The 72,089-nt window shown below is 37.6% G+C and overlaps 3 protein-coding genes and 1 pseudogene across 3 annotated transcripts; all 4 read left to right on the top strand.

The window, feature by feature from the left end:
• Positions 1 to 18,739: 18,739 nt before the first annotated feature.
• Positions 18,740 to 22,544, top strand: LOC142522155 (protein BCCIP homolog; annotated as a pseudogene).
• A 13,243-nt stretch (positions 22,545 to 35,787) lies between these two features.
• On the top strand, positions 35,788 to 40,228 carry LOC142521889 (uncharacterized). The gene is made up of 6 exons (XM_075625065.1): positions 35,788 to 35,832; positions 35,969 to 36,785; positions 36,871 to 36,978; positions 37,180 to 37,328; positions 37,530 to 37,895; positions 40,172 to 40,228. Exons 1-6 carry the CDS (start codon positions 35,788 to 35,790, stop codon positions 40,226 to 40,228), a joined length of 1,542 nt encoding a protein of 513 aa, XP_075481180.1.
• Positions 40,229 to 47,491: 7,263 nt separating this feature from the next.
• LOC142521888 (uncharacterized) lies at positions 47,492 to 48,379 on the top strand. Its single transcript, XM_075625063.1, has one exon. It carries the CDS (start codon positions 47,492 to 47,494, stop codon positions 48,377 to 48,379), a length of 888 nt encoding a protein of 295 aa, XP_075481178.1.
• A 21,903-nt stretch (positions 48,380 to 70,282) lies between these two features.
• LOC142521887 (uncharacterized) lies at positions 70,283 to 70,854 on the top strand. Its single transcript, XM_075625062.1, has 2 exons — positions 70,283 to 70,507; positions 70,630 to 70,854. Exons 1-2 carry the CDS (start codon positions 70,283 to 70,285, stop codon positions 70,852 to 70,854), a joined length of 450 nt encoding a protein of 149 aa, XP_075481177.1.
• The last annotated feature ends 1,235 nt before the right edge of the window (positions 70,855 to 72,089 follow it).

The following is a 72,089-nucleotide window of genomic DNA, read 5'->3' as shown; positions in this document are numbered from 1 at the left end:
GTATATTATTGTGTTTGAATTCACTGATAACTAATGAATTAAAGGTGAGGAATTGTATTCACCTTAAAGGCTAATGAGGTGATTTGAATGAGGTTTACCACACATGTAACATGGGAAGATTGAACCGAAAGTGATCAACAATTTTACATGGTATAATATTGATTAAATCTTGCATTTTAAATTCTTAAGATTTTAAATACCCATTATACATTTTAGTGAATTTACACCTTAATTTAAAATGAACTCTTGTATGGCATTGCATGGTTAACAATTTAAGTATTTAAATGTTATATTTAATTTCTTGAATATTTTATACCTAGATTAATTCATCCACATTTGTTCACATATTTTAATTTAAGCTTTAATTAAATATTGAACCTAAAAGAAATCATTTAATAATTTAGCTCCAATTAATTTAATAAATCTTAAAACATTCTATTTCTTTAAATTAAATTATTCCTTGACTTAAATTAAATTTAAGAATATTTTCTTATTATTAATCTAATCTCAAATCTCCAAACTCCGGTCCGACCTCGTGTATTTATCCTGAAAAGATAAAACTAAACATCTACTTTTAAAATAAATAAAACACTTCATATATTCATAAAAATTCATTTTTTTTAATTTAAATAATAGAAATTATGCATGACTTATACGTAATCTGATTTTCGGGTTCTACAACTCTACTACTCTTAAAGAATTTCGTCCCCGAAATTAAAACTTATCGAATAACTCGGGATAACGACTCCTCATCTCCGGCTCAGATTCCCACGTAACTTCCTCTTCCGAATGATTGAGCCATTTGACTTTCACTAGCTTGACTATTTTGTTCCGAAGTTTTTTCTCATGTCTGTCTAAAATTTGTACTGGTCTTTCCTCATAAGACAAGTTTGGAGTGAGCTGCAACGGTTCAAAGTTTAGGACATGCGATGGATTCGCCATATACTTCCTCAACATGGAGACGTGAAACACGTTGTGTACTCCGGCCAGATTCGGCGGAAGAGCAACATGATAAGCTAATGTCCCAACTCTGTCGAGGATCTCAAATGGTCCAATGAATCTCGGACTGAGCTTTCCTTTCTTCCCGAACCGCATGACACCTTTCATCGGTGCTATCTTCACGAAAACATGGTCACCAACAGCAAACTCTAGATCTCTCCTTCTCTGATCCGCATAACTCTTCTGTCTACTCTGAGCAGTCCTAATCCTATCACGGATCTTGACTACTACATCTGCAGCCTGCTGCACTATCTCCGGACTCAATTCTGCTCTCTCCCCTACTTCATCCCAATGAATAGGCGATCTACACTTACGACCGTACAGTGCTTCGTATGGAGCCATCTCTATAGACGACTGAAAACTGTTGTTATAGGTAAACTCCACCAACGGTAGCTTTGATTCCCAACTCCCGGAGAAATCAAGAACACATGCACGAAGAAGATCCTCCAAAATCTGGATAACTCTCTCGGACTAACCATCCGTCTGTGGGTGAAAAGCCGTGCTAAACAACAATTTCGTACCCATAGCTGAATGTAGACTCTTCCAAAAGATGAAGTGAATCTAGGATCTCGGTCAGACACTATAGAAACGGGAATACCATGAAGTCTAACGATCTCCCGGATATACAACTCTGCATACTGGATCATGGAGAAAGTCGTCTTAATAGGCAAGAAATGAGCTGATTTCGTAAGACGATCTACGATCACCCATATAGCATTCGACCCTCTGACTGACTTCGGCAATCCGACAACGAAGTCCATGGTAACATTCTCCCACTTTCACTCGGGAATAGGAAGAGGCTTGAGCATGCCTGCTGGTCTCTGATGCTCCGCTTTCACTAGTTGACATGTTAGACACTCGGACACAAAACGTCTGATATCCCTCTTCATTCCGGGCCACCAATATAATGACTGCAGATCTTTGTACATCTTCGTACTCCCTGGATGAATAGAGTACGGCGACATATGGGCCTCAGATAAGATATCCTCTCGAATAGAATAGCCGTTAGGAACCCACATTCTGTCTTGATATCTCACAATGCCGTCTCTAACTGTATACAAGATACTGCCCTTGGCTTCATCTCTCTGCTTCCACTTAGCCAACTGCTCGTCTGCTAACTGTCCACTGTGAATACGGTCTAGAAGAGAAGACTGAATCAGTCAAAGTAGATAGACGAGGAACTCTACCTCGAGGATATGTCTCTAGATCAAACCTCTGCATCTCAAACTGAAGAGGTCTCGAAACCACCAAATGAGCCATCCTCTGCGACCTTCCTGCTCAACGCATCCGCAACTACATTAGCTTTGCCAGGATGATAGCTAATGTCACAGTCATAGTCCTTCACTAGCTCCAACCAACGCCTCTGCCGCATATTCAACTCTTTCTGTGTAAAGAAGTATTTGAGACTCTTGTGGTCGGTAAAGATCTGGCACTTCTCCCCGTACAAATAATGTCTCCAAATCTTCAATGCAAATACTAGGCTGCTAACTCTAGATCATGGGTAGGATAATTCTTCTCATGAATCTTCAACTGACGAGAAGCATATGCTATCACCTTCCCATGCTGCATCAATACTGCGCCTAACCCGAGTTTCGAAGCATCGGTATACAGAACAAAATCTTCCTGTCCTGAAGGCATGGCCAACACTGGTGCTGAAATAAGAGCTTGCTTCAATGTATCGAAGCTCTTATGACATTCCTCGCTCCACATATACTTAACATTCTTCTTCGTCAATGATGTGAGTGGAACTGCGATGGAGGAGAATCCCCGAATAAACTTCCTATAGTATCCTGCTATCCCAAGGAAACTACGGATCTCTGATGCATTTTGCGGCACAACCCAATCTCTGACTACTGCAACTTTCGTTGGGTCTACCTCAATACCACTGCTAGAAACGACGTGGCCTAAGAACGCCACTTTCTCTAACCAGAACTCGCATTTGTGGAACTTCGCGAATAGCTTATGCATTTGTAAGGTCTGCAATACTGTGGTCAGATGTCTGCTGTGATCCTCTTGATTCTTTGAGTAGACGAGAATATCGTCTATGAATACTATCACGAACTGATCAAGATACGGCATGAAATACGCGATTCATGAGATCCATGAAAATCGCTGGCGCATTCGTCAAACCGAACAACGCAGATCAATCTTGGAGAATACTGAGGCTCCTTGCAACGGATCAAATAAATCTTCAATCCTCGGGAGTGGGTATTTGTTCTTCACTGTAACTCTATTCAACTCCTGGTAATCAATGCAGAGCCTCATCGAACTATCCTTTTTCTTCACAAACAAGACCGGTGAACCCATGGCGAAAAGCTCGGGCGAATGAACTCCTTGTCAAGAAGTTCCTGAATCTGTTTCTTGAGTTCTGCCATCTCTGTCGGTGCTAATCGATACGGTGCTTTGGAGATCGGCGTAGTACCGGGCATAAGCTCAATAGAAAATTCCACCTCTCGCACAGGTGGTAAACCAGAGACGTCATCAGGAAAAACGTCTAGAAAGTCCCGGACAATAGGAACATCGGATGCTGACTGTTTGGGCTTCTCGGGAACAGATACAAGAGTAGCTAAAAATGCTCGGCACCCTCGATGCATGAGTTTCCTTGCCTGGACGCAAGATATCATACGTGGTAAATTAAAATACCTGTCTGGCTTGAATAAGAATTGTTCCATCCCAGGCGGTCGGACTAGAACAGATCTCTGCTGGAAGTCAATCAAAACTCTGTTCCTCAATAGCCAGTCCATCCCTAGAATGATATCAAATTCTGGCATCGGCAGAACGATAAGATCCGCATACACAAGATTACCATGAAGTTCAAGGTCTATATCTCGGATCACGTTAGTAGCTGTCATCTCCTCTCCAGAAGGCAATGCTACAGAATACGCTATGTCTAGCCCAATTGATTTGATCTTGAGAGAATTTGCAAAAGTTTCTGAAATGAACGAATGAGTAGCCCCTGAATCTATCAAGGCTTTCTTAGCTGAACCGGCTATAAAGATTCTCCCTGAAAGATTGGAATATTATGCTAAACCCAATAGTTTTACAAGAACTATGCTTATAGACATGCAAAGGTCAAAGTTCTTCTAACCTAAATTCTCGTAACTAACACTGATTAAATCACGCAATCCTATCATAAATTCTAAGTTCAAAATCTTAACCCAAAACATTAAACTTCAAATACAACTTAAGGATTTAGGATACCTGTCATGAGCATCGTCTCTGGGTTAGTCTCCGTAGTATGGAGAGCAAAAACTCTGCCTTGGGTAAGCAGATTCTTCTGAGGGCAATTCTTCAATATGTGGTCAGTACTACCACATTTGTAACACTTTCCCGAACCATACATACAAGTCCCAGCATGACGACGTGAGCACTTGGCACAGACTGGGTACTCCACTGTCCTCGGGACTTCTCGTCCCTGCTGTTGCTGCTGCGGCCCTCTGTTCCTGGGTGGACCGTGGAAAGGTCTCTTATTCTGATGTTGCGGCTGAGGGGGACGGTGTGGTGCCTGAAATGGTCGTTTACCCTGACGATCACGCTCAATATCATGCTGGTCTTCCCTTGCCGCTAGAGCTCTGGAAACAGCAACATCATAGGTAGTAGGGCCAGCCACCCTAACATCACGGCGTAAGATCGGCCGCAGACCATTCAGAAAATGCCTCAATTTGGTTCCAGCATCATTAGCAATTAGGGGTACAAAATGACATCCCCTCTCGAACTTACGGATGAACTCCGTAACAGTCAAGTCTCCCTGCCTCAGGGTCATGAACTCCGTGGTCAACCTCGAACGCACCTCTTCAGTAAAATATTTAGAGTAGAATACCTCGGTGAAGCGCGCCCAGCTCAAAGTAGTCAAATCCAAAGCCACTGATGCTCCTTCCCACCATAGGCGAGCGTCTTCTCCGAACAGATAGGTCGCACATCGAACCCTATCTCCATCTTGAAGCCCCATAAACTCGAAAATAACCTCAAGGGACTTAATCCAGCCCTCGGCAGCCATAGGATCGGACGTCCCTAAGAACTCCTTTGGTCGCATCTTCATGAACCGCTCACAGATAGCCTCCGGTCCCGTCTGTCTGGCTCCCACTGCATTGTTCCCCGCAAACTGTGCGAAGAACTGAGTCATCCCAGCTAGCATCTGGGCATTCATGTCTGGTGGAGGGGGTGGTGGTAAATCTCTCTCCTCGTTCTCATGACGATGCTCATCACCTCCCGTGCGATCAATAATGCGTCTAGGAGGCATGTTGTTCCATAGTTATAACCCATACGTAACCAATATGCATAATTCCACTATTTCTTTAAATTTAAATAAATAATGCATAATCGTAATCTTGACATAAGATCTTTCATGCAACCATGATGTAAAAATATTTCAAGCTTTAAAATAAATGCGTAATCGTAAAACTTACAGACCGAAGACGTGACTTCATGAGCTTCTCGAGAGCAGTAGTAGTACAACCCTTTACAAGATCATAAGCTCTGATACCAACTGCAAAGGCCCGTATTTCGTATTCATATTTTAGCGGAATTATTAAAAATTTTCTAAATAAATAATTATCTTGCCTCATTTATAAAATAAACATGTAAATAATTTTAACTTTAAAATAACAGCGGAAGTAAATAAAATTTTCAAGCAACAATTTAAAAATAATCCAACGTATTAAAACTGAGTTTGAATGATAAAAGATGCATAAACTAAAACATGAGGTCCTCGGGTTTACTACTGCTGCCCCACGATAACTCACTGGTCTCCGCCCTCCGTCTCGACCTCATCAGTACATACAACAATCAAGTCTAGTGAGTCTAAAGACTCAACATGTATATATCGTGAATAACAAGTAAATATATCATAAAATCGCATGCAACGTAAAAATATGATATCATAAGGCGCATGGTGAAAATCGTATCATGAATAATTATAACTACCTGCATATCTGAAAATCATACGTAAAAACATTGCTCAATAGAGCTCTGTCATATAATATCATAATTTTCTGGTAGAGATAATGTTTCAAAGCAAGTGGCCCATAACATAACGTGAGCGCCTGATCAGACTAAACCACAGTATACTGGGCGGTAGAGATCAATCACAGCCCTAGGACTGGATGTCCGTACCCATACATAATCATAAACCGGTCGTAAGTCACTGGGTGGAGAGGTCCTCGGTTGCGCCTACCGACTTCTAAACCCATAACATAAGGTGGCCACAAGACATATAGCATATATCTCAAAAATGAACATTTTATATTTTTATGCACGTAATATAATTATAACCTTATTTTTTTTACCGGATGAGTTGGATCGCTCCCAGGCTTGCTGCGACTTAACTCTAATATGTGACATATGCAAATAATATTATCTTGACTTAAACTTGACAATAGAACCAAAATTCAACAATAGAACCAAAAATGAGACTATTAGGACCAACCACTTGATTTTTAATCATGGTATCGTACCAACCCAAACCAACATTAAACCGACGTTTAACCATGATTAAGAATACCCCAAACATATTGAAAAATATGCATGATGATAGCTGTACACGAAATTTGGTGAATGGAATCCAAAAACATAAAACACTCTTTCAAGAGCCATTTTGGCACATTGCACCGTAAATTCTCGTGCGACCTCTAAACTCGACCAAATCACAAACTGCCAAAAATATGACTTTCCTAACTCATTGAGGTATTGTCCAGTCCAAGGACATGGGCTTAAAGCCAAACAAGAACTCATACCAACCTCAGAAACCGAACTCAAGTCTGCTGTCAAAAATATAAAAATACAGCAGCGGCCATTGCGCATGTGAGGGGGAAAAATCCAAAATTTCATGACCATTGGTTTGAACCACCAACCAGAGACTCTTACCAACATCCTAAGGCATGGCTTGGGCCATGGCTAAGGGCTAAAAGCCAACCACAGACCGAGCCAACACCTAGGACAATGCAACATGCTAGCCGAGAACACCACTTGCTGTGCAGTGATTTGTATTGAAATGTTTTACTGTCTTGTCTCGTTCCAAGGGCCATTTGATTGACCATGGCTCGATCTAGACATGATGAATTGATGTATGAATCATGGTTATGGGCTACAAGCCAACCACAATCCCTCCAACACCCAAAAACCGAGACCATACTCACACAACCAGAAACTTAAAATTTTCGAGTGATGCTTGTGTCGTTGTTTTAAAAATCTGATGGAACCATGAACCAAGTTTTGAAAGGACACCTTGGTCATGTCCTAGACATGATAAGTGAGGGTTTTAACAATGGCTACAGTCCCTAGAACAGCCAAGATTCGAACACACACCTTAACCACTCAAATGGCCAAAACCGTGACTCATTTCTGCACCTAAGGGAAAGTTGCTGTCATTTCTTTGTTTGTGCGTGTATGGATGTAAACCAACGAACCAACAACGCCCTAACACAATATAAAACATTCCTAGAAGCATCCATGAATGCCTAGAATCGAGCAACCCCCTGTAAACAACACAAAAATCCAACCCGTGAAGCACAAAAACAAAAGCCGTGAGTGCCTTACGCAGATTTCTTGCAAGTTGCTGATATATTTCGTTTTATCTCATAAGCTTGATCATATACTGATTTAAAATATCTAATATGACTTGATTGAAGAGAAAATAAACCATATATACATGCCAAAAATTTGTTTTGACACAAAAACAAATCAATACGACGAAGACGAGCGGCGGAGTCAGAGTTGGTTTTCTTCTTTCTTGTGTTACTGCTGCTGTGCACGATAACCTTAACTGCTGTTTCTGATATATTTCGAAGGTGGAGAGTGTAGGTTTGCTAGACAATGAAGAGGAGTGTTATAGGAGGTGTTAAAGGTGCCATAATATACATTAAGTTGGGAGGCTACAAGTCAAGAAGTTGAATGGATTTGAATGGCTTCTTCTTCTCTTGTTTTATTGTTGCTTCTTTTCACGATTTTGAAAGGGATCGATTTTAGGTGCCCGAATGCGCAACGGAAGCAACAAATTTTCGAAAAATATTTTGTAGCATAAAATTTCGAGCACCTCAATACTAGTGTGTAGCAAATACAAAAAACACAAAACTGACATTCATAGGGTGTTTATAGAAATGTACCTATCAATCTTAAAAGATTGATGACGGCTCCAACTAAGGTGTAAACACCTTAGCTCTTGAATGGCAAGACAATCTTCAAGCTTCTCTTTGAGCCCACCTTGCTCAAATATTAAGCTCACCACCAACTAGCTAGAACTCCTCATATTTTGCACTAGAAAAATATGAGGATTTTTCTTTGAGAAGTATTTTCTTTCTTCAACAATTGAAGAACAAAATGGAGAGAAAAATGAGGGAGAAGAGCCTCCAAAATTTCGGCCATGAGCAGTATGTAATGGGAGAGTGGAAGACTTGTCTTGGTGTGTGTAAAAGTAGTGTCCAACTTTTGCATGCCATGCCTTGGTTAAACAAAAAGTTGTCTCCCAACTCTTCACCTCTCATGCATGCATTTTTATTTGATTTTTAACAATTAAAAATCCATGAACTTAATTTAATTATCTCAAACAAATTTGAGACTAATTAAACATTACTTGAATTTTCTAAAGTCACTAGTTGAATAATTATTTTACTATTGGGCTCTACAAGACCCAATATGATTTAATTAATTCAACACTTGAATTAATTTAATTATTTGGACTCTACTAGGCCCACTAGTGTTTAATTAATTCAACACTTGAATTAATTTAATTTAGTCCATAATAATGTTTATGAAAATCACAATTTTCAAATACATTATTTATTTGGCCAACTTTTAATTTAGGAACACATTCATAAATTAAAAATCACATTTCTCTCATAGAAGTCATACATCTATTTTTCTTTACGCTTATAAACTCATTTATAATCCGTTCAACACATTGAACTATTTTACTTCTCAACGGGATCTAGAAAGCTAGTACTTGTGCGGCCCTCAATGGTTCATTGATACAACTAGCCGTGGATTCACATCTCCATGTGATTCGAACTAAACATGTCCTTATATGAGCATACCCCAATTGCTCCATTCTTACTTATCAACTCCTTGATAACAAAAGCGTCAGAACTCAAGTCTGATAGTACCCAACCAATCATGTTAAACGCCTAGCAGCATCGCTTACAATGATTCCCTAGGTATCAAATGATAGTGCCAGCAAGAACCATTCAATTATGGTTAGCGTACAGTACGGTCCCTTCAACTCATATATCACGATCGGTTCGACACCCATTGGTATATCGAGAGTTGTCAATGAATCGATACTATGTGTCATGTCGTAGTTGCATCGATGGTGTAATCTATGAAACACCTTTCATAATTACCACCATACTCTGATCAGAGATTTCATAATACATACACATAGGATATCCATACCCAAAGGTAAACGGTGAATCCCCGACTACAATGCATCGACTCCTATATGTTTTGAAAAAACACCCAACCTTGCCACCTGATGACCCCTTGAGAGTCGGTAAACAAGTCAAAGTGTAATTCTAGCACATAGAGTCTCAATGTTGTCCCGGGTCATAAGGACTAATGGTGTACAACCATAAACTAAGACGTTTCCACTCGATAAGTGAGAACCACTTGGAAAGTCCTTTATGGAGGGTTGTTCAGTGCACTCTACCAGGAGCACCTATCTGCATGCTCGGACATCACAATGTCCCCTACCAATGAAACATGGTACTCACATCGCAGATACTAGTCTCGAACTCGAGCGGCCTATATCTTTCTTAGTGGCGGCTGAATCGACTAGGAACCGTTTAGAATATACAGTATTACAAATATGAGTTTTATGATACTCATCATATAAGCATCTCATATTCTTTCTACTATTTGTATATTCAAGGGCTTTTATCTATGCAACTAGCATGGGTATACAGATAAAGAAGTGCCAAAATGATAAATTCAAATATTATTAAAATAAAGACTGTTTATACATAGAGTTTCATTGTGAACACTCGGCCAACACTTGGCTCGACGTGCACCTACTTTAACAATCTCCCACTTGCACTAGAGCCAACTACCCATATGCTTCAAACCCATCGATTCGCGATGCATCTCGAATAATGGTCTAGGTAAAGGCTTAGCTAGTGGATCAACAACATAATCTGCGGAGCCGACTTTGTCAATCGACACTTCTCCTCTTTCCACAATCTCTCAGAGGATGTGGTACTTTCTCAATACGTGTTTGGATTTCTGATGAGACCTTGGCTCCTTTGCTTGAGCTATAGCTCCCGTGTTGTCATACAACACCGGGACAGGAGCAACTCTATTAAGAATGACGCCCAACTCTTGGACGAAATTCCTTATCCAAACAGCCTCCTTTTTCTGCATCTGATGCATCAATGTATTCGGCCTCAGTGGTGGAATCCGCAGTACTGTCTTGCTTGGAACTCTTCCAAGAGACAGCAGCACCATTGAGCATGAATACGAACCCAGAGGTTGACTTCGAGTCATCGATATCGCTTTGGAAGCTAGAGTCGGTATAGCCTTCCAATTTCAGTTCTCCACCCCCATAGACCAAGAACAACGTATTGGTCCTTCTCAAATATTTGAGGATGTCTTTCACAGCTTTCCAATGTGGAAGACCAGGGTTCGATTGATATCTACTCACTACACTTAGTGCGAAAGCCACGTCAGGACGTGTAGATATCATCCCATACATGATGCTACCAATCGCAGATGCATAATGAATGCTTTTCATCGCTGCTATCTCTGCATCAGTCTTGGGAGACAGAGACTTGGATAGGGACACGCCATGACACATTGGTAGATGTCCTCTCTTGGACTCATCCATCGAGAACCTCTTCACGATGGTATCAATGTATGTGGACTGGGTGATACCAAGCAATCTTCTTGATCTATCTTTATAGATCTGTATTGCCAATACAAAAGATGCTTCACCTAAGTCCTGCATCGAGAACTTACTCGCTAACCATATCTTAGTTGATTGCAACATTCCTACATCATTCCCAATGAGTAGAATGTCATCAACATAGAACACCAGGAATGTCACAGCACTCCCACTGACCTTCTTATACACACAGGGTTCCTCAGGATTCTTAGCAAAACCAAACTCTGTGATTGTACTATCGAATCTGAGGTTCCAACTCCTAGATGCCTGCTGTAGACCATAAATAGATCTCTGAAGTTTGTATACCATATGCTCACTTCCGACAGATGTAAACCCTTCAGGTTGAGACATGTAAATCTCTTTCTTAATATCCCCATTAAGAAAGGCTGTCTTGACATCCATCTGCCATATCTCATAGTCATACCATGCAGCTATGGCTAGCAATATCCTTATCGACTTGAACATTGCAACTGGAGAAAGGTTTCATCAAAGTCAACTCCTTGTCTTTGAATATATCCTTTTGCCACCAATCGCGCCTTGAAGGTCAATACCTTTCCCATCCGCCCCAAGTTTCCTCTTGTAAATCCATTTACACCCTATGGGAACAATTCCCTCAGGTGGATACACGAGATTCCACACTTGGTTCGAATGCATGGAATTCATCTCAGATTCCATTGCTTCAAGCCACTTGGATGAATCGGCATCAGATAACGCTTCCTTGAAGGTCTTTGGATCACATCCATGGTTAGGCTCATCATGGCCCTCTTCAAGAAGCAGACCATACCTCATAGGTGGTCTCGAGACTCTCTCGGATCTTCTAGGAGCTTGTATCCCCTCTCTTGGCTCTTCGGGTGTGGGTTCTATAATTGTGGGTGTCTCTCGAACCTCTTCGAGTTCTATCATCTCCCCTTTTCTATCCAATAGAAATTCCTTTTCCAAAAAGGTTGCATTCCTAGAAACAAACACCTTTGTTTCTTGGGGATGATAAAAATTATATCCAACTGAATTCCTTGGATATCCCACAAAGTAGCATAAAATGGATCGACTATCCAATTTATCTCCCACTGCCTGCTTCATATTAGCAGGGCACCCCATATTCTAAGATAAGAATACTTGGGAGGCTTACTCATCCATATCTCATATGGTGTCTGCCTTTGAATGGACATTTAGTGGAATATCTTTCAATTTTAAGTTATAGAGATCGTTTTCAAGTTCACCAGTACCAATCAAACATTCATTCCTGTAAATATTGCAAACACCTTTGCTAAATAAACAAGAATATCCATTTTTATTAGCATAGAAATGGAAACAATGTTTTTCACAAAATTAGGTACAAACAAAACATCTCATAAAATTAACTTAAAACTATTGTTCAACAATAAGTAAACATCTTCAACAGCCTTGGTAGCAACTCTTGCTCCATTGCCCATCCTCAAGAAGGTCACACCTTCCCTAAGCTTCCTACTTCTTCCCATCACCTGTAACTCATTACAGAGATGTGAGCCACAACCGGTATCCAATATCCAAGAAGTAGAGTTAATTGAAATGTTTACTTCAATGTAGAACATACCATTTTCAGAACTTTTCTGAGCAAGATATTCTTTGCAATTACGCCTCCAATGTCCAGGCATCTTGCAGTGATGACAAACATCACTAGTCTTGTCAGCCTTAACTGGTGTGGCTGCCACGACGGGATTCGGAGATTGCCTCAACAAGGGCACGTTCTTCTTGGGACGTTGGAAAGAACGCTTCTTTCCCTTCCCATGTGGATCAATCTTCGTACTAGATGAAGAACCCACATAAAGAACCAACTTTTCTTTCTTGATGGTGGATTCAAACGTAACAAGCATGTTAACCAACTCCTCAAGGGTCAGCTCTAGCTTGTTCGTGTTGAAATTCACCACAAAAGGATCAAATGAGCTAGGCAGCGATAAGAGCAACACGTCGGTGGTCAACTCCGAAGGCAACATCAGATCCATGCCAACGAGCTTGTCTACGAGCCCAATCAACTTCAGGCCATGCTCATGGACCGAGGCCCCATCTCACATGCGCAAAGTGATCAGCTCCTTGACGGTAGCATGCCTAAGAGGCCGTGTTTGCTCACCAAAGAGCTCCTTGAGATGCAAATGAATGTCAGCAGCACTCTTTGCATCCTCAAAACGCCTCTGCAGCTCATCATTCATAGAAGCCTGCATATAACACCTGGCTTTCAAGTCATGGTCACACCATTCCTTGTAAGTCTGCAATTCCTCAGGAGTGCAGTCAGTCGGAGCCTCAACAGGGGGCGACTCAGTCAGTGTATATGCTATCCTTTCCGAATTCAAGACAATTTTTAGGTTACTTAGCCAAGTGAGGTAATTAGGTCCGGTTAATACATGTTTGTCGAGTATTGTAGATAGCGGATTGCGAATCGAAGACATTGTCAAAAATTGTACTGAAAAGTATAACAGATAAATGTTAATGACTATTTTAAAATATTTATTAAGATATAAAGTATGGACTTTTACTTTATAAATTTTTACTCCCACTGTTTTGACATCTTTCACTACCCTCTAGTGAAAACGGGAAACTCCTTTCCTCATTAGGTACGCAAGGTCCAATTAGCGAATTATGATCCCGAATAATATCAGCCAATCACAATTCCTAAAAGGTAGTTTCCAATTGCATCACAATGCAACCCTCTACGTAAACTTTTGTATCACATTTGATTAGGACCCAATAATATGATGTCGTTCATCTTTACGTGTCAAGCCTTACCCATCGATGTTGAACCTTAATGGACGGTCGCCATGAGTTCCCTCAATAATATGAGCCGAAATCATGGGAGTTCCACGTAGTTCACATCACCATGTCAATGGATGTCACAGCTTTCCGGCACCCAGGGCCCCCCCAATAATATGAGCCGAGCCCCGAGCACGAGTAGCGTTCATCATGCACCCATTGTCGATGGAAGACATGAAAATTATAAACAAATTTATAATTCCCCTTTTCAGGCTTGATATTAATTTTGAATCTTATTCAAAATGCGGGTTTTTTAATTTTGAAAGGTCTCATCATTAATTTTATTTAAAAGGTCGCCATGTTTGATCGTATGTTTGCCGGATTCATGCAACTTTGTTATTATCATAATAATAACGCACATACTCATTATTTATAACATATCATGCATATATTATAAACAGTAAACAAAACAAGGATGATCAATCGCCCCAAAACTAATGGCCCGTGTGAGCTAAATACGGGCCTAGGTCCAATCCTAGGGTAATGCAAGGGATGCAAATGCAACTATTACATTAGCTTCCAATATTTACATGTCTTCGATCTTCATAATCATCATGGCCACCATCTTCCAATCTTGATCTTCCACTATACTAATATTTACAAATAAATATCCATGGCAAATAGGGATACATCTCATGGGGGTGGGAACGGTCCATAAACCAAGCCCACTTTAAATTTAATAATTATTACAATCATTCAACACAAAATATCCTAGCATACACCTAGCAAATTGGGCTTGGGCTTTTGATCATCCTTCATGCATAATATCACATATCATACACCATCAATTAATTATCACAATAATTAATTGATCCAATATTATATATCTTTATCAAATCACTAACCGCCACGATTATAAACTAAATTAACAAAGTATACAAACTCCTTTGTCTACTTTCTAATTAATTTATTTATAACTGAATTTCTTGTAAATCACCATTTACTATAAATAATTAAAGTCCAACTTCAATTACTTATTTCATGAGAAAATATTTGCAACTTTTGTAAATTTAAATTTAAGGGCCCAAAAAATCATTTTTCACCAAAAACATTTTAGCCCATTTAAATTTCACAAATATGTTAGCCATCTTATGGACCAACAACTTCAAGGCCCATGACACTTTGATATTCCAAAACATTTTTGGATACCCTAATCGTCATTGCTGTCGCCGGAGCTCCGTCGCCGGATTCCGGCCAACTTTGCACAAAAAAATTTTTTTTTTTAATTAAAATAGTGGGGCTGTTCGGGCAGCCCAGAGGATGCCCTTGCTGCCCGTTTCGGGCAGCCCCTCGGGCAGCCCAAGCTGCCCGAAATGGGCAGCAACTTGCTGCCAAAAAGCCGCCCCAAATCCGGCCTTGAATCGTTGCAACAAATCATCTCATGCGGTTAGAAATCGACCTCAATATAATATCATGTAAATGCTACACAAAATAGTATCCATAGCTCTTGATACCACTTGAAAGGGGATCGATTAAGGTGCCCGAATTCGCAACGGAAGCAACAAAATTTTCGAAAATGACATTATCTAACATAAAATTTTCGAGCACCTCAATACTAGTGTGTAGCAAATACAAAAAACACAAAAAATTACATTCATAGGGTGTTTATAGAAATGTACCTATCAATCTTAAAAGATTGATGATGACTCCAACTAAGGTGTAAACACCTTAGCTCTTGAATGGCAAGACAATCTTCAAGCTTCCCTTTGAGCCCACCTTGCTCAAATATTAAGCCCACCACCAACTAGCTAGAACCCCTCATATTTTGCACTAGAAAAATATGAGTCTTTTCTTTGGGAAGTATTTTCTTTCTTCAACAATTGAAGAACAAAATGGAGAGAAAAATGAGGGAGAAGAGCCTCCAAAATTTCTGCCATGAGCATGTAATGGGAGAGTGGAAGACTTGTCTTGGTGTGTGTCAAAGTAGTGGCCAACTTGTGCATGCCATGCCTTGGTTAAACAAAAAGTTGTCTCCCAACTCTTCACCTCCCATGCATGCATTTTTATTTGATTTTTAACAATTAAAAATCCATGGACTTAATTTAATTATCTCAAACAAATTTGAGACTAATTAAACATTACTTAAATTTACTCAAGTCACTAGTTGAATAATTATTTTACTATTGGGCTCTACAAGACCCAATATGATTTAATTAATTCGACACTTGAATTAATTTAATTATTTGGACTCTACTAGGCCCACTAGTGTTTAATTAATTCAACACTTGAATTAATTTAATTTAGTCCATAATAATGTTTATGAAAATCACAATTTTCAAATATATTATTTATTTGGCCAACTTTTAATTTAGAAACACATTCATAAATTAAAAGTCACATTTCTCTCATAGAAGTCATACTTTTACTTTTCTTTACGCTTATAAACTCATTTATAAGCCGTTCAACACATTGAACTATTTTACTTTTCAACGAGATCTAGAAAGCTAGTACTTGTGTGGCCCTCAATGGTTCATTGATACAACTAGCCGTGGGTTCACATCTCCATGTGATTCGGACTAAACATGTCCTTATATGAGCATACCCTAATTGCTCCATTCTTACTTATCAACTCCTTGATAACAAGAATGTCAGAACTCAAGTCTGATAGTACCCAACCAATTATGTTAAACGCATAGCAGCATCGCTTACATGATTCCCTAGGTATCAAATGATAGTGCCTGCAAGAACCATTCAATTATAGTTAGCGTACAGTAAGGTCCCTTCAACTCATATATCCCGATCGATTCGACACCCATTGGTATATCGAGAGTTGTCAATGAATCCATACTATGTGTCATGTTGTAGTTGCATCGATGGTGTAATCTATGAAACCCCTTTCATAATTACCACCATACTCTGATCAGAGATTTCATACTACATACACATAGGATATCCATACCCGAAGGTAAGCGGTGAATCCCCGACTACAATGCATCGACTCCTATATGTTTCGACAAAACACCCAACCTTGCCACCTGATGACCCCTTGAGAGTCGGTAAACAAGTCAAAGTGTAATTCTAGCACATAGAATCTCAATGTTGTCCCGGGTCATAAAGACTAATGGTGTATAACCATAAACTAGGACGTTTCCACTCGATAAGTGAGAACCACTTGGAAAGTCCTTTATAGAGGGTTGTTCAGTGCACTCTACCAGGAGCACCTATCTGCATGCTCGGACATCACAATGTCCCCTACCAATAAAACATGGTACTCACATCGCAGATACTAGTCTCGAACTCGAGCGGCCTATATCCTTCTTAGTGGTGGCTGAATCGACTAGGAACCGTTTAGAATATACAGTATTACAAATATGAGTTTTATGATACTCATCATATAACCATCTCATATTCTTTCTACTATTTGTTTATTCAAGGGCTTTATCTTTGCAACTAGCATGGGTATACAGATAAAGAAGTGCCAAAATGATAAATTCAAATATTATTAAAATAAAGACTGTTTATACATAGAGTTTCATTGTGAACACTCGGCCAACACTTGGCTCGACGTGCACCTACTCTAACAGATTTTGCTCAGCTGTTCCTTTCTGATTTTTTCGAGCATATTAGTGTAGGAAATGTGGGTAAGGAAGAGGAATGTTATAGGTGGTGTTAAAGGGTCATAATATACATTAAAATGGGAGTTACAAGTGAAGGAGTTGAATGGATTCAAATTGTTTCTTCTCTCCTTGTTAGCCGATTCTTTTCCTCATTTTTGCTGCATGTTTTCGTTTATTTACTAGCATGATGGATTAAAGAAGAATTAAGGTATATTATTGTGTTTGAATTCACTAATAACTAATGAATTAAAGGTGAGGAATTGTATTCACCTTAAAGGCTAATGAGGTGATTTGAATGAGGTTTACCACACATGTAACATGGGAAGATTGAACCGAAAGTGATCAACAATTTTACATGGTATAAAATTGATAAAATCTTGTATTTTAAATTCTTAAGATTTTAAATACCCATTATATACAAACCGTCGCTTCATTAAACGAAGGTTTTTTAAAAGACCGCCGATTAATATAGCGACGGTTTTAACACAACCGTCGCTAACAAACCGTCGCTTAATATAGCGACGGTTTGACACAAACCGTCGCTTAATATAGCGACGGGTTTGTAAAAACCGTCGCTTGAGGATATGACATAGTGATATTATAAGGAAACTCTACTAAATTTTTCTTAAAAAAGAACAAACATCATGTTTTTCAATGTTATACATAATCATTGACAAAAGCACAATCTACTATGAAAACAAACAACATAATTTTCTTACAATCCATCAGTCACACAACACTATTAACAAAACTTTCTCGTGTTTCACGGCTTGCATCAACCAACGTTCCTTTTATCATTAATTTGACCACTAAAAGTCAACAAATCCACAAATACATCCCCCAAGATGCAGTAAGAACAACACATTCTATAAACAACAATTTTTATTTATTTAGAAGAGCTTCATCATAATCTACAATTAAGTTTTGTAGGAAATGACTTATCAAGGCTATTCTCCACATTCTTACGACTTTCTCGATACACCTTTAAAAGAAAAAAAGAGCAAAACTGATAAAATTGGTCACACAACATACTTCATACAATATTTCGTATTTTTCTGCACCAGGAAATTCAAATTTCATGAAATATTTCAAATCACGCATCTTCAAATATCACAAAATGTAACCATCATACCATAATATTGGGAGAATTCACTTTAATTGGCAATCAATGTTATGACAATTTACACTTCAACCCTTACATACCATGATACTTCCACGCGAAGCAATATCTCATTCTCTTTAAACAACTCAAATATTTCTTGATTCACATCCTCCTCTAACAACATACTGATATAAGTAGGTTTAGAGCATTCTGTATTCCTCAAGTTCACTTCTTTCAAGGGATCTTGGGTCTCTGGCTATCGATCTTCCATTTGAGTTGGAGCTAAGATTAAATCATCCAATTGCAGCTCTACTTCTTCCTTATCTTCACATTATTTCTCATATCTTATTTCGTCCCATCAATGTTCCATAACTCCTAAGACAATCAGATCAGGTTTTCCGAGTTCCGACAAGACCTGAACACGATCAGGAGAAGTGTTCCGGGTAAATCAGGTTTTTATCCGAACCCATATATTATTAACTGGATCGGTTTTGGGTGGAAAAATTCTAACCGATTAGTCCGATCTAGTACTCGATTAAGAAATATTAAAAAGGAAAATTCAATATGGGCTTGGATGGATGTTGGCCCATTAGTAAACTCCAATGCCCGTTTCCAGAACTCCCAATTCCTAAATCGATTTTCAGATCACTCTCAAACCCTTCTGTGGTTCTTCCCTATTTTACTGAACGCCGCTCCCTTCTTCAATCTTTGGTACATAGCAAAGCAGTTAGCAACACGCCAAAACCCATCAACGATCGATTTCACCAGGACGCCGCTTCCCTTGAGAAATCTGTCGAACGATTTATTTCTTTCAGGTGATGCCTCGACGCTTTGTTATTTTTTTCTATTATTGATCATTTGATTTATTTTTTGTAGTTTATTGACTAATTATGTAGAGTGTATTGTTTAGGATGACTGCAAATTTTTTTTAATGTAACACATTTATATTTGGTGCTATTGTTATTTAATATATTAACTGAAAACCGATTTAGTTTCTAGTTTGATATTCATATCATATTGTTTTGATGTTGTTTGATTAATATTGATTTGTTTATACAACCTGGCATCTAGGTTCTTGTAAAAGTAGAATATTTTTTAATAGGTGAAGGATTAAATTTTTTTACTAGGTCAAGGGTAAACTATCATAGTATAAATTTCTCTATTTTGAGTATTTTTTAAAATAATACTTTAATATTTACAAAATATTTTTGATTTTGTTGGGTTGGTTGCTGTACGGCTGAATGAACAGAGGCTATTTGAATTTTGAACATTGGTTTGGCTGAAAAAAGTGAGTGGCATTAACTTCAAAGTTTGCAGTATTAGTTTATTATAGAGTTATGTACTTTAAATTACTTTTAAATGTGTCCCTTTGAGGCACAATGTTGGGTGCAATAATTGTCTTTGCTTGGTAGAGCGATCGAACCATGGTGCTTCAGCTGTTGTGCGGTTTAAAAGATTTGAGTTGCACCATTACCACCAGCTATAGCTTTTGGTAAAGCGGTAAACGCTCGGTCCTACAATTGGTATCAGAGGCAAGGTCACGAGTTCAATTCCCATTGATTGCAAGGAGTGCAATTATTGGGAGGGATATTGTTGGGTGCAATAATTGTCCTTACTTGGTAGAGCGATCGAACTATGGTGCTTGAGCTGCTGTGCGGTTTAAAAGATTTGAGTTTCACCATTACTACTAGCTATAGCTTTTGGTAAATCGGCAAGCGCTCGGTCCTACACAGAAGAATATTGATTTTTGAACCACCTTGTCGCTTGTCCTAAAAAGAATGTTGATGTCATAAATTCGGTATATACATCATTTGTCATTCTTTCTTGGTGAAATATCTTACCTTCTCTTTTCCTCCTGGCCTTATATTATCCAAGTTGTTAAAACAATGCCTCGGAAGCCATTGAGGTGTCATAAATCATTAAGACATCGACCGCTCAGCTTTTCTCCATTTGCTCGTTCAATGGCTATGATTGCATGTGCTAAGAAGGCCAAGAACAAGAGTCAACAAATCAAGTTAAGAAATAAAGACGTACAAAGTGCTTCTGGTAGGTTTTTCCCATAATTTTAGCTGTTTCAGCTGGTATTTTTTATTTATTATCCGTCGGCCTTTATGAAACCAACATCTGTTCCTAGGTAATGGTAAAGTTGAGCTGTCAGACAGTTCCGTGGATGAAGAATTTCAGGTTTGCTTATATTTTCACCTTCATATTACCATTGATTCCTTTCGTGGTTTATAGTAAATGATTTACAAGCAATGTGTCCTTTGAGTCGTGTGCAAATAAATAATTTGTTTGTGTGGGAAGGGAGTTGTGCAAGAAGATTTTTTCTTCTTTGATCCAAAACCTGGCGACTTCCATGGAATTAAGGTCCTGCTACAAACATATCTTGACCATAAATAGTGGGATCTTAGTGGTTTTGTCGACTTGGACTTGGGACAACCAACGGTTGGAACTGTAGTCAAGATAGAGAATGATGATGATGACGCGGTATATTCTGTTGTGACAGTTCTTAGTTTAGAAAGATACAAGGCAAGCTACCTACTTTTTGATATTCAATTTTTTGCCTTTTATTGTTCTTCTCTTGTCTCTTAAGAATTTTTGAAGCTGATCATCTGCTGCTTTTGGTGTTATGACATGTCACATAGGGTCAATTAAAAGAAGAAACAAGTGGCTTAAATTCAATATTGATTAAAGTCTTCTTAAAAAATAAAAAATAAAGAAGCATAAGCAGTTGTACGTTTGGATAGAACAGAGAAAATAGAATCACAATTTTTTTCAAAGAGAAGTTGAATCAAAAACATAATCTTAGTTTTCAATAGTGTTTTTTCAAATCTAAAAGCTCAGTCAAGCACCATTATTCTAACAAAATCATTAAAAACAACATTTTCTTTTAAGTTGGCTTCATTCACCGAGCTTGTAAAAGCCGTGCTGCAGGAGTACATCGTTGATGTCCATTAATCAACTTCAATTTAACACTTCTATTTGCAATTTAACAATTCATGGTTAATATATAATGGCTTGTTTCAGTGCCGAATAACAAATGTTTGACTGAGTTGAAGGATTACCTTCTTGAAGTCTGCCAGGGGAAGGACGTGGTAGCTAGCCTCAAATCTTTATTTGGAGAGCATGCACTGGGTGTTTGTATTATCGTTTCTCAGCGCGTGGTTAACCTTCCATCTCAGTTGTTGCCTCCCCTTTATGATGCTCTCTTTGATGAAATAGCATGGGCAACTGAAGACGAGGTTAATATGATGGTTAAGCTCAATTGAATTATTCTGTGTGTTGGCATTCAGCAATTTAGCACTTATCTTTTGTTATTTTGCTTGTTCTAGCCCACAGAGGAGCTTCGGAATTCATTCCGTTTTAAAATGTATATAGTTATAAGCAAAATATACAAGGTATATTCTCGGAGGAGTTTAATAAATAACCATTAATCGGATAAACAATTGTTGTAAATCAACAATAATTATTTTTTCTTTACTGCTAATGCCAATAGCACAAGAATGCAGACCAGAATGCAGGGAAAGCTAGAAATGGAGATGAAGTCGTGATACATATTAAACCTGAAGATGAAATTTTTCTCGAGGTACTGGAGTTCTAATTTTTCTGCAATTGCCTTTTACTCATTGATACTGGTCACCCGACCTTTTTAAAATCTTCTACAGCTTAGCTCATGGTCCTTTTGTTTTCCCTTACATGCTCAGCAGGTCACCACAAGTGAGGCAAGTACCAGTATTTGTCATCGTTTTAATTTGTGCTTAAAATTATTGCAGATTATGCATATTACGTCCAACTGATTCATTAAGTTCCCCTATTTGATTGTTTTTAGACCTTTCGTTTGTTCCATGGTTTTTTACCAAAACAGTTTTTTTATTAAATCTCATGTCAGTGCAGCTTAAAAACTATAGATTGATGGGTTTGGCCATGGTTGTTGATGCCAACAAAGTCAGCATGTTCAGAAAACAGCTGCACTCATTGATAGACGAATCGCAGTACCATGAATCCTTCCAGCAGGTTCGCAATTTTCTTGTCATTTGATTTCAGTTTCACCTTGATTTCGGGGAATCAAGAAGTGCAATCTGCTAACTTGTCATTGTCAATGATCAGAGCTGCCAGATTCAGGATTCGGTTGTATCTCCTCATCGGATTAACGAAAAGATCTTCCAGGAATAGCTGAAAATTGAGACCCGAAGGTCATTAGTGCGTACCTTGTCATTCTCTACTCGAAAGTGCTGGCTGATTGATATCATGGAGTGGCTTTGAGCCAGAAATTTTGATGTTTAATTATTATGGTTTTTTGTTTGGCATAATATTAGCTTTTTATTACTCATCATTTCAGCAGTTTGTAGGGATAACTCGTACACATTATTCGTTATAGCGACAAGTTCAATGATTCTTTAGTTTAAAGATTTCTTTAACAAGGTTTGTACTTGGCCTTTTTTAATCTCATTAGATCATATTAAATATAAAATGTTTTTCATCCCGTCACCTCTAAACTCAATTTTAGAAAAATTATTCTTAAAATATTTCATATTTTTTTATTAAGAACAATTATTTTATTCCATATATTACTTATTTTATTAATTATTAAATTATATAATAGTTTTATTAACATTAAATAATAAATATACACAAAAAAAACGGATGGATTAGCGACGGTTTTTTAGCCACGGTTTATCAACAACCGTCGCTAATGTAGCGACTGTTTTTAATAAATTGTCGCTAATATTGCTACGATGTGACTAAACCGTTGCAATGTTATGCGACGATTTCTAAAAAAACTGTCGCTTCCAAAATAAGCGACGGTTTAATATCAACCGTCTCTTTAGTAGCCACGGTTTACTGTAAACCGTCGCTATTGTAGCGACAGTTTGTAATACATTGTCGCTAATATTGCGACAGTGTGACTAAACCGTCGCATTTTTGTGCGACGATTTTATTTACAACCGTCGCTAAACAAAATTGTCGCTAATATTGCGACAGTGTGACTAAACCGTCGCATTTTTGTGCGACGATTTTATTTACAACCGTCGCTAAACAAAATAAGCGACGATTTACTAAAAATCGTCGCTTTTTTAGCAACGGTTTATCGTCAACTGTCGCTAGTGCAGCGACAGTTTTTGTGCGAGTCGCCTATATCGACAGTTGTCCAGATCGGCGACGGTTTGTCGCTAACCGTCGCTTTTAACCACAGTTATTTTCAAACGTCGCGAAAAGCAACGGTTATACACACACCGTCGCGATCTAGATCGGCGACGGTGTTATCCAAGACCGTCGCTCTTAGCGACGGTTTAACATCGTTCCGTCGCAATTAGCGACTTTTTTTATTGACTGTCGCTATGATTCTATATATACCGAGGTTGGCGAACATTTTTCTTAAGCGATATTCGCCTATCTTTGGTAGTAGCGAAACTCTATAAATTCTTCAAAGTTTCGGTTTTTTATTTTGTACTAACATTTTTTCGTATTTATTTCGTAAATTTGCTAGTCGGTGCGATCTACCAGCTTTACGTGGAACTGCATATCTTCGCGCACATCAGTTTTCAAGATTTTTTTTTCAGAAAATTTAATACATGATTTTAATTTTTGCGTAGTAGTTTATTTGTGAATTTTATGGCAGTGTTTATATACAAACCGTTGCTTCATTAAACGACGGTTTTTTAAAAAACCGTCGATTAATATAGCGACGGTTTTAACACAACCGTCGCTAACAAACAGTTGCTATATTAGAGTGACGGGTTTGTGAAAACCGTCGCTTAATATAGCGACGGTATTTATATTTTCGTCGCTTCTAGTAGCGACGGTTGACATATAAACCGCCGCTAAATGGCGACGGTGTTCATCAACTTAACCGTCACTACAACGACGGGAGTTAAGAAACCGTCGCTTTCAGAAGGTAACGTTTGTTCCAGTTACGGATTTTTAAACCAGTCGCTTTACCCTTCGCTAATATTTTTTTTTTGTATTGATACCTAATTTATTTCAAATAATAAATATAAAAGCTGAGTATTTAATTATTTATTAAAATAAGTATTAAATAATTTAATTCAATAATAAAAACATTTTATAGAAAATTAAGTAAATTTAGAATTAATTTAATAAATAGTTATATAAAAAAATTTTAAAGTAAAGAAAAAGAATAATAACAATGAATGCTACACCATCTTTGGCATGACAATCTTGGCGCAGCACCGTTGACCATCTCTAACATAGTGTTAAGGATGGTACACGTTGGAGAAGCAATAATATTTTGGACGTTGTAGCTTATATTATTGTATTATATATGCTTATACTTATATTGTTTATATTTTTATTAGAGTAGGTCTCTTGTGAAACGATCTCAAGAATCTTTATCTGTGAGACTGTCTCATGTCAACCCTACCGATATTCACAATAAAAAGTAATACTCTTAGCATAAAAAGTAATATTTTTTCATCGATGACTCAAATAAGATACCCGTCTCACAAAATACGACCCGTGAGACATTTTCACAAAATACGACCCGTGAGACCGTCTCACATAAGTTTTTGTTTTTTTTATTATATTTTTATATCTATTTATATTGTTTTTTTTCAAAATTGTTTCTTTATTTTGTGGTATCATTTATTAATTGCATTTACGTTTGTGGAATTGCATGTTTTCTTCATTTGCTTTTGTTTTTCCCTGCTTTTGCTCTTTTTCTTTGCGTTGTTCGTTTATTGTCTGCATGGTGCTGTACGAGGTCGGGCATTTTCTCTGGTTTGGCTTAAGATTCAATAAAGGCCAAGCTATAAGTCGGCTCGATAAACATCTATTATAACAAAAAGTGTATCAGTCCTTGCGATATCAATATATATCTCTAACCCCATTAACAGAAATCAGACTTTTAATAATTTCATTATTCTCTGTAGTTTCGTATGTAATAAAGATTCTCAATAAAGATGCATTGTTGTTTAACTTATATATGATCGTCTTGATTTTTCCTTGATACATCCAAAATTCTCTATGATCATCCCCATTAGACTAATTTTTAGGAGGCCTGATTGCATCATGAATCTAGACCCTTTTGGAATTGATTTTAGTTAATATAAATTTGTTTCTTTATGTGGTTTTTATTTGGTTGTTTAATAACTGGGGCTACTTATAATGCTTTCCGCATTGAAGTATTCAACGATGGTTCCATTTATTTTTCTTTCATCTCTGAAGTATCAAATGGAAGGATATTTATCCGCCTTTGTGGCTTTTGTTAAGTACATTAAACTCTTTAATTTGTACTCATTCTGCTGGATATAAATCGACACTAAGTTTGAGATGCATTTGTTAAGACACTGACTAGTTTCGTTGATTTTTTTATTTTTTTTTATTTTCAATTATCTGTTTATAATTTAGTTATTATGTTGTGGGAATGTCTTTTTGTGTGTGTGTGTTTGTGTGTGTTTTTGAAACCAACATTTTCCTTGTATTTTGAGTACATAACAGATTTATGTTATTTAATTATTTACCAGCTGCTTCACTCGAGTTTTAAAGTTCAGCAAACCGTATTTCTTGTCCCACTTATTATGGAAGGACATGGGTAAAGCTAGGGATGTAAATAATCCAAACCAAATCAAATAGTATCAGGCTTGAGTTTGGTTCGTTTAAGATTGTTTGAGGCTCGAGTTCGAGCTTCTATTGTCAGTCTCGATCTCGGTTTGTATTGAAGTTACTAAGCTCGAAAAAGCTCGAACTCGGCTCATTAAAAGCTCGTTTATCATGTTAATCAAGCCGGGCCTGAGCTTGATTCATTAATAGCTCGTTTATCATGTTTAACAAGCCTGGCTTGAGCTCGGCTCGTTAAAAGCTCGTTTATTATGTTAATCAAGCTGGGCTTGAGTTTGATTCATTAATAGCTCGTTTATCATGTTTAACAAGCCTGGCTTGAGCTCAGCTCGTTTTCGAGCTCGCAAAGCTTAGAATTGAGCTTGAGTTTGAGCTTGTTAAAAGTTAAATCTATCTATGAACTTATTTTAAATCAGACATAAAAATATAAATTCATTCATAAATAACAAAAACGACAAAAATAACAACTAAAAAAAAATAAACTCATTATATTATTGAACATCCCAAAATAATATATCCAGTATCCAGATAACAAATATTTGTTATACACTGATATCACCATATAAATAACATTGCAATAATTTCACTTCTTTAATACTTCATTCGATGTGTTCCAATATTTTTTAATTAATATAAATTCATTATATTCTATTTATTATAATATTTTAGGATAATAATTGGTAAAGTTTCTCAATGTGTATATGACTTAGTGATGTAAATTTTTTGGGGGAAAAAGAATAAGTTGATGTATTTCTGCTAATTTATTATGTTTTAAAGAACATTTTAGTATAATGATATGCAAGTAAGATAAAAAATGTAATTGTGATTATGTGGTGTAAATTCATCTTTTTTTCAACTATGTTTTGTATTCAATTCCTACCATTGACATTAAACTAATATTTTTATTTGTCAACTCAACAAATGAGCCAAATTCGTACTAGTATTTTTATTTGTCAACTCAACAAATGAGCCAAATTCGAGCCGACGAGCCACCTAAACGAGTCGAGCTCGAGTTCGAGTTTATCAAACATGTTTGCGAGCCTATTATCAAACATGTTTGCGAGCTCACGAACCGAATATCCTTAGGCTTGAGCTTGTTTTGATTACATTTTCGAGCTCAAAATCGAAGCTTGGGCTTGGTTTGATATGATTAACAAACGAACTCAAACGAGCTTTTTATCGAGTCGAGCTTCGAATAGCTCGCAAACGGTTTGGTTCATTTACATCCCTAGGTAAAGCAATACTTGGCCTCTACTTCTCGCTATGTTCTGAAAATTGACTTTTATATATGAATTGGTCATGAAGATTTTGTTGGGACGTCGTATTCTCACATCCAAGACGCATCAGAAGTTTAAAAATTTTGTTCTTGGGCGTCGTGTGTTCAAAAACTATACATATGGTGTTTGGAATTATACTTTTGCGTTTTTAACACTTGGACTCCAAACTATTCCGGTGTTTAGGCGGATATAGCCCTTCTTGTAACTCCTATGAACGGTTTGCCTCCTTTGATCGCCTAATTCGATTAACGATCAGAAACTTTGTTCATCGCTTGGATTGCACTAGAAATCGCAAGCAATTTTGCATTAAGAACCTCCGAATTTCGTAAATCCGGAGATGGCACGCAGCGACGCCGGCACGGCGATGGAAGGACAAAGGGTGGCCGAAAATTTCTTCATAGAAACTCATGGTGTCCGAGACTTTCAAGGAGAAATTAGAGAGGATTTGTGAATTTTTCTTATTGATTCTTAATCAATAATTAGTTTGATTCTTAATCAACAATTAAGCAAATCTAATTTGCTTATTTGGGAAAAATTTTCTTCTCAAATTTTGGTGTTGACCGTGACTTTCATTTTCAAAAGTGGGAGGTTTTTTGTGAATTTTTCATCCTTGAAGAATACGTCTTAATCATGTATATATTGAGTGAGACTCCTAATCTAATTAGGAGCCCCTCTCCTACAAGGACTTTCCATATATCATTATATTAAAACTCTCATATAATTAATATATGATGTATTTAAAAAATTTTAATAATACATGATATATTAATATCATATACACATATTTTATGATATAAAATAGATACATGTGTATGTACATTAATTAAATTAAATAACCATTATTTAATTTATAAATTAACTAATTGATTAATTTAATTCTAAACTCCTCTAGAACATATATGAGAATTAGTGCATGTTAGTAGTCACCACTACTAGCACAATCATTTAAGTAGTAAATTTCAAATTCACAAAAAAAAATGATTCCGAACTCATTATAACGTCGATCGACGATCCGAGAACGCCGATGTACCAAGGATACAAATCTTGTTAATATAATGATTTCATTTATCAAATTTGGAACTCACCATATATGGCAGTTACCATATTTGGTAGCTACCAGTTTTGTAATCTTCTTTACTAAAATAGACAGTTCCACTCTCCTTCCTTATTTAGCAACCAAGCTAACTTCCATTTCTTCCATCCTTTGGAATCAGCTCATAAACTCCATTATGAGCTTCTTGTTTGATCTCCATCAAACTATAATCACCAAATTCCAACTCCTTGAAATTTGACTATCTCAACGGGAACACATAATCTGATACTTATGTGACCCTTAATGGTTCAGGGATACAGCTAGTCGTGGGTTCACATCTCCATGTGATTCAGAATAATATTTATTCTTATTCGGGTTTACCCTAGTTAACCCCATTATTTTCATCAACTCCTTGATCAAGAATGTCATAATTCATTTCTGATTGCACCCATCGGATCATGGTAAGAGCGTCTAGTAACATCGCCGGCCCATGATCCCCTAGGTATCGCTGATAGTGCCTGCAAGAACCTTTAGTCATGTTTAGCGTACAGTACGGTCCCTTCAACACACATATCCCGATCACATCGGCAACCATTGGTATATCGAGAGTTGCATATGAATTCGATATCGATGCGATTTATCTTTAAGTACTAATAGTGGCATGGTATGTGCAACTAGGAAAACACCTTTCTCTAAAGCACATTTCTTGCTCTGGTCAGAGACTCCTTGCACTATTAACTCATCAGATCACATAGGATATCTTCACCTGTAGGCGAACAGTGAATTCCCGACTACAATACATTCGCTCCTACGTATTTCGAAACTACACCCAACCTCGCCACCTGATGACCCTCAATGGAGTCGGTAAACGGATCAAAGTGCATGCTAGTACGTATATCCTCTACATTGTTCTGGGTCAAAGGACTAATGATGTACAACCATAACTACAGACTATTCCACTCGATAATTGAGAACCACTTGGAAAGTCCGAGGGAGGTTTGTTCAGTGCATCATCATATGATCATTCATATGTGTGAATGGAAATCTCCATGCCTTTAGTCAATGAAAGATGTCGTTCACGTCACAAACGCTAGTCTCGAGCTCAAGCGACCTTTATCCTGTTTTAGGCGGTTGATTCGACTAGGAACCTATTTAGAATATACAATACACTTCTTAATGAGTTTCATGATCTTACGTTGCGTTGCAGACCTCATGGTACCTATTGTACATTCAAGGACTTTATCTTTGCATCTTACATGGGTATACATATAAAGTATAATGCTATAATCGAATAAAATCGTAAAATATTATTAAAATAAAGATTGTATTATATTAGAGTCAATAAAAACCCTAGTCACAAGTTGGCTTGTCAGATACTTACTCTAACAGATTTACTGTCGGAGTACCATTTCTTTGCACCCAAGATGCATCGAAATTTAAAATTTTTGAAAATTAAAATTTTTCAAAAATTTTAAATTTCTTGGACGTCGTATGATTCAAATAAATTCCATACATAGGATATCTAGGAATTTTACCTATGTATTCTGAACTCTTACACCAACTATCTCGATCTTTAGATGATAATAGCTCTTCTTGTATATTTTTTTGAACGATCTAAATGAAACAAAGTAATTCAATACCCTCAATTAGGTCCACAATAAGAATCAATGCTCCTTGTCTAGATCGCAATAAAAAACTAGACAAATTTTGCGTTGAGACGAGATCGCTGGAATTGGAAAACTCTTGTGGGGCAGTAGCGACAGCGGCAAACGAAGGTTTTTGAGGTAGTGGTGTTCGACCGAGACCTTGTTAAGAATAAGACTGGTGTCCGATTTTGCTTTTGAGGGGGAGAGAGGAATATGATTGTGTTGTGTTGGAACATTTCATGTTCGCAATCTTGATTTCGATGTTAACAAAACTTGTTTATTTGTTTCTAATGAGTTTACCTAAGTGCGCAGAAATTGAAACTGATCATGCTATGAACTGATCAGTTACCAAGATTGAACTGAAGCTATCGAGATGCAAACTGAAAGTGCCAACTGCTTGATCGAGCTGAACCAGTTCAACTGAATTATCAAGAACAGTTCAAATGATTGTCCAGTTGATAGGTGGTTTAGCAGAAGATCTTCAGAAGCCCGGCCAGCTGATGAAGTGTTCAACTGATGAAGAGCCCAACTGACCAGTTCAACTGAATCAGTGAAATCAGTTCAACTGACGAGTCGACTGATTTCACCTCACCAGTTCAACTGACCAGTTCAGAACATCAGTTAGGAGCGAACCAGTTTGCAGATACGACAAGCTTAATCCAGCTGTGCACAAAGATACAAAAGCATTGTACGATCATTGTACAATAAGAGACATTGCAGCAACACTTAAAGCCAATTGTTCCATATATCTATTTGGAGGAAACAAATTCAAACTGCAACAGATACAATCATTGAGTCTCACTGTACGATCAGCCATTCGCCTATAAATATAAGATGAAGATCAGTGAAGACAGAGATGATGATACACACATGATATACATGTTATATATACACAGAGTGTGTTCATCAGAAAGAAGGAGGGCACGCATAATGCTTATCAGCTTTGAAGAAGCAATCAGCCCAGAGGAAACACTTCAACGTGTTATCAGCTTCGATTAGAAGCCTATTTCTCTCAGTGTGTGAGAACACCTTTCGGGTTAGTTTTAAGAGATCAGTTCTAACACACACACCACAACTCAAATCCCATCTTGCACACAGACGTAAAACATGTGTATGTAGTCTTTGACACACAGACGTTAAACAAGTGTTGACTGGAAGGTGCTGCCTTCAGTCTAGTCTAGGAGTTCAGTTAGGCAGTGGGTAAGTCCTAAGTTGGGTGGGTTATTACACTTGCTGTAATTAATCAAAGTCTTCTAGTGGATCCTACCCAAGGTGGTAGAAGGGATGACGTAGGAGCAGTTGAAGTCTCCGAACATCCATAAACATATCTTGTGTACTCTAACTGTTAACTCCTAGCTTTAAACTGACTTGATCAGTTCGAGTATCTATCAATTCAATTCTCACCACAACTGAACTGATACATGCGATAACTGATCCCCCTTTTCTTCAGTTATTCAGTTACACAATATATATATATATTTATATATAATATCAGTCTTTCTTAACGAAGGATTACTTCGAGTATTTTCCGCTTAATTTTATTTCAAACTCGATCTAATTCATCGGTGTAAACATTCTTAGAACACGAGCTATTGCAGCTCATCATGTTTTTAGAGGATTTTCCCGATCTAACATGTTGCAGTAAGTTTTTGTTGTTATTGAATGTTATAAGCTACTGACAACTTTAATTTATTAATTCTCAAGTAATGAATGTCAGGATATCAGGACTCTAATTTTATCATTATTTTATCCATGTCAAATTTTCATTTGTATATTTTCAACTTTTTAATAAATATTATACGATACAATAATTAACTTATTATCAACTCAAGTATCCTAAACTATCTAGAATATTCCTTGATAACTTTTATTCAGTAGTCAAATACTACTAATTATAATATAATTAGTAAATTTTAAATGCAATAAGTTACATCATAATCTCATCGTCGATGTGACGAGGGTACAAATCTTGTTGTTATGGTGTTCACTGTTTTATTTTTGATAGTTGCCTATTTGGAACTCTCTTACCTAAATTAGGCAGTTTCACTCTCCACAACTTTGAAATCTGGCATCCCCTTATAAACTTCTTTAAAAAAAATATTTTTTATCTCCATCAAACTAAAGTCACCAAATTAAAATCCATGAATTTGAATATATCAACGAAAACACAGAATCCAATACTTATGTGACTATCATCAATGGTTCAGAGATATATCTTGAAAATGCCCGAAATTCGTACTTGAAAATTTTGCGGAAAAATTTGAAATTTTCTTTTTAAAGGTAAATAGCTTGCCTCATTCATAAAATAAACTGAATAAAAAGTTTAACGTTTGATGTAACAGTGGAATAAAAGTTCAAATGTCGAAATAGCATCGGAAGTAAATATTGGTTTAAAAACAACAACTTAAAATAATTCATCGTGATAAAAATGAGTTTGCATAATAATGATAAGTAAACTGATAAATGAGGTCCTCGGGTTCCTACTACTGCCGACCCAAGCTAGCTTACTGGTCCCCGCCCTCGGTCCCGACCTCATCAGTACCTACAACAATCAAGTCTAGTGAGTCTAAATACTCAGCATGCATATATCGTAGATAACAAGTAAATATATCATAAAATTTTGTGTCGTGTAAAGATATCATGTCGTAAAGCATAACGTGAAAATATCTTGTCATGAGTAATTATAAATACGTGCATAACTGAATTGAAAATCGTAAGTGAAATTTTTGCTCGATAGAGCCATGTCATGAAATAGTATATCATAATTTTCTGTTGAGATTATGTTCTACTGCAAGTGGCCCATAACGTGAAATGAATCGTCTGATCAGACTAAACCACAGTATACTAGGCGGTAGAGATCTACCAATACATGAACATGAACCGGTCAGTGACCATCGGATGAAGTGATAATCCCATGATAAGCTGCAATCCCATGAACGTGAAGTGGCCACAAGCAATATCGCATATATCTCAAAAATGAACATTTTATATTTTTATGCACATAATATAATTAAATGTCCTGTATTATTTTACCGAAAGGGTTGGATCGTTCTCAGGCTCGCTGTGACCTAATTCTAGCATGAAAATGTGCGAATGATTTAACTTGACCAAAACTTTGTAATTGAATCCAAAAACGAGACAATTACGCCCAATGCCTTAGTATTTAACCATGACTCCGTGCCAACCCGAACCAACACCGAACCATCATTTAGTCATGATTAAAATACACCTAAAATGATGACATAATGCTCTTAAAATTACAGTACTCGAAATTTGTGGAATGGAGGCCAAAAACATGAAATTCTCTTTTGAGAGTCATTTTGGCACATTGCACCGTAAATTCTCGTACGACCTCTAAACTTAACCGAATCACAAACGGCCAAAATCATGACCTTACTAACTTGATGAGGTACTGTCTAGTCGAAGGCCATAGGCTAAAAGCCAACCAAGAACTCGAAACACACCTCTGAACCTGCGGGTACAGTTGCTGTCAAAAATACAGCAGCTGTTGGTGCGTTTCCTTGCGACGTTTGCAAGGCTAATGGTCATTGGGGCTTGAACCACCGACCAGATGCTCTTACCAACATCCTAAGGTGTGGCTTGAACCATGGCTAAGGGCCCTAGGCCAGCCACAATCCAAGAAACACCAACAACAACTCGAAACTCTCTCCCGAGAACGCATATGCACGCGTGGGGTGTTGCAATCGTTCTTGCTGTCATGGACCATTCCAGTGGCCATTTGATTGACCATGGCATGATCTAGACATCAAAAGGTATGGTATGAACCATGGATAAGGGCCAGAAGCCAACCAAGATCCATACCAAACCACAAAACCGAAAACCAACTTGTGCAGAAAAATGAAGGGATCGAAGGGGCTTGTCTTGTTTTGTTTGAAAATCGATGCAACCATTTATCAAGCCTTGAAAGGCCGACTTGATCTCGTCTTAAGCATAACAAGGAGACGTTCTAACCATGGCTATATCCCTTAGGGCAGCAAAGATCAGAATCATCTCCCCCTTGACAGCAAAACAGGAAATCGAGACTCAATATGACACTAGGGAAGAGTTGCTGTATTTTCTCAATTCCATCGTGCATGGGGCTTGAACTAATGGACCAACGTGATCCTGACACACCCTAGTACGTGCCTAGGTGCAGCCTTTAGAGCCTAGGATCGAGCCACCCTCCTGAAACAACAAAAACAGCCGAAACCGTGAGGAGCACAAGGAAGACAAAAAAATTTCTGTACATGTTTCAAAAAAATAAGCTGTCTTCATTTCAGTTTTCATGGTTAAAAATCATGCACATGTGTTGTTTAAAAATCAGTATATGACTTGATTGAGGAGTAAAATAAAATATAAACATGCGTTGGTTTGTTTTGAAAGAAAAACAAACGAAACGACGCCGCGGCGCGGAGGAGATGGAGCGCTTTACTTTCTACTAGATTTTTCTCTTGTTTCCACACTAATTCTCATGTTTTTCTCTACTGAATGGCTACTGAATATTTCGGTGGAATGATGGGGAGGGAAGTCTAGGAGAATAAATGAGAGGTTGCAAGATAAAAGGAAGAGAATAATTTTTCTATCTTTGTAGTTTGTTAGATAAGGAAATGAGAATGATATCAAAAGATTTTGAAGGATACTAGAGGGTGCACTTGGTCGAATTTTTAGTCTAGGAACAAGGGAGAAAATTTCTTGATTATTTATTTTTTGGTGATTTAAAAGTGGGGGAAATTATCTACCTAGTAAAGAATAAGGAATGAGTTGACAAACTAATTTAAATCTTTTAAAAGAAGGGGTGACCGAATTTTTTTTTTTTTTGTGGTAAATGGGGATGGAATATTGCAAGATAAACATGGTAGAAATATTGCTTAAATGTTAATTAGTGGTAAATAAAATTTAGGGGATTATCTAACAAGAAAAGGATTAGGAAAGAATCAAATGAATGAGTTGTCAAATATTGTTAATCTAGAAAAGGAGGGGGGCCGATTTTTTATCAACCAAGGTAGGGTAGAAAATTGCTTAATTATTAATTAAATGAGGATTTAAAAATGAAGGGATTATTAACCATGAAAGGGATAAGGAAAGGAAATCAAATAATGGTGAGTTGCCAAAATTTAAATCTTTTAAAGTGTAATGGCCGAAAATTATAATAAAATGGAGGGGGAAAATATTTCTTAATTATTGAATTTTAAATCTCTAGTGTTTTATCTACCCATTAAATATTTTAGTGAATCAATAAATTAATTATGGAATAACATTATCTTGCATGCATGGCTAAACATTTAAATTACTTAAATAATTACTTAAACATTCTTTTACGTTAAATTAACTTATTATTTATCTAAAATAAATTCTAGAAATGTTTTCTTAATATTAAATTTTATCTCAATACTCCCACTCCAGTCCGGCCTCACTTAATTAACTGAAAAGATAACAACTAAACTACTGCATAAAATAATTAAATTTAAAGAAAATAATATAAATCCTCATGCAATAAAATCATTTTAATTTAAATACTAGGAATTATGCATCGCTTATATGTAGTCTGATTTAACGGGTTGTACATATCTTGCTATGGTTCACAACTTAATGTGATTCAGGACAAAATTTGTCCTTATTCGGGCTTATCATAATTATCATCATTCTTTTCATGAACCCTTTAATCAATTAAAGATTTTGATGACTTTATGTATTATTTCTTTTATTTACAGACTGATAGGATGCTATAATTTATTGAGTTGAATGTTATACTTTTATTTGCTTTAGTTACTTATTCCGCATGAATGATTTTGGATATTATAGAATTCATTTATTTGATTATTTATCCTAATTTATTTATGATGAATTAATTATGCATGGTTTAGGGAAAAAACTAGTGTAAATTAAATAAATTTAGAAGTAGGGTCGTTTCAGTTGGTATCAGAGCGGTGGTTCTTGAATAGGATTATGCCTGTTGCCGCTTCCATGGAGCTCGAGAAGTCACGCCTCTATGTCTGTGAGTTTTATTGTTTAATTTTTTTTAAATGTTTAGATTTATCTACTTATATGACTGTTAGAAATAAATGTTGGACCCCTTTTATTTTAAAACTGCATATTGGTTACGTGTTGGGTTGGACGACTTGTACAGAGATGCCTCCTAGACGAGTTCTTTGCAGAGATAGTAAGGATAGGTTGGGAGGAGGAGATTCTACCCCCTCCTCCTAATCAGGATGTTAGTGCTCGTGTGCTAGCTGGTATGGCTCGATTACTGGAGCAGCATGTTGGGAATGCCGCGAGAGTTCAACCAAAGGTAGTTTATGAGTGGTTTAGGAGGATGGAACTCGAGGACTTTTCTGGCACTACTGATCCATTCGTGGCTGAGGGATGGATTATGTATTTGGAGGTGATGGTTAGGGATATGGAGTACACTGATCGAGTTCGTTGTACCATTTATTTGCTGAAGGGAGACACTTCTATATGGTGGGAGGGAGTAGAGCGAGGAGTGAATCTGGCGACATTGACTTGGGAGGGCTTGAAGAGGGTATTCTATGATAAGTATTTCACTGCCGATGTCTGTTCGAGGTTGAAGAGAGAATTTATGAGTCTCCGCTACGGGGATTCATCTGTTGCTGAATTCGTCCAGAAGTTTGACCGGGACTTTAACTTTATGCCCCTGATTGAAAATGATGCTGCAGAGAAGTTACGTCATTTATTGGATTGTTTCAGGCCGACGATCCGTTGGGATGTGATGCTAGTAGACCTGATTGACTATACTGCAGCTTTTGTTAAAGCCTTTCGAGCTGAGCAGTCATTGAAGGACATTGAGTGGGAGATGCAGCGCAAGAGAAACCGTGCCCAACAATCCAGTCAGCATAATAAGAAGCTTTTCATCAGGCCTAGCAAGGGACAGGGTCAGCAGAAACCGGGAGCAACGAGGCAGCCACAGAAACCGGGAGCGCCGAAGAGTGATGTGAAGCCATTATGCAAGGAATGCAACCGCCACCATTATGGAAAGTGTATAGTTATCTGGAAAGTGTTTCAAATGTTTAGAGCAAGGACATATCGCCCTCAATTGCCCTAAGCTAGAGGCACCTAAAAATGGTAGGGCGTACGTCATCCATGCAGAGGAGGCTGAGCCAGACACTGCAATCATCATAGGTATTTTAATCAGCATTTCCCTTTGCTGATTTATTTTGGAAATATAGGTGGCATGCTAGTATTGCTTAAGATACAAGGCATGATTGTTGATTAATCTTGCAACCGTTAGAAAATCCTAGACTATGAACCCTAGGAACTTGTAATTTTGGGCATTTATGGGTTAAGAAATGTGTGTCGCATGGGCTGTTACTGTAATTTCAGGAAGGATCTACCTTAAGGGTCTAGCCATGAATTTGCTGTTAGATTTTGGAGCTACACATTCCTTTATTTACGAGTCTTTTGTGAGCCATCTGAAGGCCTCACCCAAGCAGTTGCGTTTGGGATTTAAAGTTATGGTGCCATCGGGAGAGGTGATTCTATAATATAGTGTGGTTCGTGATATTGAGCTCGAGATGAAAGGACACCTCGTTCGAGCTGATTTTATTGTACTTCTTATGCCTGACTTCGACATTATTTTGTGTATGAATTGTTTTGCGAATGGAGCTTCGATCGATTTTTGTCGGAGGACCGTATTTATTAATCCAGTCGGTGGGAAGTCATTCTAATTTTAGGCAGCTCAGAGTAGTCTTGTGCCACACATTATCTCTTGCTTGCGTGCGAGGAGGTTAAGGATTAAGCGATGTCAAGCTTTCCTGGCTACTATTGTCTCGATCCCTTACACTGCCAGTCGGACTATTGAGGAGGTGGAGATCGTCAAGGAGGTTCCTGATGTTTTTTCCGACAACGTGACCGGCGTTCCACCAACAAGAGAGGTGGAGTTTTCTATCGAGCTGATGTCGGGTACCGTGCCAATTTCTAAGGCACGTTATTGTCTTGCACCTACGAAGATGAAAGAGCTGAAAGATCAAATTCAAGAGTTGTTAAACAAGGGTTTTATTCGTCATAGCTCATCTCCATGGGGCGGGCTTGTTCTCTTTGTGAAAAAGAAAGATGGCAGTCTTAGACTCTGCATTGATTACCGAGATTTGAATAGAGTGACAGTGAAGAACAAGTATCTGTTACCAAGAATTGAAGACCTATTTGATAAGTTGCAAGGAGCTTCGACGTTCTTGAAGATAGATCTTTGTTCCGGATATCTCAGTTGAAATTCAAAGAAGCGAACGTCCATAAGACTGCTTTCAGAACTCATTATGGACACTACAAATTTCTTGTGATTCCTTTTGGGTTGAAAAATGCCCCAGCGATCTTCATGGATCTCATGAATCGCGTATTTCAGCCGTATTTGGATCAACTTATTATCATGTTCATAGACGGCATTCTGATCTGCTCGAGAAGCCATGAAGAGCATAGTCAGTATCTGAAGACGACGCTACAGTTCTTCGAGATCGAAAGTTGTTTGCCAAATTCAACAAATGCGAGTTCTGGTTGGAGAAGGTGGCGTTCTTAGGCCACATTATTTCGAGGGATGGATGACCGAGCAAAACTTGCACTGTGAAATCCTCAATAAAAATATGATTTTGTATACTCAAAATTTAATCGCAAGTGCACGATGTCAAGTAATAGTATAATGTACGTGAGTACGAGTATCGTTCCACTGAAGACTGTATTTAACAATTATTATTGTCAGTTATTCGATCTTTAGCAACGAAAAATGATTGGTTGTTTTATTACTACTATAATCAAATAAACATGTAAATAAAAATATTCAAGAATCAAGTAATGAAATATAGTGTCTAAAATGGTTGAGTAAGATTCAATAAGAAATAAATTTGTTGGGAATATCGGTTCACCTACCCTTCGTTAATTAATTAATTTATTCGATAATGATTGTATGCCTCCGACAGGATTTTCTATTCAATTGAACACACTCTCTCGAGCTATGCCAAACTAATTCTACTCAATGAAGTAATTAAATGTCCTTTAATTATTTATCAAGAGTGAATTGCATGTCGATTTATGAAATCCCCTAGTTTTCGACCCTCAGGACTCTGACTATCGGCGCGTATCCAATTTCATATGTCTATGTAAATTGTAGATCCACGGATTATACTACTCGTTTCTATCACAAGTTATTCTCTCGAACTCACTCGCAATATAAAAACGTTGTCAAAGTTAGCTACACTCTAACAACACGATAAAACAGTAGTATAATCAAGAATAACGCAACCATCGAAATATAAATTAATTCAAATCAACATTCGGGGTAGGATCCCCTTAAATCCCAACAAATAATAAAAAGTTAGCTACTAGAATTCATATTAAAAATAAACACAACAATGTTTAAAAGTTGAAAACTAAATTAGAAATACTAGAATTGACGAAAAAGGCGAAGAACGGTGCCCGGAAATCCTCGAATATTCAATCCAAGCGCAAAAGTCTCTCCAAAGCTTATGGCGGCTCTGAATAGTGATGAAGAATGACTCATTTCGTGCCTCCACACCCTACCATATCATCCACCTTCAGAAAATAAGGAATGGGATCGTCCAGAATTTTTTCCAAAATTACAAGCGCGCCCGGGCGGACATAAGTTTCCGCCCGGGCGGATGGTCTTCGCAAATTCAGCACTTCAATTTTCCTTGAATGCGCCCGGGCGGACATAAGTTTCCGCCCGGGCGGATGGTCTTCGCAAAAGAAGAATTTTTCACAGCTCTCAGGCGCCCGGGCGGACATAAATGTGCGCCCAGGCAGTGGTCCTTCGCAAAAATTCTCTTTTTTTTTTATTTTTGCACGAATCTCCTGCATTTTCACACCGAGACACATGATTAATAAAAAATAATATAAACTAAAATGTGACAAAATGCATGCAATTTAAAGATAAAGGCAGCACAACGAAACAAAACATGACATGAAAAACAAGTAAAATCCACCTATATCAACCCCCCAATACTAACCTTTTGCTCGCCCTCGAGCAAAACAGGTGACAAGACAAAATAGAACATGACACAAAATAGCTCGACAGTGAATTCATAGTCATCAACTAGCCTCTGCGAAACTCAACATATTCCCTTGTCGATCGATGTAAAAGCATAATTCTTCGCACTTCCTTTGGTCTAGACATAGTTTCAAATAAAGTCTGAACGTGCGTGTGTGTTGTTAGTCCTAGCGCCACAAATGACAGATAGATCCATTTTCAACCATTGTCAGAGATTTAAATCAGTCTGTTAGTGTAAATCTTACTCTCCTTTATTCCTCTACACTCGGTATCCATCAACAACTATTTTTCTATTTTTTCCTCTCTTTTTTTTCTGAATAGGAATGCAGCAATGAAAGGACTATATTAGAACTTTTAATTTCAGATTCACATTCATGAGTTTTTCATTTTTAGCCAGGAATAGGATTTCATTCCGTAATTCAGCTCCACAACACCTTACATCTCCAACTTTAGCCAGGAATAGAATTTCATTCCTTTATTCGGCTCCCCCACACCTTACATCTCCAACTTTCTCTTTTTTTTTTGCTGATAGATACCTCGATTCGAGAGAATATAGTCAAGCTCAATTCATACCTTCAAACATCTTTGTTCCCCACTTTAGTTTAAAATTTTCACCATCTTATCATACATGCTTCTAGTTCTAACATTTGTGCAAAGAGAGTTGAACGTTTCAAATAAAACTTCATGTCTTTACCACGGTAAGTGCTAAGAAGTGCAAGTACACTACAGACAGGGCATGTCTCATCACTTCCTAATCATCCTTGACTAACAAGTCTACTTCAAACACAGTCGGCTGACACACCAATGCAAAAATGACGAACACTAAATGCAAACAAATAAAACTAACAAAGAAAAAGAATGGCACATAACACAACACCCATCCACCCCCCAATACTAAAGTCGAGCAGTGTCCCCAATGCAACAGACGATAGAAAAGAGACAGACAGTGCATAACAAAACATATGCAATATGACCTAAACATGCAATAGAAATAGAAATAAACAAAAAAAAAATCTAAACGAAATGCAAGAAATAAAAAGAAGGGAAAAAAGTGACTCCCCTCTCAAATGCGCTTGTCAGGTGCTAGCTTTGTACGCTCTAAGCACACGTACTTCAGGTGTGGAGGCCGTGGTTTTAGCTCACGTGTTGGCGGTTCCTCAATGCTTGACTTTTGAGTGGTCAAATCTCTTTGATCTCCCATGTCCTCCAATTTCATCATTTCTGACTTCTTCCATTGATGGTTGGCGTTACAGTACTGCCACTCTTGTAGATTTTTCTTCATCAAGTTCATCCTCCTTCAATTCAGTGGTGAGCGTGGCTTTCAATGGGTCCTTCATAGCATCCTGCACAAATTGACACACAAGTGAATCCAATGAATCAACTATAAAACAATCATTAGTGTGCAGTGTGTGCTTAAGAGCGTTAAAAGCATTCAAAGTTATTTCTTCCTTCCCCACTCTCAATCTCAACTTCCCTTCTTGCACTTCAATCACGGCCTTGCCAGTTGCAAGGAATGGTCTCCCTAAAATCAAAAGCATCTCCCTATCCTCTTCCATGTCAAGCACCACAAAATCTATAGGAAATGTAAACTTTCCCACTTTCACCAACACATCTTCTTTGACTCCTCGTGGATGTTTGACGGATCCGTCAGCTAGTTGCAAGGACATCTGTGTTGGTTTAGGCTCGTCCAATCCAAGTTTCCTGAATACAGATAAAGGCATAAGATTAGTGCTCGCACCAAGATCACATAAAGCTTTAGGAAAAACAACATCACCAATCATGCAAGGGATAGAAAAACTCCCTGGATCTTTTAGCTTTGGTGGGATCTGGTTTTGTACCAATGCAGAGCAATTATCAGTCAATTTTACCGTCATGTGATCCTCCAACTTCCGCTTGTTAGCTAAAATGTCTTTCAGAAATTTAGCATAGCTCGGCATTTACATCAAGGCATCAACAAAAGGAATATTGATGTGCAATTTTTTAAATACCTCAAGAAACTTACCGAATTACGCATCAAGTTTTGCTTTTTTCATTCCTGCAGGAAAAGGAGGAAGTATAACAATTTTGGATTGTGTAGTGGGTGCTGGTGTAGAGTTAGAAAACTTACCTGTGTGCGTACCAACCGCTTCTTTTCCTTGATCCTCTTTTTCTTTTTCCTCTGGTTCAAGCACTTTTCCATTCCTCAATGCTATGGCTTTCACTTGCTCTTTCGGGTTAGTCTCAGTGTTGCTTGGCAAGGTGCCTGGCTCTCTACTTGCTATCATTTTCGCTAACTGCCCAATCTGATTCTCTAGCCCCTTTATTGATGCATCCTGATTCTGTAGTCTAGTCTCGGTGGCTGAAATGAACTTAGACATCATTTGCTCCAAATTAGACTTTTCTTCTCGAGGATGGTCAGATCTATACATCGGTTGTTTTCCAAACGGTTGTCCTCTCTGTGGTCGATTCTGACTGTTTTGACCGCCCCATGAGAAGTTGGGATGTTGCCTCCATCCAGGGTTATATGTGTTCGAATATGGATCATTCCTCGGACGGTTGTGGACTCCCACTTGATTCACCGGTGCCTCATTTTGCACATAGAAGGGATTGTCATCTTGACAGTCCTTCACATAGTGTTCTCCTCCGCATTTTTCACAAAATATCTCTTGCAGGCGCATCGCTGATTCCGTTTACGTTCATACTGTATATTTCCCTGTTAAGTGCTTCTAGTTGTGCAGTGACAGCTGAAAAATCAGTTACCTGGTGTACTCCTGCATTCCTTCGCTGAGTGTTCCTCTCAGATTGAGGGTGATAGCTGCTAGCAGCCATCTCCTCTAGTAACTCATACCCCTCTTCGGCCGTTTTCCTCAACAGATTTCCGCAGGCCGCAACATCTATCATGGTTCGGTTAGATGAAATTAAACCATAGTAAAAAGTTTGGACAACTAACCCAAGAGGCAACTCATGATGTGGGCATTTTCGCAATAAGTCTTTGTAGCGCTCCCAAGCCTCGTAGAGTGACTCTTGCTCAAATTGAGAGAAGGTGGTTATGTCCGCTCGTAGCTTCATGGTTTTCGATGGAGGAAAGTATTTCAAGAGGAATGCCTTAGCCATGTCTTCCCAAGTTGTGATTGACCCTACAGACAAAAAATTCAACCAAGATTTAGCTTTATCACGCAAAGAGAACGGAAATAAACGTAGTCTAACAACATCATCTGAAACTCCATTAAATTTAAAAGTATCGCAAATTTCTAAGAAGTCGGCGATGTGAGTGTTTGGATCATCTAGCGCATTTTCCCCGAATTGGACAGTGTTTTGTATCATTTGAATTATGGCTGGCTTGATCTCAAACTGGTTTGCCCTGACAGTTGGTCGCACTATGCTTGGACGTGCTCCATCAAGTGACGGTTGCGCATACTCAAGCATTGGTATACGCCTTGGCTCTCCGACCCTTGGATCTTTGTGATGCTCCTCCTGACGTTCGTTCCTGTTCATTATGTCTCTAAGCCTCTACTGTTGTCGCCTCCTGCGTAAGGTTCTTTCAATCTCGGGATCGAATATCTCTAGTTCAGAATCTAGAGACCTTGGCATGCACAAGAGAAATACATGCGAAAAAATCGAAAGTAACAAAAAAAATAAAACAGATAATGTGAAAGTAAATAAGTGAAAATAAAATTGTAGATTAACAGTCCCCGGCAACGGCGCCAAAAACTCGACCGATCAAAACTTGCACTGTGAAATCCTCAATAAAAATATAATTTTGTATGCTCAAAATTTAATCGCAAGTGCACGATGTCAAGTAATAGTATAATGTACGTGAGTACGTGTAACGTCCGAAAAATCAGTCCACGTAAACCACATGCATGCAAAAATATTTTAATTTCTTAATTGTCTTATTTAATTGCTTTTAAATGCTAGCATGATGTTTTATATGATTAAATATAGGATTGCATGATTAAATGATTATGTGACATGTTTTCATGAAATTAAGGATTTTTACCCGAATATTCGATAATAGACAGGGAAAAGGAGACCGGGGACGACCAAGACAAGAATATTTATTTTTCGTTAAATAATGGCAAGGGTTCCTAATATGATTAAAAATGATTTAATTTTTAAAAAAATGTTGGAGTTCGAATTACTTTGCGAATCGAGATCGATTTTTCCCGGGAAGCCGGTTTTGGGCAAACAAGGAGTTTTAAAAGATCAAAAATATTAATTTTGGGAAAATTATTTTATAAACTTTTATTATTTAATTAATTAAGTTTTATTGGACCCAATTTAATTAATTTAAGTAGGCCCAAATACCTTTAAGCAAGCAAGCCCAAAACCAAAGCCCATTAATATGTAATTAAGTTTATAAATAACTAAACCTAGTTTTCAAACCCTCATATTTTAGCCTCCATCAGCCGAGAGCACCTTGCACACACTCACAATATTTTCGAAAATAAGGAGAAGAAAAAGGTTAGGAGTTCTTCGTCGTCTGATCGTCCAACGTCGCACCCTCGCCGAAGATCGAATAATCGAGCGTTATAAACGCAAAGGCACGTTTCCTAAACTCTTTTAACATCATACAAATCATATTATGCATGATTTAATTGTGGATGCAAGCATAAAATAGGCATTCGATTATTTTTACGGTAGAATGTTTATACGGCGTTTTTACGTTTTTATGAAAAATGATTTTTAATCCAACGATACGCTGCCAAGGTTGGATGGTATAAGAGTGGAAAATGATCAAAACATGATAAATTAAAAAGGAAAACTAAGCTAGAAACCATAGGATTTTTAAACCAAAAGAAAGAAAGGGGCCGAGAGTTTGAAAGGCTTGTATGCTTGTTGTGGCTCATAGGGTTCGATCACTATGCATGGGGTCTTGGGGCTCGCCAGGTCTAGGGGTTTGGTCCTAGGGGTCAGTGGTCTAGGGCTGGGTTGGGTCCTAGGGCGGCTAGGTGCGTGGGAGTGGCTCGGGAAGAGTCCTAGTCAGGGACGTAGCCAGAAAAAGTTTCGATCCTGGGCTAAAAATTTGTGGGCTAAAATGTGGACTAAAATTTGTGATATACTCAATGTTATTTTATTTTTTAAATTTGTGGGCTAAAATATGTGCTAAAATTTAAAAAAAAACTCCATCCATATTTTTAAATAAGCCCAAAATCAAGCCTGGGCTGGAGCCCACCCCAGCCTTTGGGGTGGCTCCGTCCCTGGTCCTAGTGAACTAGGACTCTCCCCCAAGCATGATCACGCTGCTGTGCTTCGGGAGAATGGTGCAGCGGGGCTAAGGGCGAGCTAGGTTGGTCCATCAGGGTCAAGGGAGGTTGGACAATGGTTGGGTCGTGGGTTGGTTCAGGGTGGCTCGACATGGCTCGAGCCAAGCGCAGAAAAACGTGAAGACATCTTCAATGGTGCGCAGGCTGCTGTTTGTTTTCAGGTGGCTTGTTCGCACGGTCAGGGGCTGGGCTAGGCTTGGGCTGGGTCTGGGCTAGGCTTGGGCTGGGTCTGGGCTTTGTCCAGGGATGATTAGGGTCGTGTAGGCTCGGTGGTGGCTCAGCTGGAAGAGTCCTAGTGGGCTAGGAATTTATAAGCGTGAGCTTCCTTCCAGCAGTGCAGAATTTGGTGCTTCTGTCCGAGGAGAGTTTGAGCGACTAGGGGCTTTTCCTTTGGGTCAAGGTTGGTCAGGAGGGTGGCTAAGTCGGTTGGCTAGGGTTCGGCTCAAGGTGGCTCGGGCGTGGCTCGAGTAAATCGGGAGATGGCTCGGTGGTTTCGATTAGGTGTCAATATTTTGAATTTTAGAACAAGAAATAGAACCATGGGTCCACGGGTGCGGTTCATGGTTCCTAAGGGTAGAATAAATACTAAAAATGTTATGTTTTAAATTTGGGATCAAAATAATGAGTTTCGGAATTTTCCGGGATTTAATCGACGCACAAAACGTTAATTAACGAATTAATAGAAACGCCTAGTTTAAGCTTTATAAAATTATGGAAAAATTAGGTTTAAGCTTAAATAATTATTAAAAGCCTAAGTTTTCAATTTGGGAATTTTATATTAAGGTTTGGTTTAATTCGGGATTAAAACGCGTTAATAAGTCTTATTTAAAGATTAAATTAAAAGTCATCGATTTAAGCAAAATAAAATTATGGGAAAATTCATGTAAGCTTAAATAATTATTTAGAATAATCCCATGTCATTAAAAGTGAGAAAATGATAAATTGAGAATTTTTACGTCCAGGGGCAAAACAATCTTTTCACACTTAGGAAAATTCATAAACGCTTGGCAGCGTCCCGAAGGATCATAACGCATGTTAAATAATATTTTATGATTTATTATGATGATTTTGATGATAATATGTATTTTTATGATTATGGTCAAGCTGTGCAATTTATACTGTCTAAAATGTTATTTTTTGAAAGCTTTCTTATTTTATGATTTTTAAAGAAAAGGAAAAATATTTTGAAGGATGTGAATTGACTGTGACAAAAGATATGATTTATGATTATGATTTTGTAGGGATAACGTGAGGGGAAAAGGCCCAGAGGGAACCCATTTATGGGGAAAGGCCCAGAGGGAACCTGTCTGTGGGAAAAGGCCCCCGAGGGAACCCCGACGATCGTATTTCCATGGTGGAGCCTAGTGTACACCTCATGGGCCATGTGGAGCTAAGACTGCAGTCGACCAAAGGATAAAAGCTAATCACTTTCAAGGATCAAACTTCATCCAAAATGATATATGTTTGAAAGCTTTACGATTTTAATGATTTTATGATATATGATTTATGATATTGATTAAAGCTATTTTTAAATGATTTTTTTAAAAAAATTTATTTATGCTTAAGTTATTTTAAGATGATTTTACTATTTATGATTTTTTTATGCTCAAATAATTTTTAATGGTTTATTTATATTCAAAAGATAATTTTAAATAAAAATATGATTTTAAAATGTATGTAGATGTATATGTATTATTTGTTATCTATGTTTAGAACGTGTTGAGTCTTTAGACTCACTAGGTTTGTATGATGCAGGATTTGATGATTTTTGGAGGTGGTGACGATTGAGTCGATCGAGTGCAGCAGTACACACCCGAGGGCCTTTATGTTTCCGCACTAGCTAGATAGATTTATGATTTAGAGATTTTGCTAATGATTTTCATTAGAGATATTTTTATGCTTTATTTTTATTGTTAGCCGATCTTTTCAAATGTCGATTTAGGAATTTTTGGTTAGCCGATGATTTAGGATTTTATTTCATGCACTTGAGATTTAAATTGTTAAATTATTTTATTTAGTTTAGTATTTAGAATTTATGATTTATGAAAAAAAAATATCGAGGTCGTTTCAGTTGGTATCAGAGCCGAGGTTTCCCCAAAGGGTTGTGTACTGTCACTTCGAGAAGTTCAAGAAGTCACGCCTCAACTATGTGAGTTTTTACTGCTTTATATTTATATGCTTAAAATTCTTTCAATGATTATATGATGCATGATATAAATGTTATTTGCATGCTGCATGAAAAATTTTAAAATGCATGTTGGTTACGTGGTTTGGACGACGTATACAGATATGCCTCCTAGAAGGAATGTGCTTAGGACTGATGAGGTTAGACAGGAGGAGAATATTCCATAGCCTCCACCTGCTTTAGGATGCTAGTGCCCGTGTATTAGCCGATATGGCCCGTTTCTTTGAGCAGCACGTTGGGAATGGAGCAATGGGTAGGCCAGAGCCAGTATATGAGCGTTTCAGGAGGATGCACCCCGATGAGTTCCATGGCACTACTGATCCATTCGTGGCTGAGGGATGGATTAGATCATTAGAGGTAATCTTTTGTTATATGGACATGGCGGACGCCGACCGCGTTCGATGTACTATCTATCTGTTGAAAGGCGACGCTTCCTTATGGTGGGAGGGAGCGGAGCGAGGAGTGAATATGGCGACTTTGACTTGGGAAGAATTCAAGAGAGTGCTCAATGACAAGTACTTCACATCCGATGTTCGTTCTAGGCTTAAGAGAGAGTTTATGAGTCTCCGTCAGGGGGATTGGACTGTTGCCGAGTTTGTACAGAAGTTTGATAGGGGCTGTCACTTTGTGCTCTTGATTGCCAATGATGCTGTTGAAAAATTACGACATTTTCTAGATGGTTTGAGGCCGACTATTCGACGTGATGTGATGCTTGTCGATCCTGCTGATTATACTACCGCCGTTGCCAGAGCTTTTAGAGCCGAGCAGTCATTGAAGGATATCGATTGGGAGATGCAGCGAAAGAGTAACCGTGCTCAGCAAGCTAATCAGAGTAATAAAAAGCCTTATACGGGACCTTCTAAGCAACCAGAACCACCAAAACCACAAGGGCAACCACCTAAAGGAAATGTTCCAAAGACTGATAACAAACCACTGTGCAAGGAGTGCAATCGTCCACATAGTGGGAAGTGCATGTGGGGCACCTACAAGTGCTTCAATTGCGGAGAGTTGGGACACAAGATGGTGGAATGCGCAAAGCCTAGGCAACCCATGACCAGAAGAGTCTATGTGATGCAAGCTGCAGAGGATGAGACATAGCCGGCACTACACTGATTTCGAGATAACCTAGCTGTTTAACATTTTTCGATGCTCTTCTTGCATGAAATGTTAAATTGGGTGATGGTATTTGATTGGGATATTGAAGAACTTGGAGGAAAATAGGATGCATGCACTACTTGAGCTGGATTTAGGAGTCGACTTTGGAAATATTTTTGAGTTAGAATTGTAATTTTCAAGATTTTGATGACCGAATTGTAGAGTTAGAGGTTACGTTTGAGATGAATAATGGAATCTAAGCTTTGCAATCATCAAGTCAAGTAAAATTTCGAGGACGAAATTCAATTTAAGGGGGGGAGAATTGTAACGTCCGAAAAATCAATCCACGTAAACCACATGCATGCAAAAATATTTTAATTTCTTAATTGTTTTATTTAATTGCTTTTAAATGATAGCATGATGTTTTATATGATTAAATATAGGATTGCATGATTAAATGATTATGTGACATGTTTTCATGAAATTAAGGATTTTTACCCGAATATTCGATAATAGGCAAGGAAAAGGAGACCGGGGACGACCAAGACAAGAATATTTATTTTTCGTTAAAAAATGGCAAGGCTTCCTAATATGAATAAAAATGATTTAATTTTTTAAAAAAATGTTGGAGTTCGAATTACTTTGCGAATCGAGCTCGATTTTCTCGGGAAGCCGGTTTTGGGCAAACAAGGAGTTTTAAAAGATCAAAAATATTAATTTTGGGAAAATTATTTTATAAACTTTTATTATTTAATTAATTAAGTGTTATTGGGCCCAATTTAATTAATTTAAGTAGGCCCAAATACCCTTAAGCAAGCAAGCCCAAAACCAAAGCCCATTAATAGGTAATTAAGTTTATAGATAACTAAACCTAGTTTTCAAACCCTCATATTTCAGCCTCCATCAGCCGAGAACACCTTGCACACACTCACAATATTTTCGAAATAAGGAGAAGAAAAAGGCTAGGAGTTCTTCGTCGTCTGATCGTCCAACGTCGCACCCTCGCCGAAGATCGAATAATCGAGCGTTATAAACGCAAAGACACGTTTCCTATACTCTTTTAACATCATAAAAATCATATTATGCATGATTTAATTGTGGATGCAAGAATAAAATAGGTATTCGATTATTTTTACGGTAGAACGTTTATACGGCGTTTTTACGTTTTTATGAAAAATGATTTTTAATCCAATGATACGCTGCCAAGGTAGGATGGTATAAGAGTGGAAAATGATCAAAACATGATCAATTAAAAAGTAAAACTAAGCTAGAAACCGTAGGATTTTTAAACCAAAAGAAAGAAAGGGGCCGAGAGTTTGAAAGGCTTGTATGCTTGTTGTGGCTCATAGGGTTCGATCACTATGCATGGGGTCTTGGGGCTCGACCAGGTCTAGGGGTTTGGTCCTAGGGGTGGTTGTATAGGGCTGGGTTTGGTCCTAGGGCGGCTAGGTGCGTGGGAGTGGCTAGGGAAAAGTCCTAGTGAACTAGGACTCTCCCCCAGGCATGATCACGCTGCTGTGCTACGGGAGAATGGTGCAGCGGGGCTGAGGGCGAGCTAGGTTGGTCCATCAGTGTCAAGGGAGGTTGGACAATGGTTGGGTCGTGGGTTGGTGTAGGGTGGCTCGACGTGGCTCGAGCCAAGCGCAGAAAAACGTGGAAGACATCTTCAATGGTGCACAGGCTGCTGTCTGGTTTCTGGTGGCTTGTGTGCATAGTCAGGGGCTGGGCTAGGCTTGGTCTGGGTCTGGGCGTTGTCCAGGGATGATTAGGGTCGTGTGGGCTCGGTGGCGGCTCAGCTGGAAGAGTCCTAGTGGGCTAGGAATTTATAAGCGTGAGCTTCCTTCCAGCGTGCAGAATTTGGTGCTTCTGTCCAGGAGAGTTTGAGCGACTAGGGGCTTGTCCTTTGAGTCAAGGTTGATCAAGAGGGTGGCTAAGTGGGTTGGCTAGGGTTTGACTCAAGATGGCTCGGGTATGGCTCGAGTAAATCGGGAGATGGCTCAGTGGTTTCGATTAGGTGTCAATATTTTGAATTTTAGAACAAAAAATAGAACCATTGGTCCACGGGTGCGGTTCATGGTTCCTAAGAGTTCAATAAATACTAAAAATGTCATGTTTTAAATTTGGGATCAAAATAATGAGTTTCGGAATTTTCCGGGATTTAATGGCTGCACAAAACGTTTATTAACGAATTAATTGAAACACCTAGTTTTATGCTTTATAAAATTATGAAAAATTAGGTTTAAACTTAAATAATTATTAAAAGCCTATGTTTTCAATTTAGGAATTTTATATTAAGGTTTGGTTTAATTCGGGATTAAAACGCGTTAATAAGTCATATTTAAAGATTAAATTAAAAACCATCGATTTAAGCCAAATAAAATTATGAGAAAATTCATGTAACCTTAAATAATTATTTAGAATAATCCCATGTCATTAAAAGGGAGAAAAGGATAAATTTGAGAATTTTTACGTTCACGGGGCAAAACAGTCTTTTTACACTTAGGAAAATTCATAAACGCTCGGCAGCGTCCCGAAGGATCATAACGCATGTTAAATGATATTTTATGATTTATTATGATGATTTTGATGATAATATGTATTTTTATGATTTATGGTCAAGCTGTGCAATTTATACTGTCTAAAATGTTATTTTTTGAAAGCTGTCTTATTTTATGATTTTTAAAGAAAAGGATAAATATTTTGAAGGATGTGAATTGATTGTGACAAAAGATATGATTTATGATTATGATTTTGTAGGGATAACGTGAGGGGAAAAGGCCCAGAGGGAACCCATTTATGGGAAAAGGCCCCAGAGGGAACCTGTCTATGGGAAAAGGCCCCCGAGGGAACCCCGACGATCGTATTTCCATGGTGGATCCTAGTGCACACCCCCATGGGTCATGTGGAGTTAAGACTGCAGTCGACCAAAGGATAAAAGCTAGTCACTTTCAAGGATCAAACTTCATCCAAAATGATATATGATTGAAAGCTTTACGATTTTAATGATTTTATGATATATGATTTATGATAATAATTAAAGCTATTTTTAAATGACTTTTTTAAAAGATTTATTTATGCTTAAGTTATTTTAAGATGATTTTACTACTTATGATTTTTTTATGCTCAAATAATTTTTAATGGTTTATTTATATTCAAAAGATAATTTTAAATAAAAATATGATTTTAAAATGTATGTGGATGTATATGTATTATTTGTTATCTATGTTTAGAACGTGTTGAGTCTTTAGACTCACTAGGTTTGTATGATGCAGGATTTGATGATTTTTGGAGGTGGTGACGATTGAGTCGATCGAGTGCAGCAGTGCACATCCGAGGGCCTTTATGTTTCCGCACTAGCTAGATAGATTTATGATTTAGAGATTTTGCTAATGATTTTTATTAGAGATATTTTTATGCTTTATTTTTATTGTTAGCCGATCTTTTCAAATTTCGATTTAGGAATTTTTGGTTAGCCGATGATTTAGGATTTTATTTCATGCACTTGAGATTTAAATTGTTAAATTATTTTATTTAGTTTAGTATTTAGAATTTATGATTTATGAAAAAAAAAATTGAGGTCGTTTCAGTACGAGTATTGTTCCACTGAAGACTGTATATAACAATTATTATTGTCAGTTATTCGATCTTTAGCAACGAAAAATGATTGGTTGTTTTATTACTACTATAATCAAATAAACATGCAAATAAAAATATTCAAGAATCAAGTAATGAAATATAGTGTCTAAAATGGTTGAGTAAGATTCAATAAGAAATGAATTTGTTGGGAATATCGGTTCACCTACCCTTCGTTAATTAATTAATTTATTCGATAATGATTGTATGCCTCCGACAGGATTTTCTATTCAATTGAACACACTCTCTCGAGCTATGCCAAACTAATTCTACTCAATGAAGTAATTAAATGTCTTTAGTTATTTATCAAGAGTGAATTGCATGTCGATTTATGAAATCCCCTAGTTTTCGACCCTCAGGACTATGACTATCGGCGCGTATCCAATTTCGTAGGTCTATGTAAATTGTAGATCCAAGGATTATACTACTCGTTTCTATCACAAGTTATTCTCTCGAACTCACTCGCAATATAAAAACGTTGTCAAAGTTAGCTACGCTCTAACAACACGATAAAACAGTAGTATAATCAAGAATAACGCAACCATCGAAATATAAATTAATTCAAATCAACCGGGGTAGGATCCCCTTAAATCCCAACAAATAATAAAAAGTTAGCCACTATCGGTGAAGACTCAAATAACAGAGGGGAGGATATATACAATACTAGAGAGAAAAGGGCACGCTCGGTTGCATATCAGCTTTCAGAAGCACTTAAGCTAGAGGGAATTCTTCATCGTTGTATCAGCTTAGTTTAGAAGCCACTTTCCCTCAGTGTGTGAGAACATTCTTGTTCAGTTCTCACACACATACTTACTCTCAATACCACCCGAAACAGTCTTGCACAAAGACGTTAAACTTGTGTATGTAGTCTTTCTCACATAGACATTAAATAAATGTTGACTGGAAGTTGCTGTTTTCAGTCGTAGCTAGGAGTTCAGTTTAGGCAGTGGATAAGTCCTAGCTGAGTGGGCTTGTACATGTAATTATATAAACCAAAGTCTTCTAGTGTATCCTATCCGTGGAGATAGAAGGGGTGACGTAGGAGCAATTGAAGTCTTTGAACATCCATAAACATATCTTTTGTATTTAACTGATTAACTATCGCTTTAAAATTGTTTTGATTAGTTAGAGTGTTCGTGTGTTCAGTTGTTACCATAACTGAAATAAAAGAATGAAAAAACTAATATGTGTTCTTTCAGTTAGTCAGTTTACACAAGTTAAAATACTTTTTAACATTTCAGCTTTCTTTACGAAAGATTACTTTGAGTTTCTTCCGCTTGGTTTAAAACCAAACTCGATTTAATTCATCGGTGTTAATATTCTTAGAACACGAGCTATTGAAGCTCATCGAAGGTTGTTGTGTGCGAAATGCCTTCGAAGACGCTAGCACAAACGATCCATCAACTGTCGCTAAATTTAACGACGATTTAATAATAACCATCGCTAATAGCGACAGTTTTTGCTTAACCGTCGTTAATCGCGATGGATTAATAAACAATCGTCATTAATAGCAATGATTACACAAAAAACCGTCGCAAATTGTCTATACATGTCCGCGTTTTCAGTCCATTTTCCTCCACATCACTTCACAGCGCTTAAAATTTTTCTCTCTTAGAAGATTTTAGTTTCGATTCAGGGTAATTTTTTTGTAAATTTTTAAGTGTTAGTTAAGATCATGAATATTGTTAGCATAGCCAGATTATAATTTTTTTTAGATTTATTAAATTATTAAAAGTAATTTTTTTTATTTTACTGAAAAATGAACATCATGAAAAACCTTTGTTAAAATTAATGAAATACTCTAATTTTAGCGACGATTTATTAAAATGTCGCTAATTAGCGACGATTTTCAATAATCCGTCCAAATAGTAGCTACTACAACTATTTAAAACCATTGTCGTTGAACGCACTTTCAACAACCCTCAGTTACAACAGTTTTAAATGGCCTACTACAATGGATTTTAATCCGTTGTCTTATTGCATTTTTGTAGTAGTGGTTTTTGAAGCCACTCCCTATTCCCAGGTGGAAGTGGAAGAATATTACAATGGACTTCATGGTTGGTTTGCCGAAAATAATAAAGGGCTACAATGCTATTTGGGTAATCCTGGATCGTCAGACTAAATAAACGCACTTTCTTCCAGTGAAGACGACATACTTCATGTCATAGTATGCCGATCTTTATATTCGAGAGATAGTCAGACTGCATGAAATTCTAGAGTCTATAGTATCCGACAGAGATCCATGCTTTATTTCATCGTTCTTGAAGATTCTTCATTCCACAATGGGGACCGAGCTGTTGTTTAGTACGGCCTTGAATCCGCAAAATGATGGAAAATAATAGAGGGTGATCCAAATTCGAGAGGACTTACTACGAGCTTGTGTGATCGACTTCCAAGGTAGTTGGGATCCGAAACTGCCGTTAGTAGAGTTTACCTATAACAATAACTATCAATCGTCTATAGGTATGGCTCTCTACGAGGCTCTATATGGAAGGAAGTGTAGGTCACCGATTCATTGGGATGAGGTCGGAGAGAGAGCCGAGATTGGACCGGTTATTTTTCAGCAGACTACGGATTTGGTAGTTAAGATCTGTGATAGGATGAAGACGACACAGAGTAGACAGAAGAGTTATGTGGACAAGCAGAAAAGAGATCTCGAGTTTGTCGTTGGTGATCACGTCTTTATCAAGATAGCTCCCATGAAGTGAGTTATGTGACTCGGGAAGAAGGGCAAGCTCAGTCCGATATTTATTCGACCATTTGAGATCTTGGAAAGGATGGGAGCATTGGCATACAAGGTGGCATTACCACCTAATCTAGCAGGAGTTCACAATGTCTTTCACATTTCTATACTCCGCAAATACATGTCAAATAAATGACACTTCCTGAACTATGAGCCATTGCAGCTTACTCTGAACATGACCTACGAGGAGAGATCGACGCAGATCTTAGGCAGGCAGGAGACGAGGCTGCATAACAAGGTGATCAAAATGGTCAAGGTCAATGGCTGAATCATTCAGAGGAGGAAGCTACTTGGGAGAATGAGAATGACATGAGGAGTCGCTATCATGATCTTTTCGGTGAGAAATGATTTCGAGAACGAAATTATTTGGGGGGGGGGGGGGGGAAGAATTGTAACGCCCGAAAACCAGAACATACTAACTACATGCATGTATGAAAATTAATTAGAAGTTTATTTAAATAAGTGTTAAAAGGTATGTTTAATTATTGGCATGATTGAATGAATGTTTAACCAATTGTTATGAATGTGAACTTTTTGCAGTCGAATACGCGACGACGGAAAAGGCGAGAGAACTTGGGATGATTTTGATTAAGTTTCAATTTTTAGAAATTTATAAATAGGGACTTGGGAATTAGTAATCCAAAATAGGAAAACAACAAATTTATTTATAGTAAGTGACGATCTTAATCGATAGCGAACTTTTGTTAAGAAAATAAGAAGTTTCGGGTTTACAATACTAGAAATGAGGGGCACCAAATATTTTTAATTATTGTTTGAGATTTCTAGTGGACTAATTATGTATATAATTAATTCTTTAATAGGCCTAGATTAACAAGGATTTATTTAAAAAAATTAAGGCCTTAAACCACACCTAAGCCACTTAGCAACATAATGATCTAATTAAATAAAACCTAGTCACCCCTACACAATAAACCCATGACTCTCAAACGTTCAGCACACACAACATACACACACACACTAGGACTCTAGGTAATGCCGTGAGTTTCATAGCAAAGGGAGGAAGAGTTTCTCATCCCGTTTGTCTCTCGTCGCCTAGCCACCCCTACACAATAAACCCATGACTCTCACACTTTCAGCACACACAACACACACACATTAGTACTCTAGGTGATGCCATGAGTTTCATAGCAAAGGGAGGAAGAGTTTCGCGTCTCATTCGTCTCTCATCGCGCCATCGCTTGTACTATGTAAGCATAAAGGAACAAGACATGTTTTTAAACCCTTCTTTATGCACCATTCAATCCATAATATTGTATGTAATTGATATTGAGGGAAAAGTTTGTAAAGATGATGGTTTTCAATCTTATGCATGTGCATATCATGTTTCCATCAAGATCTTTTTAACGTTTTGAGAATTGTGGAGGGGGGATGAAAACTGAGGGATTCAAGGTTGGTCTAGATGCTTAAGAAGAGAATTGAAGGGACAAAAGATAAAAACAAGGAGCAGCATGGGGATGTTCAACCATGCACGCATTTTGAGTGTAAGGGGGGGGCGGCTTGGGTTCAAACGGCCATGGGGGCTGCATGAGATCCTAGCTATGGTCTTGAGGGGAGGATAAGGGTCCTAGGAAGGTCTAGGAAGGGTTTGGTCAAGGCTTGGTTGGGCTGATTTAGCGATGGAACCGAAACTCCCCAAACATGCTCTTGTTGGGCCTTTTTTGTGCGTGTGGTTCCTAGGGCTAAGGGTATGGTGTAAGGGCTGGACCAGGGGCTGGGGACATGCCTTAGGGTCCTGGTGAGGGGCTGGTATGAGCCAAGGGGTGAGCCAAGGTGCGCGAGGAAGCCGTGGTATGTGAGAGGATGCATTTGTTCGCTGCCGGTGCGAGAGCTTCAGGGCTTGGGGTGTCTGGTCTGTTTCTAAAAGGGCCTGATCATTGTCTTTTTTAGGGTCTAAGGAAGAGTTATAGGGCCTGGTTCGTGGTCGTTTCAAGCCGTGGTCCGTTCGGGGTCGTAAATTGTCCGATCGTGTAAAAATAGGGATGAGTTGAGCCTAGGTTAAAATTTTGATGCAAGCTTCGGTTTTGGCTTGGGTTTTGGGACTTCCAGTAGCTTACATTGAGTATTGAATGTTAGTAAGGGTCTGGTCTCGTGTTGGTTCTATTTGGAAGGGTAGTTTGGTCATTTGTTTAACTGAAAAAGCGAAAACTGTGATAAACGAGTTATCCAATAAGCGAATTAAGTCGTTTTTGAAGCGTAGTCCTAAGATTGAATTTCCAGCAAGCTACTGGATATTTTTAGTATTTGCAAAGGTTTGAAATGAAGTCTTTTTTGTTAAGTCAAGTCCGGGTACGTATAGTGTTGAATCGCGGTCGGTCGGTTGGAGGAAAGTCGAGGGCGGCTTGCAACTTCCTAAAACAATTCCATGTCATGTTAAATTTTATTTTTAGAAGTTTTAAAGTATATGTATGATATATGATATTTTCTGAAGTTTTAAACGTATCTGCATGTTTATACTATTTTTAGCAGTCTCGATGCATACGAGTGATAAAAGTCATTTTTGGAATTTTAAAAGAATATGAAAAGTTATGAATATTTTTATGAAACAATAAAGTAAAGAAAAATATTTTTGAGGAAAGTGAATTGATCGTGACGTAAAAGTAGTAAGAGATCGTTGAAAACGGAAACGGTGAACTTGCAATGAAAAGGGAGTGAACCGTCAAAAACAGGGGCGAGAATGTCAATGATAATAGATCCGTTGAAAAAGTGAACGGTGAAGTTATTTTTATGATAGTCGGAGGGATGGTCGAAGAAGTGGACGTTGAACCCGACGGCCTGGTACTATGGTTTATAGATTGATCAATCGTTTGATTGAATGTTGTCACTATCGAGGATCAGACTTCACATAAAAATGTTACTTTAAATGGAAAAGTTCATACTTAAGCATGATTTCAAAAGTTGCATAGTTTTGGAGGTTTTGAGGTTGCATGAAAACAATCTATTTTTAGTTAACGTAATTTCCATACATGTGATTGTGTATTTACATACTTGTTATATTCGGTTTGAGCATGCTGAGTCATTAGACTCCTTATGTTTTAATGCTTTAGTTTCTCATATCTTACATCTCCTTTTTTCCCCAAAATTATTTTTTCCAGAACTTGGTTATTTTTACAACGGTAGCATAATTCTTTTATTTTATGTACATCCTCAGATAGGAATAAGAGGTATGGAAATGTAGGGGTACATAAATAAGGCTAGATATAAGGGTGACAAGCATCACAAAACAAATATTATTGGTAAGCTCAGTACAATGCATTGGTCTAACAGAAATGTGCTTATCTCATCCTTGTACTGCTGGGTAGTGTTTGTGTCAAGTAACGTGTTCAAGTTCAAGTCACCTAATGAATCTCAAATTCCCCACAAGCACTTTCAAATTTTTCGATGTCATGCATTCTTCTATGGCCAACGTACGTGCAAAAATTTCATTATCTAATAAATATTTTCATGCGTCAACAACACGTGTTCTAAACTAACGCCGTGACAAAAATGGACGTGCATATACGTGATCAATTCAACATTATCATTGGCTATCACGTACCAATCTAGCAACAACTATTGACCACTTCTCATGTGACATACATATAAAACTGAGGCAAATACGAAAAGAAAAACAACATAAACAAACTAACACCCACCCCCCAAATGAAGATCTGCAATGTCTCCATTGCATAAGACCACTAAAACAAATAGAAACAAATCGGATGAAACTAACAAGAATGCTAATCATAATGGAGACAAAATGAAAAAAGATAAAAATAATGCAAAGAAAAAGAAGCACGAAGACTCCCTTGATCACTGCTCATACTCATTGTCATCGAGTGGCAAAAAGCCGGGTTCCTGATCGTTCGACTGGGGTAAGCATATCGGAATTTGAATGGATGCGGGTATGCCGGTGGTGGTGCATAGGCCGAGGTGTCAAGACACATGTGCGAGGCCAGACCATGCACCAAAGACTCCATCAACATCATGTATCCGCTGTTGATGGCATTGTACTGATCCAGATGAACCGCAAAAGCACACAGCTCATCAAGGATCCCCCGTCTCTCCTTCAATGTTCTACGCGTCTAGAATTGTTTTTCGTGCATGAAACACACGAAGGCACGGCTTAATCTTTCCTTATTTATCTTTCACACCATATTATGTGTGAATATACATGTTTTCATGAAAAATATGATCTTCTCTTATTTATTTTTGTTTTTATGGCATATATATTATAAAACTTGGGTTTTACTTTCCATATCATGTTATTAATGCACAAAAGTGCTGTCAAGTTAGGGCTATTAGAGAGCCGATTTTAAGAGGGTTTAGGGACTCCTAGATGCATGGTGAAGGGCTAGAAAAAGAGGATGAGAGGGGCTGCACATTTTTGGGTTTCAAAGGGTATTAGGGTTTGGCTTCCTTGATCCATGAAGGGTGCGATATTAGGCTGTCTCCAAGAGTCCTAGAATGGTGGTCTTGTGGTTCTAGATGGTTTGAGGGAAAGCTGGTGCAAGGGTAGGGTGTTGGCACACGGTTTGGCAACGCAAACATGGGCCGTGCACAAGATTCGATCACACAATTCATGTTATCGTGCATGGGCTGTAGAGGCTGGACAAAATGGGTCCTAAGGGGTTCGGTTAGGGTCCTAACAGGGTCGGTTAGGGTCTAGGATCGTAGTTAAGGGCTAGGATCGAAGGACATGTCATTTGGTTGAGGCTAGGGTTTAATGGATTTGTTCAAAAATTTATAGCAGGGTTCTAGGATGTCTTTAAGGGCTTCAAATGGCTTGATTTGGGTTGAAAAAGGTGGTTAGGCGATAGTAAGCTATGATTAAAGTTTAGTAAAGTTTGGTTAAGTTTCAAGTTGATTCGGGTTAAAACCGGGACTTCTGTTCAGGTTTTAAAACGAATTATGAATTTAGTCGATGAGCTTAAGTGTACGTACGTCTAAGAAATGTTAATGGGTGTATTTTAAGATGTTATGGTAAGTTTGGAAGAATTCAGGTCGTCTTTTTAAATTCAAAGGGTAAATTGGGAAAGTTCGGGTTACAGGGGCAAAACGATCATTTTACACCAGAAAAGTGTTAGACGTCCTGCAGTGCCCTAAATGCTGTAACAAATGTTAAAATATTTATTTTGAAAGATAATGGAGTTATGTTGGAAAACAATGAATGCTAAAAGATGTGTTGCATGTTTGGTTTAAAAGAAAAATGATATCTATGCATTAATTTTTATAAGTGATAAATATGATGAAAGGTTTTGAAGGAGGTGGTTTGATTTTGATTAATACGAATATGAATAAGAATACGAATACGGAAGGATATGATAACATGTAAGGCCAAGGCTCAGCTGACGGGTGAGTGTCACTGATGTCCCTGCCGCCTGGTACCATGGGAATACGTAAGATTGATCAATCGACCAATTGTTGATATGAAAGTCACAAATAATGATCTGAATTCAATTAAAGAGAAATGTATGTGTATATAATGAAAGGAAATGATTTAAAGTTTATGCATATTTATGAAAAGCTATTTTATTAAAATTAATTTTCACTGTTGCATGTGGATATATATATATACGTATGACTTGTTATCACGGTTAAGGTTTGTTGAGTCATTAGACTCATTGGGTGTGAATGATGCAGGAGATGATGTTTATGATGATATTGGAGGACTTGATGGTTGAACTGGTTGGACTGATTATGCACATAACCCGATGATCATTGCTAGTTTTTCCGCACTACTATGATTTTACAGTACTTTAAAGATTTTATGACTTTTGATGTTTATGAATGGTTTTGAGAGGATTTAAGATATCTATGCTTTTTTGAAAAATACTTGAAACATCCACTACTCGTTTTGTTTAAAAATTACTAGAATTTTTTTTCTTTCTTCTCATGAATCGGTCGAATTTATAAATAAATAAATATATATATACTTTACAATACCTTGCACAATTTTAAAAATAAAACATCCAACCATACTTAAAATTCAAAGGAAATAGTTCAACAACATAAAATCGTCATACGTTTGCAAATTCTAACTTATCAATAAAGCTAAAACTAAAAACCTCTAAAAAACCACTCAAAAGCATAACAAAAGTCGTAAAAATCCTTAACATAAACTTTTAAATCATAAGTGCGCAAAAACTAGCTCTGGTCATCGGGTTATGTGCACCTTCAGTCCTGTGAGATCAACCATCAAGACCTCCAATATTATTATTAACAAACTCACCTGGATCGATCACACCTAGTGAGTCTAAAGACTCAGCAAACCATAATCTTGATAACAAATAATGCATATACAATCACATACGACAATAAAATACTTTTACGTAAAATAACATTTTCATAATCATGCATAAACATAAACATTTACATATCATCACAAATATATTCATATTCATCATAAACGTATACGTTTTCTTTTCGTTGAATTTAGATCGTTAATTGTGACTTTCATATTCGTATTAGGGGTCGATGGATCCATCTACATGTAACCACAGTACTGGGCTGCGGGGACATCCAGCGACACTCTCATCTGTCAACTGAGCTTTGGCCTTACGTATTCACATATCATCGTATTCGTATTAGTCACAATTACTTCACATCCTTCAACATTTCATATTTTCATCACTTTATATAATTCATGCATATAATAATCGTTTTTATTTTAAACCAAGTATGCAACATATCTTTTAACGTTAATGTTTCATCATAAAATTCCATAAACATTTAAAATAATCATTTTAACATATAAAGCAGCATTCATGACACTGCCATGACGTTTACTAATTTTCAGGTGTAAAATTACCGTTTTACCCCAGATGTAAAATTTCACGATTTTAATTTTTCTTAATTCTGTGGACTCTATATCATCCCAAATATTTATTTAAGCTTAAATTATATTTATCATATTTTTATTTAGCTTAAATTCTATGCTTTTTGATTATTCTTTAATTACAAATTTGTAATGTGTTTTAATCCCGACTTAAATTCAAACTTTATTATAAAATTCTCAAATTTTAAACATAGACTTTGTAAGTTCAATTAGCCCTCGTGAACCATGATTCGACCCATGTTGAACCATGTTTCAAACCTTAACCATTTCAAAACCCTAAGCCGAACCCTTCCACGAGCCAAGCCCGAGCCACCTTGAGCCAACTTTTGACCAGACCTCCCCTGGACCCTACTGAACCCACCGAGCCCCTAGGACTCGACTCTAGCCAGCCCTAATCTCCCCGCGCCAGGTGAGTGCTACGGCTGAGAAACCTTACTAGACTAGGACTCTTTGCGGTCCAACCTTGACCCTCCCCCTCGAGCCCAAACCGAGCCCAGCAACCCAAATTTAAATATTCAGTATTTGGCAAGAATCAGAAATAAATATTTTAAAGTTCTAAATTTAAAATAATTAAGCCAAATAATTATACTTGTGTTAAAATATGTATTAGAAAATATCGGAATTATAGACGATATTAAAATACATATCGGATTTTTTTTATCACACGAGAGTTGTAATTTTTGGACCAGGTCACATTCTAGCTTTTGGGCTAACTAAATCATTGGATTCATGTATATTATAAATGTGTGCTTTGTGTAAGAAGGAAGCCCATTTTCCCCAAGCCCGATCCATTTTCCTCCTTACATCTTCTCGTTTCTTCTACTAGCATCCATCTCCTTCTCTTTCTCGCTCCTGTTGCTTCATTTTTTTTCTAGCTTCTTGCTCATCATTTTTCTTGGTTCTTTAGAGTGTGAAGAGGTCGATTCTAGCTTCATTTCAGTTCAAGGGAAGCATTTGAAGGTAATCTCTAAGCTAGGGTTTAAATTTTCTCCATGGAAGAAGATGTTGGTGTCTGTTTTCGAGTTGCAGGTTTTGGCTTCTGATTTTCGGGTTTTTTGCGTTGTTTGCACTAAGAATCTTGACTTGTGGTTCAAATAGAACTTGTAGCTATATGTGTAAGCTTTATGTAGCCGCTAACGAAATGGAATTCCAATTAAAAATGGATTTGATATGATTTTTCTACCAATATGTGTCAAAAATGAATTCTTTGTGGGATCTGCATAGATTAGCTACTGTATTTGGAGTTTAAGACATTTATGCGCTCGAATTCTTATGATTCAAATAAGAACTGTAGAGCTATTGTTTTCTTCATATTGATATAAAAATCGTTAAATTCCATTAAGAATTGAAAGAGTGATGCTCATTTTGCCGAAACTACTCAGTATAGACTTCTGTCCATGAAGTGTGCATGTCCTAGCATTTTCTTGACAATTCTGGGATTTATCTATTACGATTATGGAAATGGTTTCTTCTAGGAAAACTTAGATATTTGAGTTACATTTCATTTCCAATGGGCGGATATTGATTTGAGTCATTGATGAGTTAGATATGAATTTTATACTAATAAGTCACAGACCTTGCATTTCATGGTTTCTGGTTTTGGGCATTTTTCAGTGTTGAGATGATTTAATTCCTTTAGGATGTCTTCAGATGAAATATGGGATTTTGAGTTAGGATTCCAGCCATGTATGACAAGTGTGTTTTGGTTAAGTTTGGTTGAGTTATGACCTTAAAACCGAACTTATGTACAAACTGGAATTAGTAACTTGTTTTTGGCTAAGAGTTGAATATTTATTTGATTGAAATAAATTATTTGCCATAGGTTTTAGTAGGCAGGAAGCACCGAGTAGTTCATAAACTATTGTGGTAATTTAATTTGAAGTCTAAGGTATAGATTGATCGATTCCTTACACCGTCTATAACAACGTGTAATTTAATTGATGTGATTTTATGAGAATTATGTGTTTATGTGCTTTTTGTGCTATTTGGGTATATTTTAAGATTATTCCTCATTTCTTAAAATAAATGTGATTTTTTTAAAATATATTGGAATAATCTGTTGATTTATATGCATTGTTGAGAACGCATTCATATCGATCCATGACTCCGTTGTTTCCAAGATTTCTGTTTACTCTTGGATGAGTTATTTAGACATCAGAGCCGAGGGTGTTTAAGCGTCACACCTCTGATGACTAGCGGAAGGCCGAGCATTTCTGCAGACTGACAACCCTGACACAGATGTGCAGGGCCGAGGGCATATTTGACACGCGACACCCCTGGCACATGTGGCCACAGTTGTTGCTATCGTTTCTTTGGATCCAGTTTGATACTCGAGATTATTGGTACCCTACATGCATCACATTGAATTGATTTCATTACATGTCATTTATTTATGCTATAATTTATTTGACCTTCGTACTGGGTTTGATCCCTGTCACTCGGTAATGTAGCTGGCGGAGCGTCTACCAGTGGAGCCTTGTGAGTCAGGTTTGAGTTTAGAGTCCCTAGATATTTATACTATATATTGAGTCATTTTCCGAGGAGATGCCTCGTGTATTTGTATGATTGTATTATTGAGTGTTGGATATTATTTGGTGTGGCCGAGCCTGGCTGACTCTGCTTGCGATTGATATTTCTGTTTGTTTTATTGGACTATATTTTCGAGTATAAATGTTTTGTTGTGTTCTTTTGGAATTTTTGGTATGTCCTATTTACATGGAAGTCATGCCGAAATTTCTGTAGGCCCAAAATGAATTTTTTTTACTCGTTTTCGATGTTTACGCTAATAAATCCTGGTTTTTTGATATTTAAAAATAATCAGGAGCACGGGCCCTCACAGTTTCTAATAGAGCGTAACTGGAGTATGCTCGAATTAGAGTCTATGACACTCGAGTTTAGACACAATAAATTGATTGCGTATTTGATTTACTACTTGCTCTTTATTTGATTTGCATGCTATGATTATTTAACTTGGCTGAGATAGAGCTCGTAGTGAAGTAAGTTTGACGCTTCATTTATTTGTACCTAGTGGACTAAGTTTTAACTTTCCTTGAACACTTCAGTGCTTACTATTATTTTTCTGCTTGTGGTATTATCCTTGTGTCTTGTAGAATGGCACCGGGAGGAAGAGGCAGAAAGGGAAAAGAAGTTATCCAAGAGTCCGAAGCTCAGAACATAGGAAATACTGAGGGTATTGGCAGAGGTAGACGTGGCCGCCCTAGAGGAAGGGCAAATCAAAATGTTAATATAGAGGAAGAGGTGGAGCAGGAACCACCAATTCGTCCAGAAAGGCATGTTTCAAGAAATGTTGAAGTTGATCATGAAGTTCAGCAGCTGACCCAAAGAATGAGAGAAATGGAGTTAGTGATTGCTAAATTCCAAGATATGCGTCCTTAAAAATTCTTTGGAAATGAAGGTGGCGAAAAGTCAACGGCATGGGTGAAGAGCATGAACTATTTATTTAATCTGGTGGAGTACACTCCAGATCTGATACTCAAGTTAGCTGTTTACCAACTCAAGGATCGAGCACAACTGTGGTGGAAAGTCACAGAGGAAGCAATCCGAGAATCTGGTTAGATAATTTCTTGGGAGGTATTCCGTACTCATTTTATTCAAGAATACTCGCCTCCATCTTATTATTTTTCTAAGGAAGCCGAGTTCAATCAGTTGGTTCAGGGAAATATGTCATTGGGAGAGTATGCCTCTCAATTTTCTGCTCTTCTAACTTACGTACCTCATGTTTCAAATAGTGATCGATCCAAGCTGTCGCATTTTATGCAAGGACTGAACCGGACGATGCATACTTTGATTATGACTGGAGCACCAACTACCTATGCTGAAGCAGTAGATAAGGCAAAGAATATTGAGGCTAGTTAACTTTGGGGACGATGACAACAAGTTCCATCTTTTACTTCCCAAGGGTTCGGGAGTAGCATTCAAATGCCAGTGGGCATACCTCCTTATCAGCCTCCACAGTCAAACCAGCCACCGAAGCAGCAGAAATTCAAGGCTAAGGGAAAGCAGTTTAAGAAGAAGTCTTACAGCAGTTCATCTAGTTCAGGTAGTTCTCGGGGAGGAATATCTAGTGGTTATGTTTGAGATTCTTGTGGGAGATGTGGAGGTAGGAATCCTACCACCCAGTGCATAGGAGTTCAGGGAGACTTCCATACATGTGGATTACCGGGACATTATGCGAGAGTTTGTCCTAATGCGGGAAGACAGCAGTATCAACCTTCACAGTTTAGCCAATTTCCTCGAGCTTCTGTGCCTAGACCATCTACTCCTCAGACTTAGCTACCAACAACCGAGAGGATCTGCTCAGCAGTACTTTCCAGGACCTCAGTAGGCTAGGGTGCATGCTTTGACACAGGACCAGGCTCATGAGACGCTCGGAGGGGTCATTGCAGGTATATGCTTTATTTTTTATCATCCTGCACGTATATTGATAGACACGGGAGAATCTCATTCATTTCTGTCTGCTGCATTTATCGATGAGCATGAGATAGCTACTACCTTGTTGTTGGATACGGTGTATGTGTCTACCACTGCTGGTGTGTATTTGATGTCTCGTGAGATAGTTCTGAACTATGTGATTAGATTTGATATTAACCTTATGATAACTAATCTAATCAAATTATCTATGTCTGACTTCGACTGTATTTTGGGAATTGACACTTTGACGAATTATTGAGCCACCATTGATTGTTTCCATGGAGTTGTCAGATTTAGACCTTATTATGGCAATAAGTGGAACTTTTATGGTAATGATTCGCAGTCACGCATTCCATTAGTGTCAGCGATGGAAATGTTTAGACTGCTAGTGGCAGTGAATGAAGGATTCATGATTTATGCAGTTGATGTCACACAGGAAGAAATGTTGAAAGTTTCAGATATTCCTGTGGTAAAGGATTTTCCTGATGTATTTCCTGATGAAATTTCAGGCTTTCCGCCTAAAAGGAAAATATATTTCAGTATTGAGTTAATGTCAGGGACGAACCCTATTTCTAGACCACCGTATCGTTTGGCTCTAGCGGAGTTAAAAGAACTCAAGGAACAATTACGAGACTTACTGGAGAAAGGTTATATTAGACCAAGTATGTCACCTTGGGGAGCTCCAGTATTGTTTGTAAAGAAGAGAGACGGGACGATGAGGATTTGTATTTATTATCAGCAATTGAATAAAGCTACAGTGAAGAATAAATATCCTCTACCGCGTATCGATGACTTGTTTGATCAGTTGCAGGGTACATCCACGTATTCCAAGATCGATCTTTGTTTTGGATATCATCAGCTTAGAGTTAGAGAGGAAGATGTTCCTAAAACTGCATTTCTGGGTCATGTTGTATCCGCTCAGGGAGTTTCAGTGGATCCCAGTAAATTCGAAGATGTTATTAATTGGCCAACACCAACAAATGTTTCTGAGATTCGCTGATTTCTGGGATTAGCAGGGTATTATAGGCGTTTTATTAAAATATTTTCCACAATTGCAAGGCCTATGACCCATTAACGCAAAAAGATCGACGTTTTGTGTGGAATGCAGAATGTGAATCAAGTTTTCAGACTTTTAAGGAAAAGTTGACAACAACTCAAGTTTTAGCTTTACCTTGAGGCTCAAGTAGACTTGTGTGTACAGATGCTTCTCTGAATGGACTGGGATGCGTTTTAATGCAAAATGGGTAAGTTATTGCATATGCATCTCAACAATTGAAGCCACATGAGACTCGATATCCAGTTCATGATTTAGAATTGGCTGCCATTGTTTTTGCGTGAAAATTATGGTGTCATTATCTTTACGGTGAACATTTTGTAATTTATTCTGGCCACAAGAGCCTTAAATATCTTTTCACACAGTCCGACTTGAATATGAGACAACGTCGATGGATGGAGTTGCTTAAAGACTTTGATTGTGAGATTCAATTTCAACCAGGGCGAATGAATCTAGTTGCAGATGCACTCAGCAGGAAAGCTCAAAACGCTATGCTGACATCTCTGAATATTTCTAAAGTCCATGAGCTGAGCACTTGAGAACATCAGGATGGACTTATCAAACAAGTGGAGATTACTTTATAGTTTCATCTATTAAAGTCGAGCCACAGATAATAACAAGCATTAAAGCAGCGCAGAGAACTGATCCGCACATTCATATATTGAAAAAATGGGCTCAAACAGATCAGTCAGATCAGTTCAGTGTTGCCTCAGATGGTAGTTTGCGCTTTAATGGGAGACTTGTGGTTTCTAATTTTATAGATATGAAAGAAGCTATACTACGTGAAGCGCATAGTAGTCGACATAGCATTCATCCAGGAAATCGAAAGACGTATCATACTTTGAGAGCTCATTATTGGTGGGAAGATATGAAGAAGGAAATTTCTGATTTCGTGGCTAAATGTTTAACTCTGCCAACAGGTTAAAGCTGAATGAATGAGACCTAGCGTTATGTTAAATAGTCTTGAAGTATCACAGTGGAATTGGGAGCACATTGCTATGGATTTCGTGACATACCTACCTCGTTCTAATAGTGGTTGTGATGCAATTTGGGTGATTATTGATAGATTGCCTAAATCAGCCCATTTTATTCCATATGACCGTACTTGTACTTACAAGAAAATGGCTAAATTGTACATTGATCATGTGGTAAGATTGCATGGTGTGCCAGTAACAATAGTATCTATGGGGACCCGTACCTAATTCATTTCTTAATCGTTATTAATTCCAAATGTAACAATTAAGTAATGTGGGACATAAATTTTTTTAAAAAAATACAAGTGCGGAAACGTAATGTAATCAGCCTGATATACATATCAACCTTAAAGTACAAATCTTGTACAATGACATTCATCTTATCTAGTGTTCAACAACTACATCAAGTGCTGAAGATCAAATCTACTTCTAAGTCCGGATCTCCACGCTAATCCTTAATCTCTCATCCTCTTCTTGTTCCCGATCCTGTCCCACCTGTTGTTATGCACACATACAAACACAACAACAGCCGGATAACTCCGGTGAGAAATACATCCCAATATAAATAATGTATACATGCAATCATATAAACAAATATAAAGCATGAAACACATATCAATAACATGTATCAAAATCTGAAAACATGAAATGATATAACATTGTAAATCAACTCGTGACTCGTCATCTCAGACTCGACTCATCTCTAATCTAGGGATCCCGGTTTCTGGACATTGTCTCATATATCAAATCTCGGCATAGGAATGAATCAATTCCTAAGCAACATCGACATAAACCCAACGTTCAGTGTCTTGGCGACTCAGCCGAAGACTTGGTAAATCAGCCAAAGACTAGACAAATTAGCCTATGACTCAATACATACTTTGCCTATTAATCAATAGACCACACATATCAATCTCATAAATTGCAGATATCAATGCAATAAAATATGGTATGTGATTTAGGGAAACTCAAGTCAAATCTAACTCGAGTTCTGCAATCCCGAATCAACATTGATTTACACCTTTCTTTCTATAAATCTGAATCTGTCGAAGTCTCGGACTTCAAAGCCTGTCAATACTCAATCTGGCAATGACAATATCGAGGGTATCGTATCAATATACAACTCAAATCAATACTGGATATAATCAGAACTCAATCAAATTCTGTTTCAACATCATAACTGCACAATCTTAGTATACCCAGCAATACAAACCAATAGATATCAATTCCCACAACTGAAAATAGATAACGATACAAATCTGATATCACATCTCAATCAATTCAACTCTAAAAATCATCACAATGCCGTCCGTTCTTCAATCCGGTTTCAATTATACGATGTCTATTATGTCAGGAACACCATATATGAATCATATCCGATTCCTTCAATGTCATATTTTCAAAACATAATAAAACGTAGTAAAACTTACGTCCAGTTGAAGCTCTTGTCGATAGAAACACGGTACTGAAGTCGGATTGAAATTCTGACGGGTGGATCTTTCACAATCACAAATCTAAATATAAAAAGGCGTAAGGATTTTTCGTAACCTTCCTCGACCTTTTCTTGGAACTTCTGAAGGAGGAAATGAACTTTGCTATATATATTTTGTTTAGAGACCAAGTGGCTCATTCTTGGTTCAGCACGTCTCGCGCATATGCGCGACCTCTCCCAGCACATATGCGCGAGACCTACTGGTCTCCTGCATTTCCTTTCTCGGCAGCTCGCGCATATGCGCGCCCTCCTTCCGCGCATATGCGCGAGGTTCTCTGGAATTGCACTTGGCTTCCCGTATGACTCGCGCATATGCGCGCACTCACATCACGCATATGCGCGAGGTCTTCTGCCCATTTCAAGCCATGTGCGCGAGAGGTACTGCCCTCGCACATCCAATTTCACAAGCAACCTCAAATCGAGTCTCAGAGCAATCCTTCATAATCATATCAAATCATAAATAAATAACTACAGATTACCAGAATAAAAATCTCGGGCATTATAGTATCAGATCGCGATCCAAGGTTTACTTTGAAATTTTGGAGTAGTTTGCAATCAGCTTTGGGTTCAAAGTTGGCCATGAACACTGATTATCATCCCCAAATAGATGATATGTCAGAAAGAACCATCCAGACTCTAGAGGATATGTTACGAGTAGTTGTAATGGATTTCAGGGGTGGTTGACAAGAATCATTGTCTCTGGTCGAATTCTCTTACAACAATAGTTTTCAGACAACGATCGGTATGGCACCATTTGAAGCTTTATATGGCAGAAAGTGCAGATCTCCGATTTGTTGCGAAGATGTAGGAGAACGACAGAAGTCTAAACCAGAGTTTGTACAAGAAATGAAAGATAAAGTTGAATTGATCAGAAAAAGAATGAAAGCATTCCAGGATCGTCAAGCAAGTTATGCTAATAAAAGGCGTCGGCCTTTAGAGTTCCGGGTTGACGATTATGTTTTCTTGAAAGTATCACCGTTTCGTGGTACTATGATATTTGGACGTAAAGGAAGTTAGCTCCACGTTATATTGGTTCGTATGCAATTGTTGAGAGGATTGGCACTTTGACTTATCGTTTGGACTTGCTGCAGAGTATTTCTGCGATACACGATGTGTTTCATGTATCTATGCTGCGGAAGTACGAGCCAGATCCATCTTATGTTTTGAGTACCAAGGATGTGGAGTTAGATAGCTCCCTAAGTTATGTTGAGCATCCAGTTCAAATTCTTGATCGCAAAGAGAAGCAACTCAGGAACAAGACGATTCTTTTGGTTTTGGTGAAGTGGAGTAGACATGGGATAGAAAAAGCTACATGAGAGTTAGAAGCTAGAATGCGTCAAGAGTGGCCTCACTTGTTTGAAAATATGATGAATAACTCCATGTACTCGGATTTTCCTATATATTATCAGTGGTAAATGTTTTAACCACTTTGTGTAAGTGGTGTATGCTAGATTTCGTGGATGAAATCTTTTATTAGAAGGGGAGAATGTGAGTACCCGAATTTAATTATTCAGCATTTGGCAAGAATTAGAAATAATTATTTTAAAGTGCTAAATTTAAAATAATTAAGCCAAATAATTATACTTGTGTTAAAAATATGTATTAGAAAATATCAAAATAATAGACGGTATTAAAATACATATCGGAGTTTTTTTTAAGCACACGGGAGTTGTAATTTTTGGACCGGGTCACATTCTAGCTTTTGGGCTAACTAAATAATTGGATTCATGTATGTTTATAAATGTGTGTTTTGTGTATGAAGGAAGACCATTTTCCCCAAGCCCAATCTATTTTCCTCCTTATATCTTCTCGTTTCTTCTAATAGCATCCATCTCCTTCTCTTTCTTGCTCATCTCCTCAAGTTCCCGAGCTGTTGCTTCATTTTTTTTCCAGCTTCTTGCTTGTCATTTTTCTTGGTTCATTAGAGTGTGAAGATTTCGATTCTAGCTCCATTTTAGTTCAAGGGAAGCTTTTGAAGGTAATCTCTAAGCTAGGGTTTAAATTTTGTCGGTGGAAGAAGATATTGGTTTCTGTTTACGAGTTGCAGGTTTTGGCTTATGCTTTTTGGGTTTTTGTGTGGTTTTCACAAAGAATCTTGACTTGTGGTTCAAATAGAACTTATAGCTATATGTGTAAGCTTTCTGTAGCCACCGACGAAATGGAATTCCAATTAAAAAAAGATTTGATATGATTTTTCTAACAAAATGTGTTAAAAGGGAATTTTGTGTTGGATCTGCGTAGATTAGCTACTGTATTTTGAGTTTATGATATTTATGTGCTCGGATTCTGAACTTATGATTCCAATAAGAGTTGTAGAGCTATGTGCTTTCTTCGTATTGATATAAAAATCATTAAATTCCATTAAGGATGGAAATAGTTATGCTCATATTTTCGAAACTGCTCAGTACAGACTTCTGTCCTCAAAGTATGCATGTAGTAGTATTTTCTTGATAATTCTGAGATTTATCTATTAAGATTCTGGAAATGGTTTCTTCTAGGAAACCTTAGATTTTTGAGTTTTATTTCATCTCCAATTGGCGGATATTGATTT

Source organism: Primulina tabacum, chromosome 13 (assembly GCF_025594145.1).
Source record: "Primulina tabacum isolate GXHZ01 chromosome 13, ASM2559414v2, whole genome shotgun sequence".
Taxonomy (NCBI): Eukaryota; Viridiplantae; Streptophyta; class Magnoliopsida; order Lamiales; family Gesneriaceae; genus Primulina; species Primulina tabacum.
The sequence above is the reverse complement of the archived record's forward strand: the minus strand, read 5'-3'. Positions and strand labels throughout refer to the sequence as shown.

Excerpts from the sequence above, each read along its gene's own strand:
- LOC142521889 (XM_075625065.1), top strand. The coding sequence starts at position 35,788 with ATGCCTGTTGCCGCTTCCATGGAGCTCGAGAAGTCACGCCTCTAT. Across the intron at positions 36,979-37,179 it reads AGACACTGCAATCATCATAG|GAAGGATCTACCTTAAGGGT; the intron begins GTATTTTAATCA and ends CTGTAATTTCAG. Across the intron at positions 37,329-37,529 it reads TTATGGTGCCATCGGGAGAG|GCAGCTCAGAGTAGTCTTGT; the intron begins GTGATTCTATAA and ends TTCTAATTTTAG.
- LOC142521888 (XM_075625063.1), top strand. The coding sequence starts at position 47,492 with ATGGCCCGTTTCTTTGAGCAGCACGTTGGGAATGGAGCAATGGGTAGG.
- LOC142521887 (XM_075625062.1), top strand. The coding sequence starts at position 70,283 with ATGGCACCATTTGAAGCTTTATATGGCAGAAAGTGCAGATCTCCGATT. Across the intron at positions 70,508-70,629 it reads ACGATTATGTTTTCTTGAAA|AGTATTTCTGCGATACACGA; the intron begins GTATCACCGTTT and ends GACTTGCTGCAG.